Consider the following 60,948-nt stretch of genomic DNA (forward strand, 5'->3'; position numbering starts at 1 on the left):
ACTTATTTTTACTGTTTCATTTGTTTGTTGTTATTAATTTTTTAAAGAAGAAAATCCTTACAGTGTGGTGGGAGAAGAAGGATGTATTTCTCCGTGTCCTTTTGGACAATCGTGGGCTTTGCATATTGAAAGTCATTTCCCTCTCATGATATGAGATCGTGCTGAAATTGCCATAGTGGGACATTGAGAAGATGAGGCTGATAAAAAGTATGAAAACCATCCAAACTCAGTGACTTATGAGAGTCTGATGTGTGTTACGGGCTCTTTGGGTGATGGTCTTTGCAGCTTTTTCACTGCCTTCTCCAGAAACATCTGCCACTAGTATTTTAGTTGGTTCCTCTCATCCCCATAAGTAGTCAATGACTTTTACATTATGTTGGGATAATGAATTTTTTCCATTAAAAATATTTTGTGATATCCAAAGCTTAACACTCTGATAAAAAAAAAAAAAATAAAAAAAAAAAAAAGAAATCCAAAGCTTAACACTCTGATAAAAAAAAAAAATAAAATAAAAAAAAAAAATATTTTGTGATAAAATACACAAAACACATAATTTATCATCTTAATTTACCATTTTTAAAGATACATACAAGTCAGTGGCACTAAGTACATTCCCATTGTTGTGAACTATCACCACCATCCATCCCCAGAACTTGTTTTATCTTGCAAAACTAAAACTCTGTACCCATTAAAAACTAACTTCCTGTTCCCTGCTTTCCATAGCCCCTGACAACCACCATTCTACTCTCTGTCTCTATTGGTTTGACTATTCATGTACTGTCTCAGTCCATTTTCTGTTGCTTATAACAGAATACCTGAAACTAGGCAATTTATAAATAACAGGAATATATTTCTTACAATTCTGGAGGCTGGGAAGTCCAACGTTGAGGTACACATCTAGTGAGAGCCTTCTTGCTGGTGGGAACTTTCTACAGTGAGGGGCAGAGAGTGCTAACATGCTAGCTCAGGTCTCTCTTCCTCTTCTTATAAAGCTACCAGTTCCCCTCCCATGATTACCCCTTAATCCATTAATCCATGAATGGAGTAGTTCATTCATGAAGGCAGATCTCTCACGATCCAATCGCCTCTTAAAGGCTCCACATCTCAATACTATTACACTGGGGATTAAGTTTCAACATGGATTATCCTCTGAGTTTTGCAGAGGACATTCCAACCAGAGAAGATATGTTGTATAAGTGGAATCATATGGTATTTGTCCTTTTGTGACTGGCTTGTTCACTTAGCAATAATGCACTCAAGGATACACCCTCAGAGCTGTCTTCTTTGACTTCCATAACTAAGTGATATCCATCTAAAAGTATTCTCATAGCACTATGAACTTCTCTTTCATAGAATTTATAAAAGTTGAGATTTTAAGTTAAAAATGGATATTTAATAGGCCATAGAACTATTATGTCAAAGAAGGGCAGCAAGTTCAGGCATAACCAACTCTAGGTTCTCCAACAATGTCCCAACTCTCTCTGCAGTCTCCTGTGTTGGCTTCTTTCTCAGCTAAGCTCTCTGCTCATGACAAGATTACATTGTCCTCACAGCCGGCATTCCCAGCTTAAAAAGCTCACAGAGTGATTTAACATTTATTTGTGTGATGATGTTTCTAATGTCTGTCTCCTTCCCTGGATGGCAAGGTCACTTTGTACCCTATGTACCTGGCACATTTCCTGGCACAGAGTTAGTGAATGGATGGGTGACTAGACCTGAGAGATACATGTATGGGGAGAAAAGAGGAAGGAGGCAAGACTAATTTGGGAGGCACGATGCCTTTGGGATGGCTTTCTATAGAGAGATTCCCAATTCTTTAAAATTAGAACACTTTTGATATAAACCGCACAAAGGCAGATGGTTTCAAAATCAAGGCTTGGAGAAATTAAGAGACCTTATTTCAACAATTGCTGAAATGTGAAAAGTTTTTCTTTTCTTTCTATTCTTCTTCTTCTTTTTAGAGACAGGGTCTCCTCTGTTGCCCAGGCTAGAGTGCAGCGATGTGATCAGAGCTCACAGCAACCTCCAACTCCTGGGCTCAAGAAATCTTCCTGCCTCAGCCTCTTGAGTAGCTGGAACTACAGGCACTTGCCATCATGCCTGGCTAATTATTTTTTCTTCATTTTTTGTAGAGATGGGGTCTCACTGTACTGTTTCCCAGGCTGGTCTTGAACTCCTGGCCTCAAGCAATCCTCCCACCTTGGCCTTCCAAAGTGCTGGGATTACAGGTGTGAGCCAATAAACCTGGCCAATTTTTGAAACAATTTTACTTTGCTACGAATCAGTTGTTAAATAATTAAGAAGAAAGTATGGAGTTCCCATATACCCTACACCAAGTTTTCCTGTTATTAACATGTTACATTACCTTGCAGTACATTTGTTACAATTAATGAACCAATAATGATGCATTATTGTTAACCATATTCTACACTTTATTCAGATTTTTAAATTTTTTACCTAATGTCTTTTTATTCTGTTCCAGGATCCTGTATTAGTTTCACATGGCTGCCACTAAAAAAAAAAATTGGACACACTGGGTGGCTTAAAAACAATAGAAATTTATTGTCTCACAGTTATAGAGGCTAGAATCCTGAAGTAAAGGTAACAGTAAGGCTATGCTTCCTCTGAAACATGCAGGGGAATCCTTCCTTTTCTCTTCCTAGCTCCTGCTGGTTTGCTGGCAATCTTGGTGTTCCTTGGCTTGCAGCTGCAGAACTGCAATCCCTGCCTTCATGGTCAAATGGCACTCTCCATGTATATGCACGTGGCCTTCTTATAAGGTCAGCAGTCGTACTGGATTAGGGACCCACTCTACTCCAGCACGGCCTCATCCTAACTCAACTAATTACATTGCAATGACCTTATTTCCCAATAAGGTCATGTTCCCAAGTTCCTTGGGTTAGGACTTCAATATATCTTTTTTTTTTTGAAAGGAGACACAATTCAATCCATAACAGATCTCTTCCAAGAGCTGATGTCTAGCTGTCATGTCTCCTTAGGCTCCTCTTGGCTGTGGCAGTTTCTGAGACTTTCCTTGTGTTTTGATGACTTGACAGTTTTGAGGAATGCTGGTCAGGTATTTCATGGGAATTTGACGGTTTTCTCATGATAAGACAAAGGTTATGTGTTGGGCAGAAGGCCACAGAGGTAAAGTGATATTTTCGTCGCATCTTACCAAGGGTACTTACTGTCAACAAGATTTGTCACTGTTGAAGTTGACCTTGATCACCTGGCTGAGGTAGTGTTTGTCAGATTTCTCCACTGGAAAGTTGCTCTTTTTTTCTCTCTTTCCACGTTGTACATTTTGGAAGGAAGTTACTATGCACAGCCCACACCTAAGGAGTAGGGAGTTATGCTCTTGCTCCTTGAGGGTGGAATATATGCACAAATTATTTGGAATTCATCTGCATGAGAGTTTTGTCTTTTTTTTCTCACTTATTAATGTGTTCAATCATTTATTTATATCAGAATTAATCCATGGATATTTACTTTATACTTTGGGTTATAATCTACTACTACTCTATTTTGTTGCTCAAATTATTCCAACTTTGCCATTGGAAGCTCTTTCAGTTTGCACCTCCGTTCCTTTGCTATCACCCCATGTTACATAGACTGAATAGTGTCCTCCTGAAATTTTTATATTGAGGCACTAAACCCCAATATGACTGTATTTGGAGACAGGGCCTCTAAGTAGGTAATAAAGATTAAGTGAGGTCACAAGGGTGAGCTTTAATCCAATAGAACTAGTGTCTTTATAAGAGGAGAAAAAGACATAAAAGAAGTGTGTTCTTTCTCTCTCTCTCTCTCTCTCTCTCTCTCTCTCTCTCTCTCTCTCTCTCTGTGTGTGTGTGTGTGTGTGTATGCACACAGGAAAGACCATGTGAGAACACAGCAAGAAGGTGCCTGCCTACAAGCTAGGAAGAGAGACCTCTCCAGAAATCAACCCTGACACCACCTTGATCTGGTACTTCTAGGCTCCTGAATTATAAAAAAATAAATTCCTTTTGTTTAAGTCATCTAGTGTGTGGTGTTTTGTTATGGTAGCCCTATCAGACTAATATATACATCAATTTCTTTTTTGAGCACTTCCCTACTTTCTGGCACTATAAGATACTCCAGGCTCATCTTGTGTATTTCCTGCCCCAGTCCTAGAATCAGCCATTTCTCCAAAGAGCCCTGTTTCTTTTCATTGCAGATTGATATTAGAAACCAAGATCTGGGCAATGAAAAGGGTTTGAATAAGGAAAGTGAATGGCTCAGGAAGCTGAGAGAGAGAAGAAAGTTGTAGACACAATACACATAAAAAAGGGAAGAAGGAAATTTTCCAGGCCAAGCAAAGATTTTGTGGTTGGAGATTAGAGTGGTTAGGAGGGAAAGAGATGAGTACAGGGATACAAAGAGGACAGGCACAGAGGGTCCCCAAGTCAGTTGGATGTATTAAAGCAAAGGACCCTGTTATTAAGCTACTGATTATCAGTCCTTGGGGAGGTTTTCAATAATTGATTAAAGATGTCCACATTCCATTCACTGCCCCACTCCCAAAGAACAACCGTCTAGTTGATTGTGACTTCAGAGTCTGTGAGATTATAGATGTTTTCAAAAAGTCCAAGCACGATGGGAAAACATATGGTAGGGGATCTCTGCACTTACAGACTTTGCTGCTTGGCTCTAGCCATCTAGTAAAAAACTTCGAGCATCAGGTAATTAATCTGGTGTCTTAGCCAGCTTCACACTGAACACTAATGCCCATTAGCATTTCAGTTATGTAGCCATTTGAATTGATGGTTAGGATGACTGGCTGTCCATCCATTCTGTCATTGAACTGGGCCATTGTCTTTGAACTGGATCGTTGAGCTTTTTGAACTTCTTCTGAGTGTTGTTCCATGTGGAGTCACAATTTAACATAAGCCAGACGTCATAGCTTCACAGCCAGGAATGACCAACCTGGCTGGCACAGAGGTAGGTTTTAGCGACTGACTTTGGCCATCTTGGGCAAAAGGGTAAAAGTAATTTTGTCCTAGGGAGGCTGTACACAGAGTACAGATTACTGGGGGTGGGGAGCGATTAGATAATGCATCTGCAATGTCCTTAGCACAGTGTCAGGCACGCAGAGCTCCGGAGCAGGCACATTTCACTTAGTTCTTGCCCCAAGATGGTTTCCTCTTTCTCTCTACCTTTTCCTCTCATTAGGCACTTAAGCCTGCGTCTCATACCACTTTTCTTTCTTTCTTTTTTCTTTTTTTTTTTTGAGACAGAGTCTCCCTTTGTTGCCCAGGCTAGAGTGAGTGCCGTGGCGTCAGCCTAGCTCACAGCAACCTCAAACTCCTGGGCTCAAGCGATCCTCCTGCCTCAGCCTCCCGAGTAGCTGGGACTACAGGCATGTGCCACCATGCCCGGCTAATTTTATATATATATATATATATACATATTATATATATATATACATATACATATTATATATATATACATATATATATATATTAGTTGGCCAATTAATTTCTTTCTATTTTTATAGTAGAGACGGGGTCTCACTCAGGCTGGTTTTGAACTCCTGACTTTGAGCAATCCGCCCGCCTCAGCCTCCCAGAGTGCTAGGATTACAGGCGTGAGCCACAGCACCCGGCTCATATCACTTTTCTAATGGACTTAACTTCCTCCTGAGCTCTCCCCACCCCCAGAGGGTTGAGGGTATGGGGAGTGGTGGCTTTGGGGCAGTGGGTGCCTACATTTGTCAACAGACAGCATCACTCTCTCTTCCACTGAAAGTCTCTTTTAGATCATTTGGTTCATTTGGGCTTGGTGGTTTTGCTTCTTCTCAGGATGGCCTTGGTCTGTGCGTGCAAGTTGGTGTGCTGTCCCACGATGCCAAGTCTGGCCCGTGGCCTGTGTGTGCTGAGTTGCACTCGGACCTGTATCGCCTTTGTGTGCACAGATCAGTAATCTGGCCCTAGCCCAGGCCTCCACTAGTCACCGATGCCTTTAGTGGCTCCTGTGCCGTCACTGAGGCATGCAGGAACTTTTGGATCCTCTGTCCCAAGGATGGGCACACTGTGGCCCTCAGGCCAGAGCTCATTTTTGTAAATAAAGCTTTATTGGAACATGGCCATGCCTGTTCATTTACATATGGACTTGGCTGCTTTTATACTACAACAATATTATTGAATAATTATTGTAACAGAGAATTTCTTGTCTACAAAGCCTAAAATATTTATTATTAAGCCCTTTACAGGAAAAGTTTGCTGCCCACTGCTGTCCAATTGAACATTCTGTGATGATAGAAATGTTCTATGTGTGCTGTCCAATACAGTAACCATCAGCCACACACTTAAAATGTGACTAATGTGACTAAGGAACCAAATTTTTAAATTATATTTAATTTTATTGCTTTGAATTTTAATTTAAGTAGCCTGTGTGTCTAGTGGCTAGTGTATTCGACAGCACAGCTCTGGACACCCTGAACAGGCCTTGGGGAGCCTGGAATTTTGCCTCAGGATCTTCTCTCTGGCCACTTCCCTCAACTTGCTCATTATGGCTCCTGGGACATGTGTCCACATGCCGGGATTTTAACCAGGGATATATATGTAGCTTTCCTCAGGCAGAGTAGGAGAAACACGTTATTAGTCTCATGCTCCAGATTCTTCCATAACTATCAGCTGTTTCTTGTCCAGCACAGTGCCCCTTGCCCCAGGATTTGACCTCAGAATAGGATGAAACAAGGAAACTCCACAACATTCTTCTCTGTCCACAGTCCCTTGGTTTGGGGAGGGCATGCGTTCCCTCCTTTCTCATGTGGTCGGGACTTCTATAAAATGCTCCGTCCTCCTCCTCAGAGATAACAGCTGTTCTTTCCCTTCAGAGGACTATCCGATGGACAAGGAGCAGAGATAGGGAGAGCTGTCACACAGGCATTCTAGAATACCGTTCTTGACAGGACTGCTCCAGGAAGTCGATTTATGTGGAGTTAGAAGCATGACTATGCTCAGATTGACACACATTTGTTGAGCCCCTGGTGTGTTTCAAGCACTCAATCCGTTGCTAGGACGATCCCAATCTGCTCCTCCCCAGGTGCTATTCTCCCTCTTCCTCAAACCAACAAATACAGCTTCACAATCATCCCTTTCAATCTGATTTTAGTAGCTGTGGGGGGAATACTTGCAATATAAGCATAGCCTTTTCTTGAATAATTTGCACATTTTTCTGAAAAGCCACTTCTGGAGAGCCAGTCCTGATCTCCTCATGTAGACCCATGTCCCTCACCCATCCTCTTTCCCTGCCTGATTTTCCCCCAGAGCACTCACCACCCGACAAACTCTATGATTACCTGATGAGCTAACTTCCTGTCTCTCCCTTTAGAATACAGACCACGTGAGAGCAGGAATCTATGCTTGATTCGCTGGAGTATTCTTACTACACAGAGCAGTGACTGACAGAAGGTAGGTACTCAAGTACTTTTGGATGAATAAAAGAATCAAGATTATATCTCATAGTATAACTTTGATGTTTAAAAGCAAACAGAGGGGTGAAGAAAGGGAAGGACAAAGGTGATGAAGGATGTAGAGAATTCTTCTTTACTGCCATGTGGGGATAGGGAGGGGCAAAGGTTGTAAAGACACAGGGAATCCCACCTGCATCATGGAATGAAAAGAACCAAACTTTGAGAAGTTGAACAATGACCTCTATTGCTGACAGAGAAGGTATGAAAACCCACATCCCCTGAGTCCCAGATTCCAAGTTTTCACAATGTTCATTTTTTACTGACTGCAAATATTATGACCCAGAATAGTTTCTGAAACTCATTTATTTACCTAAAATTTCATCAGTTATCAGCTTCTGGAATTTGTTTTATGTTTAAATAAAATGATTAGGCATAAGTTTCTATTTGGAATGAGCTGAAATGCTTTCAAATTATTTTTCACCTTAGCATCCTTAAGTGCAATGCATCTTAAATTAGGATTCTTAGGAAATAAAAGGGGGCTAGCAAATAAAATTTCTGAAGATTTATTTCAAATGAAATCTTATGTATAACAGCATATCACAAAGAGCGAATTATTCTGCATTAGTAAGGCATTGCTCCTATCATCATAATCAGCAATCCTGCAAAAACTTTGAAATCAAATTTTCTTTCTCACTTTGCCAAGAATGTGAAATTATTGGAGAATTGGAAATGGCCTAATGTTTAGTTACTTAATGAAAATAGCATAGATTTCCCATTCTGGTGAAGTGATAGAAATCTCGACAACCTCATCAGATGGAAAGTAATGGCTTTGGAAATGCAAGAGAGGGGAGAACAGGGGAATCGATTAAATTGTTTTTGTTGTAGTAATTACAGGTTGTGAAGCGCTGGTTTTGTTTTAAGAGATTTTGAATGGGATTTTGCATTAGGGCATACTTAGCCTCAGAGTAGTTAACCCAAGGAGAAACAAGCCTTGTAAGCTCCTGGTTATTGCCATGCCTCCGAGGATCACCTGAACACGTTTATTCCAACCATCTCTTGATGTTATGTAACTGAGCAAAGTCTATACAATATACACAGCCCAGATTCAAAGCAAATGTTTGAGAGAAATCACACTAAAGATGAGTTTTTATTTATTGACTCCCCCCCAACCCTGTGTTTTGTTCGACTATGAAAGAGATGGGGAATAGGGCCAGAAGTAGCCAGTTGTCTTCACACAGTGACAGAGAAGGGAGTAGAAACAAGATTTTCTGTCTCCATATCCAAGGTGTTTCCTCAGCTTCTGCAGGGTTCTCTTAACCAGTGATTCTCAACCCCAAAGAAGATTTGAAATCCCGGATTCCATGGCCTTATCCTGAAATGAAGTGGACATGTGGTTAAAGATCATAAACTCAAATGCTCGCAGGGGCCTGGCATGTATTTGTGTGAAGCTTGCCTGCAGGGGGTAGATAATTGGGATTTATTCAGGACCATGGTAATGTAGAACATGCACAGACTTCTTTAATGCATTTGCATGCAAAATTTTAAAACTCTTTGCTGTCCACAGGGCCTGGGTTTAGTCTGCAGGCCTCGGGCCGGCTGCCTCTGGAACGAATGATTGCTAAGGTACAATCAGACACATTCTATGAACTCATATCTTTTGGGAAACTGTTTTTTTTTTTTTTTTTTTTTTTTTTTTTTTTTTTAGATATAGGTCTCGCTCTGTCACCCAGGCTGGAGTGCAGTGGCATGATCATAGCTCATTCCAACTCCTGGGCTCAAGCAATCCTCCTGCCTCAGCCTCCCTAGTAGCTAGGACTACAGGCATATGCCCAGCTAATTTTTGAATTTTTTTTTTTTTAGAGAAAGGGTCTCATTACATTGCCAAGTAGGTTGTGAAACTGTTCTTGATGTCTATCTGTCCAAGTTATTGATTTAATGCTTCTCAGTATCAAAATTATCCTTTTTGCTTGCTCCATGAAAATGAAGCTGGGCCCTTAAGATTATTTTCTTTTGCCAGCTGACACAGGTTCAACTATGCCAGTAGAGGGTGCTGGAGAGAAATTGCAAGAGAAGGAGTTTGCCTCCTGATCCCAATGAGCTCATTAGGCAGCCTCCTGCAGCATGGACAGCTTTCTCCAGTGTCCAGCTCCTAAAGTGCAGGGGACACCTCAAGCATTTTGCTCCTGTAGGGCACACAGTTTCTCCAGTGTCCAGTTTATGCAGAGTGTGAAGCTCCTTTAGCACCCAGCTCCTACAGCATGGGTGACTTCTTAAGCATCCAGCTCTTGTGGTACAGACAGCTTCTCTAGTGCCTGGCACCTACAGTGTACTGTGGCCAGCAGCTTTCCTTGTATTTTGCAGCAGAATCTCTCCGGTGAAACACTTCCCTAGAAACAGCTCTCCCTGACACCCTGGAGGGAGGATTTTCAGCAGGTTCCATTAGCATGGCGCCACAGTGACTTCTCTGCCATTGCATGAGCCACAGCCATGCCTTCCAACACTGTCTTAATCTATTCAGGCTACTATAACAAAGTGTCATAGATGGGGTGGTTTATAAACAACAGAAATTTATTTCTCATAATTCTGGAGGCTAAAAGTCTGAGGTCAGGGTACCAACATGATCGGGTTCAGGTGAGGGCTCTCTTCTAGTTGCACACTGCTGCCTTCTTGTTGTATCCTTGCATAGAGAACTCTCTAGGGTCCCTTTTATTAATATAAGGGCATTAATCCCAATAATGAGGGCTCCATCCTCATGACCTAATCACCTCCCAAAGGCCCCACCAAACAATGTCTGGATCTCAACTTTGAATGCAGGGAGCTTTTTCTTGGGTGCTCTGTCTCAGCTCTAGGAGTAGTGGCTAATGCTTATGTCTGTTATTTTTATATTATTTTATTTTATATATTTAATATTATATTATTATATATTATTTAGCATTCTCTTTACTTCTTACTAGCCAATCTCTTGATACTCTAATCTTTTCTCATAGTTAACAACTCTTTATATTAAACTTTACCTTGTTCAAATTGTTGTGTGGATTCTGTTCATGAATGGCTTCAAACTGAACTACCTTGGTATTCTCAGCAGCTTTTCCATTTACGTTGGTGTCATTCAGATAGGACATCTCTACCCATTCCAGACAAGCCATCTTTACATGTTCCTACCCAGAAATTGGACATGCCTTACTATATATTTCAAGCCTCTTGACTTGAGCGAAGTGTTAATCATCCAACGTCATTTAACAGAGAACTGAGAATAAGAAAAGTTAACTGGTTTCCTTACAATCTCACAGCCAGTTAATTATGGAGCCGGGACCATACCCTAGCTTCCTGACTCCCAATCCAATGTTCTTTCCTCTCTGCTACACTGGCATTATTCACCAAAAAAATGTTAATTAAGCAACTCTTTGTATATGGTCCCATAAGATAATCAAATTCTAAAAAATATGAACTTAGATATACTTCTTAGGTAGAGAGAGCAGGGGTTAAGGAAGCAGTCTGGAATTTAGGATCAGAGAGATATGGATTATTCACCTCCTAAGGGACCTAGAGCAAATGGACTAACATTGTTGTAAAATGGAAATATCTATAATCTAGTGTAGGAAACAAGATCACAAACACAAAGCACCTATCATCACTGGACAAATTTAGGGGAACCAGACAAACAAAATGGTGATTAAATCATGCTGAACGTATTGCCTTTCACTCAATTATTTTCCCCACTCACATATTTCTCCCACATATATTTTAAGAAAAAGTTTTGAAAAAGCCTTTTTTGGTATTTTCTCCCTGACCTGCTACTGTGTCTGCTCTCCAACAATAAGTGCGCTTCTAGCAGAGTAATGTTGAATGAGTTAGGGTGAGTCAGAGTCAAGACAGAGGTGAGCTCCATGCTGCCTCATTCAGCGTTGTTCTACTTAATCAGTGTGAATAAATGGAAAGTGAGCTATATTTGGATGTATATTTGGAGCTATATCTGGATGCATCATGGGAATCACTTTCCTGTCTGCCGGGCCCTATTTGCACAGCGACATCCAGGCCATGTGGTGTAATCACCTTCTGTATTTGAAGTCTGTCTGGGGCAGAGCCTTGCTCAGGTCGGTAAAGCCATGTAAACATCCTGGTCTTAGCCCCTTGGCTCTCCTACAATCTTCCTTTTGGAGCCCTCTTATTTGATTAAGAGATTTGGGTTCCATGAACCACAGACCATTTCATCTTTCTTTATTTGCATGTTCCATAATTTAAAAAAAGAGACAGTAAATGTCATTAAGATAATAATTGCCATCCTTTATTAAGTGCTTATAAACCAGGTGTTTAATATATATTTTCTCATTTTATCTTCCCAACACTCCTGCATGGTAATTACTATTATTTCCATTTTACAAGGGAAAAAACCCCAAAAACTAAAGTTTAGAAATCTTATGAGCTCGCTTGCCCAATGATACATGAGTCCATTTGGTTTTAAAAGAATTATCTTTTTGGTACACCACATTGCTGCCTTAGGTGCAATTTGTTAGTCTACCATTTTGAAACAAAACAGCATCTATATTCTGTGACAGAATTGTGCTTACTGTTTGCTACTGCTTCCAGAGCCAGGAGAATGGCTTTTCTCCGAATACAATTACTTTCCATTTATCCACACGCTGATTACACTAGAGAACAATGCATCATTTGGTATATTGTTGGCCTATTTTTATAAATCTTGAAGCTCTACTCCTTTCAAGCTTATTAAGGCCATCGTTATCTTCCCTAGCTAGCTCAGCTCAAATCAAAACCGGCCAAACTTTGGAAATATTTTTTTTTTTCTATCTTGAAACAGAATTAAGACTTTTACCAAAAAGGCAGCCTCTGCACTTCGTCCACCAGACTGTGCCCTCATTAGTGTGGGAATGAAGAAGGGATTTAGGCAGAGCAGGAGAGGATTAGAATTAGTGTGGAACATCTCTGTTCCCTGTTCTCCTGACCTTTCTCTCACCCCAGCAGCCTCTGGAGAGAGGAGAGGAAAGGTATCCAGAAAACCATATGTTGTAGCAATTTAAAAGTATTCATTTAAAGGCATTTATTTTAAAGTAAAATTTAATGTTAAAAAATGTGCGTCATGCCTTGTGTACTGTTCTAAATGTTGATATGCGGTGTTGTTATACCTTAAATGAGTTATAGGCATAAGAATCAAGTGTTGCCAGAAAAATGAAGGGGTGGATACACTCCCATAAATCGAATTACAGAATATAGCAGAATGTATGAAATGCTGATTTTGGAAAAATAGGATCATAGGTCCAAACACGACTTATTTATTGTCTAACAAATATAGAAGATATTTTTAATGCTCAGCAAAAATCAAGTCTGCCCTGGACCATATTCTTTGTACTGAACCATGTTATTCTTTTTCCTGAGGATCAGGTCAGTTCAAAAATTCCCTTTCTAATTTTTTGCAGTGTGAGTTTTGCTTATTGAACAAAGCACGTGCCAGCAACATGGCACACCGAGCCCCGTGGACCACTTCCCTAACAGACGCAGAAGAAGTATTGTGAACGGTTAGCATGAGTGAGCTTTAAGGAATGAAAGAGACAAACCCAAGTTTCGGAAATGAAGAATGCAGGCTCCTGAGCTGATGCCACTGTGGCCCAGAGAGAATCAAACTTGGAGTAGGCTCTCATGCCAAGGTGCTGGGGTTCTGTGCTTGCAGGAAGTGGCAGTTGATCCTGACCACCCCTCATCCCCACATTAAGGTAGGACCTTGGAAAGTCTGTGCCTTTAGTGAAAGAGCATTCACATCCCAATGAACAGTCTAAAAAATGTAAAGAAAGTTTGTCATTGTTAGCAAATGTGGGTGGAAAAACAGTCTCTAGTGAGAAGCTGAAATAAACCGCCACAAGTTGTAAAATGACAATTTATGCTACCTACATGATGCTAAAATCCTCAAGATAAAACATTAGTGTAAAACTGGTCCTAGAACAGGGATACACTTGGGGCCTCTGGAAAAAGCAAATACAAAACTGGCTACCTAGGAACACTTTCCTAAACCAACGTGTAGGTTTCCCACGGATTCCCATGGAAAAACAAATATGGGCTCAAAAATAAAAATGACAGATAAAATGAGGAAAACAATCTCTAATAAGAGAAATCAAATACAACAAACAGGAAGATTAGCTCCCCCCCCACCCCGCACAAGAACTTGAGATAATTAAACAATCTGAAAGAAGTTATAAAACATCTGTTTAAAATGGTTAAATACACAAAGGATGGACTAGACATACGTAGAAGAAATAGGACAGTTTCTAAATGATGGGTAAATTTGCAAAAGTAATAATTAGCATACCTACAAATGAACAAAACATTTATGAAACAAAAGTCTCAATGGATGTTGCCATAATAATGCTATTGCCACAGGTCTTGAGAGGCACATGACAAACATTCCCAGATCATGTGCTTGGGGCCATCTGGGGCTGGCTAGGTGACCTTGCTGATCCAGGCTGGGTTTGCTCACTCCTGGGGACTCCGCTTGGTGTGGGATGATCTAGGTTGGCCCCTTCTGGGGTGCCGGGGTGCCAGTTCTCTGTTCCACCTATTTCTTACCCTCCAGCATACTAGCCTGGGCATGTTATTATGACAATGGTAAAGGTGCAAAGCCATGGACAACTGGCACACTGTCACTTTTGCCTCATTTTCTTGACTGAAATAATGAGATGACCAAGCCCAGAGTTAAGGGGGCAGTCTAGGTCATCCGATTTGTGGTGAGAGGGCATTCCATTGCACTGCTTAGTTATATGGGTGTGGATACAGAGAGGAGTGAAGAATTGAGGACTTTACTGCAATTTACCACACACGGGCTAAAGAGCTGGTTAAGCACATTTACAGAGTGACTGAAGAAGAAAAATCTGAGAAAACTGCTCATTTTGTAGCAGAGAGACACATAGAAGTAAAGAGCAATATGTTCATATATACCCAACAAAGGGTTATCTATTATATATAAAAAAACTCCTTCAAATCAGTAAGCCAAAAATGAAAACCTCAAAAGAAAAATGGGCACTGAATATGAGCAGGCAATTCATAGGAGAAGAAGCCGGAATGACCACCACACATATATAAAGATGTCCAACTGCACTAGCAATCAGGGAAACACAAAATAAAGCCAAGAGGTGTCCCTTTACAATCATCCCATTGGCAAAAGAGTTACATCGCTAATAACACCAGATTTGGTGGTAAGAATGTGGAAAATGGGGAATATTATACACTATTGGCACAAGTGTAACTTGGTAAAACACTTTGTAGGGCAGTGTAATAATATCTAGAACAACAGAATACATGCGAACATATTAACATATTAGAGCAACTCTCATGTGCGTACACAAGGAGATATACATGAAAGCATTTACAGGAAAAAACTGGAAGCAACATAAAAAAGGCCAGTTGTAAAAGAATATATTATGTAATATATCTTATATAATAATACGTTGTATGTTGGTATATCTGCTCATGTAGTTATGAGTAAAAGTTTTAAAATGTACCCCAGAAGGATACCTACCAACTTCCCAACTTCAGCAAGAAATTGCAGGTAATCTAACACAAGGAAGGTAGACAGGCTTTAATGAAATATTTCTTTTTTTTTTTTTGGTTTTTGAGACAGAGTCTCGCTTGTTGCCCAGGCTAGAGTGAGTGCCATGGCGTCAGCCTAGCTCACAGCAACCTCAAACTCCTGGGCTCAAGCAATCCTACTGCCTCAGCCTCCCGAGTAGCTGGGACTACAGGCACGCGCCACCATGCCCGGCTAATTTTATATATATATATTAGTTGGCCAATTAATTTCTTTCTGTTTTTATAGTAGAGACGGGGTCTCACTCAGGCTGGTTTTGAACTCCTGACCTTGAGCAATCCGCCCGCCTCGGCCTCCCAGAGTGCTAGGATTACAAGCGTGAGCCACCACGCCCGGCCTAAATATTTCTTTTCTTAAAAAAAAAATGTTAAATATGGCAAAATGTTAACAATTGTTAAATTTGTAGTGGTAACTAAACAGGTGTCTTTTATACCTGTACATTTCTTCCATGTTTGACATATTTTATAGTTAAAAATTTAAAATATAGTAACTAACATAAAGCAATCAGAGTCATAAACACCAACAATCATCACCACAACAGAAAATAAAATACAAAGCCAAGGTAAAGTGTTCAAAAGAGTAACACTTTTGAAAGTCATGACATTCCTAAGGTGAAGCATTAACAGAAATGTAAATGTGGACTGTGATTATATACCCAAGGTTTTCTATTTCTTTGGAAAAAATTAATGTTTAACTCAATATACTGCACTTTGTAGCGTTAAGAGAGCACAATAAAACACGCCGTTCTCTTTCATTCAGCTAAACCCAAATTAGAATCAGTCAGCTTTGAAATTTCATGACTTTCGGAGCCTGGAATTCACCACCTCCACGATGTATTAGCATTATTTTCCCATCTGAGCCCTCTTGGGCAGCACTGGTAATAATCTGGGGTTTTGTTAGCGGTTAAGGCTGAACCTTCCTTGAGTTCCGAGGAAAATCATGCCCTCTCCTTGCAGTGTGGGGTTTGTCAAACTCACAGAGCTTCCTCCAACGCGGAGGTGGATTTCCCAGACTATTGCTCATTCTGGTCAGGCACTTCCGTCTGGGGCTGAAAAACTAACGCAGGCTCTAATTGCCAAGACCTGAAGTCACTGCAAGGGCAAACCGCAGGCACTCAGGAACGGAGCAAGGAGACCAACAGAAGCCCTGTGCCTTTTAACTGAGGCTCTAGGGACCACTCAGGTGCAGACAGAACCCCCTGCAGGCCTGGACTCAGTTGGGCTCAGCCTTTTTGGTACAATTATAGGAAAGTGATGAACCTGGGATGAGTTCAATGTAAAGTGACATGTATGTGAGGCACATTTTAAGGGTCAGTTTAAAATTTGGCAATACGATGACTTCAAAACCAGCTTTAGGACTGGACCATTATTGAAATGGAGCCGTTTTGTTCACCAGCATTCACATAACACACAGCCACTGTGGCTTAACGATGCACCCTTTTGCCATAAATGAGTTAAATCAGTGACTCTCATGACTCTCAGGGTAAAATGTTACAGAGAGATGCTCCTTCTGTCCCAATCCCACTCCACCTCAAGACCTAGATCAAGTTCCCATCCCCTGTTGGCACCGTTCTCCTTGGACTCTAGTCTTCTTTAATAAACTCTAACTTTGACCAGCCTTGGTGAAGCAGAAAGAGTTTCCATGGCTTTGTATTCCAACCTCAGTTTATTCCCTGCAGAATCTCAGGCACTTCATTTAACTTCTCTCGGCTTCAATTTCCTGATCTGAAAATTGGGGAAATACTAGTACCCACCTCACAGAGTTGCTGTGGGGATTAAATGAGATACAGCATGGGAACTGCTTAGTCTGAAGCCTGGCCCAGAGCAACGCTGAGTTCATCCCTGTTGTTACTGGCATTCTTATTGTCGTTCTTTCAATTATTTTTCTTTGTCCTTCAGATTTCTATTCCAAGTTGAATGTGGTTATTTTGAACTTACAGAAAAGCTTTTTAATTTTTGCCCTATTGGTATTGATTTATGATATCATGCTTTGTTTCAAAAGAAATGGCTTTTCTTAAATTATTGTTTGATGCACTGTGCCTTATATTTCCTTTCCTTTTTTCAAACATTATGAACAACAGAAAAATTTAAAAAGTTGAAGTCATGTGTATTCAGGAGTCAAGCATTTTCAGTCTTAAGCCCTTCTGTTGACCAAGCCACCAAGCCACTGGTGACCTTCCTTGGATTATCAGAGTCATCTGTTGACTATTTGAGGCGCTGGTGTTGGCATTAAGGTCAGCTGTTAGGGAACAGTAAATGGAAACTTTGGTCACACTGTGGGACTCGAATTGTTGGTAAGAAAGGCAACCAGAGAAGCCAGGGCAGTTGTTAAGTTCTTTTCATTTGGATGTTGCCTGAAGAATGAGCCTGAGAACAAAGATCATTCTTTTATGTCATTACCCAACTTCAAGCATTTAGCACATAGTAGGTGCTTAATAATCACTTACTGACACCTCTCATGTGGAGTTTCCATTTACCTGGAAACTGACCCATTCTGGAAGGGTTGACAATAGTCAAGTGCTTCCTCCCCTCCCCCTTCCCAAAAGCCCTATAAATAAATGTTCATGCAACTTGAAACTTGTTCTTTTATTTATTATTTTAAATCATTGTCCAAAGAAAAAATTCCTGGTTATATATACTTCAAATATTATGCAGCATAATTCTGTAGAAAAATAAACATAATTTTGTAAATCAAGAAGAATTATTTTCCTAAAGCAAATTTCAACTTATAAAGATTCCGGATGTCAGCGCCCCATGGGAAATATATGTCATTGTTATGTATTTCTAAATCTCATCCACAATTATTAAAACTTTTGCAACATAACCACAGTGATTCCAGCATTCCTGGGGACTGAAAACTGGAGGCAGCAGTTCTCTGCGAGGATTAGGGGACCCTATCATGCTCCCCAGTGTCCCAGCATGGGTCGGCTTCCACTGGACTAAGCCTCAAGGGAACTTGACTCTGTCAAAGGGTCACCTGCTGCCCCTCAGCATGGCCCTGCCCAGACGAGCACTGCATTTTGACAGCATCATGGAGAGAAAACTACTACACAAAACAGCATACAAACACTGTAGTGTTGTAGCCTTTGACTTAGGGATGCGATTCTTTATTGTTTATACTTATAACAGTTGTAGTGCTTTTGAAACATGTCACTCATCTCTTTTTTTCTTCCTGTGGCCATAGCCTTTTGCACAGCCCACAATCTCATCTATCTGTTGGTGGACGGGAATTGGAGTAGAGAATTAGGATTCTTTGAATAGGAGTTTTGAGTCTCTACTGAGGCAATGTGAGGAAAAATAAGGGTTTGAAATATGCTTATGGCCCTTCTGGGGTGCCGGGGTGCCAGTTCTCTGTTCCACCTGTTTCTTACCCTCCAGCACACTAGCCTGGGCATGTTATTATGACAATGGTAGAGGTACAAGGGCATGGACAACTGGCACACTGTCACTTTTGCCTCATTTTCTTGACTGAAATAATGAGATGACCAAGCCTAGAGTTAAGGGGGCAGTCTAGGTCACCCGATTTGTGGTGAGAGGGCATTCCATTGCACTGCTTAGTTATATGGGTGTGGATACAGAGAGGAGTGAAGGATTGAGGGCTTTACTGCAATTTACCACACACGGGCTAAAGAGCTGGTTAGCACAGCAAAACCTAGGTCTGGCAGACTTGAACATGGAGATTGTTAGAAGCAGGGAGAATTCAGGATAGCATCTAAGGGGAAGGTCACATAAGGCAGGGAGAAAAAGTACAAAGAGGATCTCTCCTTCCAGTTCTGAGAGGGAGAGGGCAGAAGAAGTAGGGCGAGAAGCAGGCCACGGTCTTTGGTTACCACCCACCCTTGGGGACGAAATTGAATGGAGAGGGTGCCATGCATATCCAACCAGGCAGGGGTCGGGCTGGGAACAGGAGAGTCAGAGCCTGCACCCTTCGATGCAGCCCAGGAGAGGCTGCAAGTGTCTAGGAAAGCTTCGCACTCAGCTTAGACCCACACCCAGCACGGTGTCGGGGAGGGACCCCTAGACGGCACCCGAGCAGCCACAGATCCCTCACACACACACGATAGACAAAGCCTGACCTGCCAGCTCACCGTAGAGACAAAGGATGGTACAAGCAACTGAGCACATGGATCTGGGAGCCCTCTTCTTCCTCACTGCACGTCCCCGCCCACCCCATTTCGTGTGTGTCATCTCAGACAAGAGCAGTGGACACAAGGAGCAAATCAGATAGAGTGAGCCCATATCTGAAGGAAAAATGAGTCGTCTAAGCGAGACTATTTAAACCAAAGACACAGAGGTGCTGTCAATTGGCAAGTTGAAATTCACTACCCTTTGCCCCAACGCCCAGGAGGGCGGGCACAGTGAGAAAGATTGGATGGCTAATGGAAAATAAGGTATGTTTTCTTTGCATATATGTGGAATAATGTTAAACTGCAACACGTCTACACCATAGAAGAAAGAATTGTGTATTTGTTAATCGCACACCTCCTCCAGAAAGGATTTGAAGCAGCTACAATCCATAAGTTGGAAAATAAACACTTAAGGGAAGATCAAAAGACTCAATAAGGCTTAGTTATTCAGCACGAAAAAGAGAATGCTGAGGATACACTTCATACATGCGTTTTAACATATGGAAGGTTAGTACGAGAAGTGGGGTGACTTGTGTCTTCTCTACTCATGGAATGTCAACATTTTTGTGGAAGAAATTAGAGAAGCAAGAGCTGTCTTATTCAGGCCTTTGTCTCTAGCCCTTCCTAGACTTCCTGGAGCATAGTGTATGCTCAGTTAACATTTATTGAATGAATAAATGAAAAAATAAACTGCTTAGCATCCGCATGGGTAGCTAAAGACAGTTTTAGAGCTCTTCAAGGCATTGGTAGTGCTATGGGTGAAATAGGGGAGCCAGGGGAATCTGCGGTGGCAGGAGGTAGGACCCTTTGTCACCCCATCGCCACAAGAACAGACCTGCCAAAGAAGGAAGAAAAGAAAGGAGTCAATGTGGGGAGTTTGCTGTGTAGGCTGTGAGGTTGGGGTTCATGCAAGGGGCACTGTTTCTGGGCAATGCTGTAGCCTCAGGTGATCCCATACAACCTCTGCTAAGCGCCTTATGGAGAGGTGTCTTAAGAGTTGAGGCTCTGTCCCAGGGTTGGCCTGGGAGGAAGAGAAATGTCACCAAGGCATGGCCTCAGAGAAGCAGGCCTACCCTGGTGGGCCCAGGGGGGCTGTTTGGTCTAAAAGTAGACTTTATGTACATATATGCATGAACTCTCTGGGCTAAAAGAAGAACTTTAAGGCACTTTTAAACTTGTGTTCCATTAACTTGTAGTGTGTGATGAATTAAGGATTTTTCAAAACAAATCCAGCAATGCCTTGTGAATAGCACCATGAAACAGCACTATGAAAAGGGTTAAGATGTCAATTTCTTAAATGTAAACATGTAAAGTATATTATAATTAGTGTAACCCTATTTTAGTTTTTCTTTATTCTTTTAAAATACCAGAAATCTAAAAATACTGGAAGCCACCAAGGCCCCATCTGAGATGTTCTGGTGCAAATCTTTGGAAATAAAAACCATATAGTGCTACCAAGAGTTGTCTAAATGTGACAGTCTTTCTGTCATCTCTCTGCATTTTATACACTGTTCCCTGGGCCAAAAGCACAGGGCTTTCATATTCACCCTATCCCCATGCTCAGCAACATTTCTCAGGGCTGACTCCTCCACCCAGGCATCACGCCCTCCCAGAAGCCTCCTGTGCCCCTCAGTCTGGTTTGGTGGCTTCCTTTGAGTTTTCACAGTGCCTGTCCTATTCTTTGCCACTCATCTCTCTTCCCCACTACAGTGTGAATTCCTTTAGAGCTGGCACCATCCATCTCATCCTCTCTGAATTCCTGGGACTTATCGTAGTGCCCGGCATGTGGCAGACATCCTAGCAAGGCTCTGGGAACTCCAACTTTCCCACTATGGCCCTTCCCAGAGTGACAGCGCTGTTTTACGGGGTGGGCACGGTTCTAAGTCCATATGTACAAGTCTCACAGATTCAGCAGAAAGCATGCTGACTGCAGAGAGACCCAAGTGCTGTCCAGTTCCACACCGGGACTCCGATTTCTTTCTCCTGTGTTAGGGGCTCTGGGGCAAAATTACGCCAGATAGAAAACTGTCATGGGAGTGAGAATATGAAAATGCTTGCACCGTGGAGGGAGACGGCGAGAAGCGTTTTGTCTCCGGCTAGACGCTGCGACCCATGGATGTGGCAGATCTGATGCAGGGCCCTCCCGATCCCAAGGCTGTGACGATCACGGGACACTGCGGGAGGCACAGCCTTTGTTTGCAAAACACCTGGCAGCTGGGCCTGAGTTTTCCTTGTGCACACCTGCATGCATGCTTTTTAAAAAACAAAGCTTTTGGCCATTCCCATTCAGCTCACTGGCCCCTCGCAATACAGTGAATAAAAAAAAATTGTTGCCAAACAATGAACCATAACAATAGAATTGAGTCTTGAGAAAATTGAAAATTGGGGAGAATAATTTGAGAGTGCCCAGAAGACATTAATTAGTGCTGTACTTTCACAGATTCTACAATACTATTCTGAACCTCACCCAAACGAGATCACTTGCCTTGAGGTCGGGTGGCGTTCTTACGTGGGCTCCATAAATCTCAGCTGGCGTTACCTGGTGCTGTGAGTGATTAAGATCACTGGCTGACGGAATCTGCACTGGAAACAGACGTGTTAATTAGACTAATTCATTCACTGGAGTAATTAATTACCCAACACTTATCTAATTAGCTAACACTTTCACCTGTCAAAGCTAGAGGTAAATGCCAAATTGGAATTTGGTGGTCTTCCCCATTTTACCCTAAAAATAAATTGAACATATGGCTTGGATTACCAGATAAAAGTGTGCAGGTCCTGGTTGCTGTCAGTGGGTATGTTGAGTCTCAAAACTGCCTGTGGTTGCTGGGAAAGACAGCAGGTAGACCAGCCTAAGGTGGATCATGAGGGAAGAGACACATGTATCGTTATTAACCATCAATAGGAATGACTGCCTCAACTTAGAAGGGCAACAACACACGTGTTCAGGAGTATTTTGCATCGTAGTTGTCATTACCTTTTCCAAGATAAGTATTTTTGGGGATTTTCGGATATCTTGGGCAAAGTTACAAACACATAGTTGGTGGTCGCAGTAGCAAGATTTAGGCTACCTTGATTTCTCAACACAGAGTTCCCTACTCTTTTTTCTTCCCATTCTATAAACTTTGCAGGCTGGCCACAACGGGCCATAGGATGCCAACATGGAATTCAAAGAATTTGCCTAGGATGACTATCAGCAGGAAAAGGAGCATCTTCTGTTTTGGAGACCCCCCCCCCTTAAGATATGAATATTTGATTCTCAACTGTTACGCACATTCTTAAAGAGAAATTCAAGTCCATTATGAAATGCCTTGTATCTGCTGCCCGTTTGGCATTTATAAACATTTTACATTCGGATTTACTTGAAATCCAGGAGACTAATGTTCTTGAAACTCTCACCAGCATGGAACTTCAGCTGGTTACCGTAGAGCAGAGGGAAAAAAGGATCAGGATGAAGTTTCTCTAAAATCTTCTAGATTTTACCTCCCAGACTGGCACAGTGGCTCAGGTCGGTAATCCCAGCTACTTGGGGGCTGAGGCAGGAGGATGCCTTGAGCCCAGGAGTTCAAGGCTGCAGTGAGCTATGATCACTTTGTCTCTAAAAAATTTCCCTCCCCAAAGTGAAAAGTGAGAAGCGTTAGCAGAAGTAGTGAATTTGGATTTCTTAGCAGAGAATCTCTTTTCTGAAGACATTAGGCTACATTTTGTTATTCTATCCGGATTCACACCTGGTTCAATGCATTTTACAGGCAGCCTAAGGTTTAACTAATGGAAGAGGCCCTAGGAGACAAGTTTTTTTAATTATCAGTCCTTTTGTGTGAACTTGAATGGGTAAAATTCAGAATAACGGGCATTCTGAGGTCCTGATTTTGGGTATTTTCCTAACCTGTGATCTCAAAGAATGAAAACAAGTTGTGAGGGGTAGGGTAGGGATGGGAAAATGAAGTGTTTGAGAACTGAAAGTTCTCACGTGTACTGGACATATTTTTGAAACAATTTTTGGATTGCTATGGAAACCAAAAGAGGACTTGTATCCATATACAATTGTCTCAAAGCAAATAAGTCTGTTTATAACATCAGACCACACTGGGATCAAGGTCAGATGTAAAGAAAAGGTGCTCTGGTCACCAGTTAACAAGCTAACCAACCTGGTCAAAGAGAGAAGCTGCCACACCTTGAAAAGAGATCCTATTTCTTGGGGAAGTGCTGCTCTAAGAGCTGGGGCATATTATAAAAGGCCATGTTGAGGAGGGTATTTTTGATTTAATAAGAGTTTAAAATGCTAAAGGAAAAGTTCTATTAGCAATTTCAAAAGAAAACATAAGTTTTACATGAGGGTTTCATTCTAACTTGGAACTAAGCTATTATGATAAGATCTATAATTGAATAGTGAATCACAATATTTCCCTTTCCTGACATCAACTTAACAGTGACTATCCACACAGGACAAAGGATGGCTTCGGCTTTACCTGCCTCCAATACATCCATGAGATCTGACAGGAATACATATGTTGGGTGAGTAATTTTGATTTTTTTATTTGTTCTGATCAGACAGATGTTCCTTGGATTTTATAAGAAATGATTAGATGATGGGCCTCTACGGCTATGCAAATTTCTTAAATTTAGAGATTATCTGGTTGAAATACAGCTCATGATATAAAACAAAATAAAAACAATGCAAATTTTCTTTGTAATGATATTTTTGTTCCTTGGTTTTTGGGGACAGGGAGTTGGCTCATCTCAGAAATTGTGGCAAAAGAAGTCACAAAAGACATGCAAAAACCAACCTTGAGAAATAAACAAATTCAAAGTTCAAGGTGGGATTCACTGTATAGTTCAGCCTTTAATTCCAGGACCATGGGCTGTTTCTGAGAAATAATTACAGGGCCTTCCCAGGGCCTAAGGGAAATTTGACTGTGTTGCAGCATATTATGGAGTGATTTCATATGCTTTATGATGGACTTTACATAGAATTTACTTCTAAAATACTGGAATGTTATTCATCCCAGGGGTAGACATTAATCTGCCAAAGCTACCTGCAAATCTAGCTGCAATTCCTGCCCTAGGTTAACAGAACATAATAGAGCATTAATCTTCATGAGGCTTAAGGAATTTTTGTGAGTTCCCTCTGATTTGTTGAGAGTTGTGTTTCATGTCTTTCTTCCAGCCTCAATCATGTCAGCATTTCAGAAACATTTCACTTACCCATCCCAAACAGAGGTAGCCTCCTGCCATGTTCACTTCTTCAGGGAACCCAAGGAAAGAGAGAAAAGAAAAAAATTATGAAAATGAAGGTCATGGTATATGGAAAGACTTCTTCCCAGCCAGCACTTTTCTTTGGTTATCAATGTTTAATATTGACCATGCTAAGTAATTTGTCATGATTTGCTAAAAGACTTTATTCCATGTGTTAGGAAAAGGAAAGGAAGTACAAAAAAAAAAAGTTTGAGGAGAAAACAGTACCTTCCAGCCTATTTAGTAAAAATTGTATATTTTATTTTATTTTTATTTTATTTTATTTTTTTACTCGAACCAAAATTGTATATTTTAGAAAGATCAAAGTGGTGCAATAGTCATATTCATATTAGGTTGAATTTGGCATGAAATCCCAAACAACCTTACCCTTTGGTCACTGATAGAGTAGTCATCTTAGAAGTGCTTCTTGATGAGCTTAATGGGACCAAAATATTCTACAGACATGCTCTCAAATTTTCTAAGAGATCACCAGACATGGGGACAGACCATCAGGGAAAACGAAAGAATATCTTCTAATGAATTAATAAGAGTATTATAATTAATACAAGAGAATATAATTAATGGCTATGCTGGTTTGAGAATTTCTTCTTGAAGATAGGAAAGGTGGAATAGATTAGTGATTTTAAAAACACCAAGGCCTAGGCCTCCCTGACTAACTCAATCAGAATTTCTAGAGATAGGGTCCAGTTATCAGTACTCTTTAAAGCCCTCTGGTGACTCTGATATGTAGCTAGAGTTTAGAATCTCTAGGGTAGACAAATGCAACTCTTTTATAGAGTTCTGATTCACAGATTCGGTTGGGAATCGAAAGGAAAATCTCAGATCACTTTGTCTTGGCAGAGTGAAACAGAAACTGCAGTAGAATTCAGGAGGATAAAGTGGATGGCAGTGTTTCTCAAACTTTAATGTGCTTGTGAATCACACAGAGTTAAAATGCAGATTTTGATTCAGTAGGATTAGGGTGGAACCTAGGATTTTGCATTTCTAACAAGCTCACCCCTGCAAACTCCTGTTGCTGATGCTGGCTGGTTCATTGACCACACTTTGCATAAAAAGCAACCATAGGTAAGTGTCCTCTTGCCTCTCACAAGAGAAGCCAGGAGGTGTCCTTTTGCTATGAGGTTTTGAGGCTTGTTCTGAAGTAGTAAAGTATACTAACACCATGGAATACTTTATATTTGAAACCAGGTATGACTTAATCACTAATTAAGAATCTGTTACTCTAAATATTTTTGAAGAGGAAATTACTAGCATTCTGTTCCACGTTCTGAACAATTAAATTTAATTCAATTTTTAAGACTTAGGGACTAAAGGATGTATAAGAAGAACACTTGCATCAGGAAATTCACAGTCTTTCTCCGGAGACAAAAAATTAATTATATTACAATGTGAAATACTATCTATCACCATTAGCATGAAACAAATGCTTCCATAGTGCACCGAGGACAAAAGTTAATACTGACCAAGGAGAGAAGATGCTTGAAAAAGCCTTTCGGGAAGAGGTGATATTTTGTTTGGACTCTGAAGAATGAGTAGGATTTTGATCGGTGAGTAATGGTAGGGAAGGGGGAAGGGTGTTTGAGAAGTAAAGGCTGAAGGAGGGGTTCCCAACTTTGACTACACGTCAGATCATCTGGAAAGATTTTAAAAATACTTTCAGGAAGTCGAAATTAATTGGCACCCAGTCATCGGTGTTTTTTCAAAAGTTCCCTGGTGATTCTAATGCATAAGCAGGTTGAGAGTCCATGGAGATACAGAAAGATGCACAGCTTGTAAAGATGTTTTGAGGCATGTGGATAGAAATGTATATGGGGGACAATGGGAGGAACAAAGAGCAAAGGAGTCCCAGGTAGCTCTTGGCAAAGATGTCTTGACCCACTATGTTGTGGGGTAGATAATTTGTTATCACTAATAATTAAAGTGGTATGAAATTATTACCAAAATAACCAAATGCTATGGACGATGTGCTTCATAAATATGAATTAGATTGAATTAAGGTCATTCCTGTAGCAGCAGTCAGCTAACTGTCTTGCATTGCATGTATGTTACTGAGAGACAGGATGGACTAGTAGTGTAGCTAGTGTTGCTTTGATGGGGCCAGGGCAGCAGCTGCTGGGGTGGAAAGGAGGTGTATTCAGCATGATTGGTGGAGTCCTCGATGGCAGCACTACTTAAACTGTGGTCCTCAGACCGGCAACATCAGCACCAATGAGGAGCTTGTGACAAATGCAAATTCTGACATACACCCCTCAACTGAGTTAGGATTTCTGCTGAGTCAGGATTTCTGAAAGAGGAGCCCATGAAGTGTCCAGGAGATTCTTATGCATGCTGAACTTTGGAAAGCACTGGTCTGCAGAGTTGAAAGAGACCACTGGACTCATAGATTACATACACATATACACCCAACACAGACGTACGCAAATCCCCGTGGAAAGTGGGGAAGGAAACAAAGTGAGCAGAGAGGTGGAGATGGCAGTGAGAAATGTCCCCTTGGGGGGTATATACGATTGCCGTGGGAGTGTAAGGCTGCCTGCCTGGGCAGGACACAATGCTGGCGCAGGACGGGGAGGAGGAGGACTGGCAGCCGTGGCATTACTCTAGTGGATGATGTGGGACAGGCTGTGACCGGGATGCCATACCCGGGGTTAGTGGAGTGAACAGGTAGCCACTGAACCACACTGGGTGTGGGGCGCTGGGCTGCCACCCAGGATGGCTCTAAGGCCTTCCGCAGTCGTCCTTTCTCTGTGGCGAGCTTGTCTTTGTATTGGCTCCTGAGTACTCTCTCCCACATTTTCTTCTGACATCTGGTGGGGGAAACCACCAAGCAGACTTTCTACGGCGACTGTCCTGCTTCTTAGCTTCTGTTTTCAAGTTTCATTTGCCTTCATAGAACAGTTTTGTATTCTGTGGTTTCACCTGTTTACTAGCATTAGATCTGTTACTTCATCTCCCTTTTCTCCAAGCTCTTTTGCCTCTCTTCTTTGTCATGCTTTTCCTTGAGTGTTCCTTTTCCCGATAAGCTCTGAATCCTATTCTCCAGAACTATGTGCCATTCACTCTTTCTTTGCCTATATTATATCATATCACACCATATCCAAATTCCATCTCTCCAGATTTCTATTCACCTCTCTGCTGCCACCCCATCATCCTGCTATGTTTACTTCTCACTTGAAAGAAAGAAGATGACCGTGAGGTTCAGACAGAACTGAATAGAAACGACTATTTTGTAATCTACTGGTTGTATAATCTCACACAAGTCTCTCAACTTCTGTGAGCCTTGGCATCTTCATTTGTCCATCAAACTATGAATATTAACCAGCTAACAGAGTGGTTATGGGATTAAGTGAGTTAATGTATTTATTATATGCAGTTTTCATGCCATCGTGCAGTTTCCATGCTTAGCGTTTTGCCTGGCACATGGTAAGTGTACAGCAAATGTTAGCCATCATTATTGTCATTATTATGCCACATCGCTTCTCAACAGATCACTGAACCTTAAGAAGGTTTGTGTCCAGTATTTGAGCTAGCAGTATTCATGGGTGTAGACTGATATCCTTTCATTTCTGTGGGCTTTCTTCCCAAATTCCTTTACATCCTCTTTATGTGTTTTTCTTTTTTTCCCAGAAAAAGGTTTTTTCATGTTAAAAATCCTCACTTGGATTCTATGAATGAAGATTCTCTATCACTTGGATTTGGGAACAAAACAGACAACTTAACCAGCAATGTTTGGAGTCATAAAAGTAAAAATATTTCTAATTTCAGAAAAAGTGATTGAGTTTTCTCTATTAATTTTTTTCTTACTTTCCCAAAATAAACTTTACATATTTGGCTAGGAAATGTCAGAGGTCCCAATAGGAACTGAAGCCACGCTCATTCTCTGAAACAATTTAGAATGTGTACAGCATAAACAATCATTTCTACCTCAACAAGACATAAAGGTTCCCAAACTAAATCTCGTGCAAACATGATTATTTGGCTGCTCTGGTCCCTGGGGATATATATAATTTTATTGACAGTACTGCTAGGTGTTCAGAATTCATTATGTTTTAATAGATTTAGTCCTCTATTTAACTATATTTATAGCTGAATTCAGTAATTTTCATTTTATTAAATCATAAAATAATTAAACTAACAATACAATATTATTCCACTCCTTAAAAATAACTATTATCTGATATTTCATGTCATTAAGAATTTTGTTTCATAAGAAATATTTCATAAGAAAATTGTATGGAGTACTGCCAGGAAAGTTGTACTTCTGCATCATTTATTTTATCTTATGTATATATTAATTATAAAAACAGTTTGTATTCATTATTTAAAATTGGGAAAATATAAAAAAGAACATGATTTTTTAAAAACACCCCATAGTCCCACCACCTAAACATAGACACCATCAACCCATTTTTTCTTCCAATATTTTCAATGATAGATTTTAAAATAGTTGCAATTATATAACTTTGCATTCTACATTTTTTCACTTAACTGTATGTCATTCATATTTCTCCATATTATTACATTTTCTTTGAAACACATTATTTATGGATATCAAGTGGCTGTGCCACACAATGCATAGACTATTCTTGACTTTTATATTAAAGTAGTTTCCATTATAAATAAGATTCAAATGATTATTTTTATACCTAAAGATTTTTTTACATTTAAGTCAATTTGCTTAGGATGATTTGAAGAAATAATCAAAGGGAATGAACTTTTAAAGAGTGTTTGTTTTCCAAAAGGCCTATATCTATTTACAGTTCCAGCAGTGGAGAGCAGTTTTCATGTGACTTTTTTCATTTCTTAAACAATTACAAGAACAAAAAGAAAAGCTTTCACATCTACTATCTTGCTAAATCTTCACATAAGCTCTTGTAGGTGGGTCACACAGATATTAACATCCTGTGTAAAACAAAGAAACTGTAGTCAGAGAGGTCAAAGAAGGTTAAAGTTATGCCATAAAGTGGCAAAGCTGAGACTTGGACCAACTTCTTCCAAATCCAGTTTCTACGGTTCTTGCCCACTGCACTAGGTGAACCGTTTGAGTCACAGTAACTCAGAATAGCCCATAATTATTTAATCCCAGCTCTTTTACTTACCCAGTGTGTGAAGAGGAGGGTGAAGGAAGGGGAGGAGGAAGTTAAAAAGAAGGAGGAGGAAGGACAGTGGGGGAAGAAGCAGGAAAAGGATGGGAGGAGGGAAGGAAGGAGAGAGGGAAGGAAGGAAGGGAGGGAGGGAGGAAGGAAGGGAGGGAGGGAGGGAGGGAGGAAGGAAGGGAGGGAGGGAGGGAGGGAGGGAGGGAGGGAGGAAAAAAGAGAAGAAACAGATCTATGATGTTCATTATCAGTAGGTGCTAAATTGCCTCCTACAACTCCCTCCTGGGACGTCAGGCTTGAGGGTGTGGGGGATTTCCTGGCAGTGTGAAGACTCACCCTTTCCCCACCCCTGCCTGCCTCTGCTCCTTGCCTTTGTGTGGCCTCCTCCACCTTTTGTTTCGCCTTCTCAAAGTAACCTCTCTCCCTACTGCTGTTTATGTTCCAGGAGTCACAGGTGAAGGCTGCCTTTGATACTCATGAATCAGATTTTGGCTGAATTCAAATGTGAGGTTTGACATTAATATCTCACAATGATTTTCCCGGGACAACTCTGACTAACTAAAAGACTCATCATAATTAATAAACTAAGGCACACAGCTAGTTAATAAATTGAACAGATTTAGGGCATGTATTTGAGACAGAAAGTGACCTGCTAGCTACACTTCTAGTTATCTGACTCCTCTGCCATTTATGGGGTGCTTTCTGTATATCACACTCCGTACGCCATGTGCACAGGGTATTCACATGCATTCCCCACAGCAGCTAAGGGGTTAGTTATCATCTCCATGATTTTATAAATGAGGGAACGAGGCTCAAACATAAGTTTAGTGTTGTAACACAAATAGACTGTATATGTATTTGTCTGTAATAGGCACAGCACGGCTGGTAAGTAAAAGAGCAGAGATTAAACCTTAGGCTTGTCTAATGAAAAATGTAATGGCTCTTCCTCTATTCAAAAAACAAAGCCAAAAACAACACTACATTTTGGTACTCCAAATGTTAGTTTCCGGGAAATTTCTGGGATGGAAGGCTTTGTTTTAGAGAGGAAAATAAGGGGACTCGCATGTCTCTCTCTGTCACACACACACACACACACACACACACACACACACACACACACACACACACATTGTCTCATTGCTTTTACAATCCCGGGCTGTCACCTCTCTGCCTGACAGGATTTTCGTCAGCACTTACTCTCATACACTGTCATAACCACTATCCAACCTTATAAACCTATTACCCACCTGGTTGTGGAACCCTCAGTGGATTCTCTTTTGGATAAAAAGATTGGTCTGTTCAGAATCTGCTTTGTCCCACCAGGGAGCAACTCTACCGATAGAACCATTTTGTTGGAAAGGAGGCGAAAGCGTGTGCTCATGCGTGTGCTCATGCGTGTGCTCATGCGTGTGCTCATGCGTGTGCTCATGCGTGTGCGCGCGTAGGCTGAGGAGCAGGTGATGTAGTTCCAAATGATCACAACTGGCCATTTAACCTGAACCAGAATTTTTTAGAGGCAGCAGGTAAAGTCTGATTTAGTTTCACATATGATTTTCTCAGAAACTTGCCTTCCTCTGGCCAGATTCTTATCTTTGAATGAGAATATTCTATGTTCAGTTTCTTCACAGAGGTGATAAGCATTGTCAATAGTCTTATCTTCAAAGGAAAAGAGAACTCTGTGTGTGCAAAGTTTAACCCTTTGACTCCGACAGTCACTCCTATTTCCTGTGTATCCTCACTTACTGTATTTTTGAAGATTTTCCTAGCTGCCACTGCAAAATCTCAGTGGCTTAACACAATGTAAGTTTACTTCTCACTCGCACTAAGCACAAAGTGGATGTTCTTAGTTGATGGATGACTTTCCTCCAACTGGTTGTGTAAGGACCCAGGCTCCTTCCACTTTGTTGCTCTGTCATCTTCAAGGAGTGACTTGCTAAGTTTCCCTGTGTGCAAACACCCATCTAAGAGAAGGAAGTAGATGATATGTAGGATCACCAACAGATCCTTCTTGTAGAATGGGAGATGTCTATGGGCTAGGACTGGGAGTGATACCCAGCCCTTCTGCTCACAATCTAGTAGCTGGAACCATCTATGGCCTCATCCTACTGGAAGGGAGGCTGAGAAGTTAAGTTCAGCTGTATGCCCAGAAAGAAAAGCAAATAGTTTAGATGCACAGCTAATGAATCTCTGCCATACCCACTGGACAGAATCAGACAATTCAAAATATGGTGGAGGATCTTTAGAAGTTATCTATTCCAACACAACATCCAAGTATGTCTTTTATAAAATCATTAACTGATGCCCTCCAATCTCTCTCTAGAAATTTCAAATAACATGGAAAAATCATTGCTTTATAAGTAAGACTCTGGGTAATATGGCGCATTTTGAAGATGTTTATACTTTTTTGTTAGCATATAAACTACAGAAAATGCAATAGGACCAGATTAATATAACATGGCAAAGGTAAGTCTTTTAAGATACTAGGGGCATTTGAAAATGTGTTTGTTCTGGCAGTCACTAGACAAAGTCCTTAACGTGTTTTTGTAATGCCTCTGACTCCTTCCCAGTGCACTTCTAACTTCTTTGGTAAAACCAGGACAAATGATTATTTTGTTTGGGAAATACATCATAGCAAATGTCACTTAAGGTCAATGTTGGTTGGTGGTCTTCAGCCACATTTTGCTACTCATTAGAGCAGCCAGACTGAAATTGTGTCTAGAGATGATGTTTAGTAAGTCTGATTTAAGAGTAAGGCTTCAAAAACTAAGCTGCATCTGTCTGTGCATATCATCTTTATGTCTCCAGAAATATTCAGAAATTCCTGTTGCTTACAGCAATATCTACAGTTCAAAGAAGAATTCAAACCACAAGTTATTCTAACATCTGTTTTGGTTTTATGGTCAATCTGAATACTTGTAATTTACATTCACTGGCACCACACACTGAGGTTATTTTCAAACTACTGTATTTTGTTTAAAAAAAGAAAGGTCTTCTTGTACTTAGATCTTGAGCCAAGTCTTAACTATCCATACCAGCAGAGAAGAAAATTCCATGAATAATCAATAATAATTTAAAAACTCACCTGAAGCCATGGTCTTACCCTCGTTGCCACCCAACCTTTGTGGCTGACTTCCATGGCAGGTCACTGCTAACATAAGGCCCCATCAGAGAAACTCAACAGAATGCAAAGAAAAGACAATAATAAGGGTAGAAGAGAAGCAGAGGGCCTGGATAAAGGGATAATTACATCCCATAATTGGGAATGAGTGCAGTGCAGGAGTTATTGCTGAATGAAAACAGAATGCATCATGTAATCAGACCACCCAACAGTTATAGCACATCATTTGTGGATGGGAGCACCTACTCTACAACCTCAGCTAGGTACTTCCTCAGAGAGATATTCCTTCTCCCTATGGCGACCTCCCCAGCCATCCAGATCCTCTGCTCGATGCTGTGCACATCAGCCAGGTACCACTCTTTTCCCACTAGACGACTCAAACCAGCTTTATTTGTACCCAATTCTGCAATATAGGCACAAAAACCAAGCTCCAAAAGCAGCGCCAAGAAATTGCTGCATGATATGAGAACTAATAGGTACCATTTGCAGAACACTGAGAAGGTGCCTGGACTTGTGCAATGTCCTTTGCCACGTGCAATCCCATTTTCTCCTTGCAAAACCCTCTGCTGTGTTTTTCCTATTTTGCAGATGGTCTGAGGCACATAGATTACGTGTTTGACACTGAGCAAGTTACTTGATTGGCAATGGGGTTGGGGTTCAAAGCCAGGTTTACCTAACCTCAAAGGGCGGGCTTTCTCTGTTTCAGAGCTTCTTCACACTTTGTGCACCTCGCCGCTGAGCTCAGAGTCCCGGAGCACTTGGCGCTTTCTGTGGGCTGTGCTTTCTCCCGGGCCTGAGTATCAGCAGCTGCTGGTCCTCTCGCGTGGACCCTGGCCCCACTGTGCTCCTCTCTTTGGCACCCACCTTCCCATCCCTTGTCCCTGGGGCTCACGTAGTCCTAACAAGCCGTTGCACAAGCAACCACCAGGCAATTTTATTACCATCTGTTATTAGATTTGACACCTCTGACTGTAACGACTTATCCTAATTTCAGAGATGTGAAAATGTGAAGAAGACAAAAACAAAATCACTGGAATTGATGAAATAGTGCAGTGAGATTCCAAATGTACAATAAGAAGGCTTGCTCCATGCGGTTTTTATGTGAATGGAAAGTTGAAAAGTCCTTAAAGCTTTAAGTTAACATGGTACATTTTACAATAAAAACTTAGGATTGGGGATGCAGAATCAGAAAACACATCTAAAACTGGTAGCTCTCCTTTTGCTCTCACATTACGTATATTCCATGGCCTCGGTACTTATATCCTTAGCATAAATCATATTAATGCCCAACACTAGGCTGTCTATGTCAACTTAAGATGCTGGCTGGTGTTCATCATAAACAAAGACACCAGGAAATACCTCCTTGAACAATATCAACACTCACTTTGATTTCGTGCTTTTCTTTACTAATTTGGTACCTAAAACTTCATATCTGGTTGCCTTATTTACAAGTTAATGATGCAAATTAGCTAATTCATGAACATAACCTATGACATCTATACACACTTAAGTGCATTAACTAAAAATTAAAATGAAAACATTGGAGTTGAAAGCTGACCCTTGATTCTTATCTCAGTTTCTATGGCAGGTACTTGTTTGTTTTTATTAACAGTTTACCTGCCTCGGTGGGAGCTCCAACCAAACGAAAGCATTTGCACTGTTTATGCATGAGGAGCTTGGATTGGAGGAAGGTGGAGAAGACATAAAAGATATCTGTGCTGGGACAGACAGACATTGTATGTACAAACCAGGCCTGTACTCTCCACCAGTGTAAGTTTTCAGTGGTTGCATTTCAGCTGGTCTTCTCAGACTAGAGAAAGAAGTAAAACTTCTGAGTATAGGAGTTCTTTGCTCTTCCTGCTTTGCGTTCTCACACAATTAAACTAAGTGTCCAGGTATGACGTTCAATATTGGAAAAAGCCCTCAGGGCAGAATGTAGCTTGCAGTGTCATTTTGATTTATTAGTTACCACTTAATAATAACTACTCAAGGTAGGAGGAAAATCCTCAAAGCACATGCCCTCTCTCTTTACTTTGTACTTGATTAACAAACTAAAAACTGCCCCACAGTTTCCTCTCCTCTATCCCTTATCCAGCTTTGAGAACGTTGAGCTTTTAGTACACAAGGGCCAATTTTCAGGATTGCTAAACCAGTGCTGTTTAACACTATAATAAGCTTGCTGAGAAGCTGCTAATAATGTATTTCCACGGAGCTGTTGTGAATTGCTCTCCTGAATTTAGAATATGTTAGCAGTTATGGACACACACAGGGCCCTAAGACAAAATGAGAGTGGAATGATTTGCAGTTTTGGGGACTGCAAATGATTTGCAGTTTTGGGGATTTGCAGTTTTGGACTCCGTGTGGTGTGCACTTACGAGGGTGTATGTGCATGGCTACCCAGTGTGCCTTCCTAAGCCCGCCCCTCTGCACAGCACTGTGTTCTGATGCAGCGACTCTGAGTCCGTCACATATCTGGACACTGCAGCCCTCAGGAGGGGCACAGGTAGGCATGCGGGGGGCGGGGTAGGGTCTCCTACAGAGGAGCAACAATTCTTAGGAGCCGAGCTTATGTAGCTCCTACAGCAGGGAGCAGGCACGTCCATTGATCACCCTGCAGTACCTACCTGGTGATGGAGTGTGGATGATCGTGGCCGAAAGCCTGAGGCAAGGAAGGGAAAATCTAAATTGATTTCCTCTCTGGGCCAAGAGTGCTTGAAGCCTACTCCAATGAAAGAATTCATTCATTTATTCGTTTCTTCATTCAATAAGTCATTAGGGAATAATCTGTATTAGAAGGGAGCTGGATATCCTCCAATCCTGGCAAACCTTTTCTCACTAACATTTGCTGAACTTTTAGACTATAGCTGTTTGTCCTTTTTTGCACAGTAAATGGGGAAGGACAAAGAGATGAGGTGTGTAAAAATGTGAAACTACCATGAATAAGCAGTAAAACTTCAGAGTAAGACAGAAAAACAGCAGTAGACTGATCCTGCTGTCCTTTTGGGGGAAAGACCTGAAATATGGATCATGCCAAGGTCAACCAGTTAGAAATGGCCCTTACTAGGCAGGCAGGGCCAGCTGGGATCCTTTCTGTGAAAATTCTCTCTTTCCAATAGCTGCTGAGGGGTGTGAGTGAGTGTGTGTGTGTGAGAGAGAGAGAGCGTGACTGAAAAGGTGAGAGCACAAGGCCATCTGACATTTTATCACCATGTCACATAATAAGTGATAATCATAAACTTATACCAAATATGATTTAGAAGGAATCTAATAGATCAAATAATAATTCATCCTCTTAATTTATAGTTGAGGAAAACGATACTCAGAGAGTTTATTCATTAGTCATAGAGTCCGTGCCAAAGCCCTAGACCTGTAAATCTTGAACATACAAATCAATACAGGTTGGATTCCTGGCTCCAGGAGGCTTGCAAAGCATTTAGATGCCACGGCATATTTAATACGAACAAAAATGGGGAAGCCAGAGGTTCAAATTAGTTTCGTGTTCTTGAGGGTGAGAGGGAGGGAACTCAGGTGAAAACGTGGTCACAGCTCCAGTGGTTTTCCAAAGTCTTTGTGTCCAAGAGTGGAATACATCAAGGACCACATTTGACGGTCTCTGCTGTTACGTCAGAAATGAAGTCGCCCCAGATTTTGAACTCAGTTCCAGTTTCTACAAATTACAGCCTGGAGGATCTTTCTGGAGAGTTATTATTAATGGAACAGCCCACCCACCAGGAGTCACTGACCCCTCCAGCCTGTGTTGACCCCTCCTCTGGTGACAACGAGTCTGCTGTTCTCACTGCTGCAGCAAACCAGGGCTGTGGTCACAACAGCCTGCAGCAACTTAAACTCACCTACACGTTCCGGAGAGGCGTCAAATCGTCAGGCGTGACCTCACGCGCATTTCTACCCTGGCACCTTTCCGAGCAATCCCAGAATCGGCAGCAAGTGAAATGGAGTCACTATTGCATTAAGTACGGCGGGAAAGGACTGGTGGCATGGCAGCCAAAATTATATTTCCTGGAATCAGGTCACTCTTGCCAACAGCCCTGCTTCAAAGGTTCATCATGGTAAAGAGCCGGGTGGAGAGAGGAGGAGCGGCACTGCCCCAACAGACCAGCACAGCGCCGTCCACACCTTCTGCCGGTGACCGTGACCGTGAGGGCAGAAGTCAGCAGCACCGGCGACGGGCGGACGCCTCCCGCTGATCCTCACAGATGGACACATCCATCAGCGTGTCCCCGCGGCCTCAGTTAGGGGTGACTTACGTCCTCCCCAGCATTGGCGAAGTCTTAATGACTATGTAATGTATCTGAGGGCTGTTAACTTGTAACGGAGGAAGAGAATATGTCCCATTCACGTGTCGGGTTGCAAGACGGATGATGACTTTCTCTCTCTCCCAACAGCATGGCACCGGCAGCCCCTCCCTTCCTACGTCACGAACTCGTCACGCCTCACGGTGCTGTGACGCCACCATGGTCAGAATGGGTACCTCAGGGGGAATCGGCGAGATGGCTTGATTGCTGCCATGAGAACTTCCTTGCCGGCATGGTAGCTGCCAAAATACACCAGCAAAAAACCCAGCACACTCGGAGCCAAGCAGATACACAGATGGACTAAAAAAAAAACAATGTCAGGACTTGAGGAGATTTGAGGAAATCTACCCACGTTGCATTTTTCTTTTCTTCTTCATTTTTTCTTCATGGAAACCTGGCAGGAGGGACCCCACTGCCCAGTGCCAAGTGGTCTCAGGTGTTTATAAGGGGGAAGAGTGGAAGAATGGCTAGAAAACACATTTTGAGGGTAAAGGTAAGTTTCAAGGCTTAGGAATTTTGTGACAGAAATGTGTGTGCAAATAAAAAAATAATCACAGAGATTTGCTATTTTTATCAGCTAAGCAAGCAGACTGCATAGCTCTTAGGAAAATGTTGCTTTTAACTCACATCAGCTACCACAGCTCTTTTCTTGGCTGTCTCTTTCTCATCAGCATGGCAGAAAGAGACCAGGCTAGGCTTTTAGGGAAGGTCAAGTGATGCTTCCTAAGGTTTTTCCCAGAGCCTCCCTACCTCCCTTCTTCCTCTGCTGGCCAGGCAGCTATAAAGGGCCTAGGTTTTGCTTCCAGAATGTGCTGAGGTGAAGTTTCTTGTTTTTTGGGTTTTTTTTTGAGACAGAGTCTCGCTTTGTTGCCCAGGCTAGAGTGAGTGCTGTGGCGTCAGCCTAGCTCACAGCAACCTCAAACTCCTGGGCTCAAGTAATCCTGCTGCTTCAGCCTCCCTAGTAGCTGGGACTACAGGCATGCGCCACCATGCCCAGCTCATTTTTTTCTATATATTTTTAGTTAGCCAATCAATTTCTTTCTATTTTATAGTAGAGATGGAGTCTCGCTCTTGCTCAGGCTGATCTCGAACTCCTGAGCTCAAACAATCTGCCCACCTAGGCCTCCCAGAGTGCTAGGATTATAGGCATGAGCCACCTCACCCGGCCCTGAGGTGAAGTTTTGAGGCAACCTCTCCTTCGGCCTTTTCTCAAGGGGCAGATCTTGTCAGGGCATGATTTTACCATATCAAATGCAATTAAGACTGGGCATTGTACATGGAAAAGTTTGGTTGGCAGTGTGAAAGAACTGAATGGGCATTACAAAAAGGGCTGAGATTCTGGAAGAGAAATGGTCTTAGAACTACACATTTTTGGAGCAAGAAGGGACTTTGGAAATCCTCAAAGATCTAGAGGAATGGGATGTTCGGTATCATGGAGCCGCAGCTAGCTGAGCCACGCTTCGCCAGGCTCAGACATGTTTGAAAAGACTATGGCCTCTCTGCAGCTATGGTCCAGGAATAAAGTCCAGCCAAGACCCTCACACATGGAAGAAAAAAGCACATTTGTGGATGTCCATCCAGAGAGAGGAGGGGAACATTAGCAGTCAGGATTAGATCAGGCATCCTTCCACTGTAGTTTATCCAACAATACCCCCCAAAAAATCAATAGCAGGGATCAGTGTAATTGGGGATGAAATAGATAACATTGTTATTAAGGTTGCTCGTGATTCTTGGGTTGTGGGATACAAGGACCTGTCTCCATAGCCCACTCATGCTTTGCAGATCATGTGGTTTCTGTTGCAACTTCTCAACCCTGCCACTATAGCTTGGAAGCAGCTATGGGCAGTATGTAAATGAACATATGAGTGGCTGTGTTCCAATAAAACTTTATTTACAAAGACAAGTGGGATTTGGCTTATGGACTATAGTTTGCAGACCTATGTTCTATGTCAGCTCTATAGAATCATTCACTCATTCAACAAATTTTTATTGAATACCTATAATCAATGTGGCAGGTACAGTGCTAGACTGGGAGAGAGCAATGGACATTGTTCTTGCCTTTACAGAGCTTATGTTCTGTCAGAGAAATAGGTAAACAAATAGGATAATTATAAAAAGTGTGGAGAATGTTAGGACACAGAGAGTGTAGGGCACTATCATCTTATATCTTCTTATTCAGCCTCTACATAGACCGGGTTAAAAGCTAGGTCAGGCTGGGTTAAAAGCTAGGTCAAAGCTGGACTTGGGAAAATTTAATGTAATCCATTTGTGTTGCCTTTTAACTTTTTTTTCCAGAATATTATGGGGCTAAAAAAATTTTGGTTACATATAATGGGTTTGCCTTGCCCAAGCCAGGGCTAGAAGTACACCCTTCCCCGATAGAGTGCACCCCACATCCATTAGTTGTGAGTTTACCCACCCTCACCACGCCCATCCCATCTGATCAGTACCCAGTGAATATTACTACTATGTGAGCACCTTAGTGTCGATCATTTAGTACTAAATTGATGGCGAGTGCATGTGGTACTTGTTTTTTCCATTCTTGTGATACCTCACTTCTTTGGAACAGGACTGAGAACCCAGATATAAAACCGTCCTCACATTATCATCTAATCTTCAATAAGGCAGACAAAAATATGCCTTTTAACTTTTCCATTTGTTTGTTTCCCCTCCGTGTGTTCAGGTGGGGGGCAGGGAGATGAGTGGGATCCCAGGCAGGGAGGATGACAGCTGGCAGAAAATGGTGTCTTGAGTAAGCCCCAGTCCCTTGAGAAGCCAGACTTTGTAGCAACCGGAGGGTCAGCCAAGAGGCCTAATTTACATGGAGTCAGGGAGGGGAGGGAACGAATGTGACAAGAATCAGAAGAAAAAGCAGATAGAGATGCAAAGAAATTATAGTAATCAAGGAGTTGCAGAGAAGATTAAATATTAAGAAGTCACGTCACTTTATGAAAGCTACTTGCTGGCAGGCTCATTTAGTTTATTCCTGACCTAATTTATTCAAATTCAAGCCCCGAAGGCTGGCACTAATTTGCATGCCCAAGAATCATGTTTGTCTTGAAATTTAAACCCCATCATATTGTAAATGTGAATCTGGAAAGACAACAAATGTAAATGCCTGTTCTGAATGGTATTTAATTGCATTTGGGAAAGAAAATAAGTTTAAAGATGAAAATAGGGAGAATCATTAGCAGCGAGCGTTAATTAATGTTGTCAGAATAGGTTGCCTCCTATGTGTCAAAAGTAAACTCTAAATGGTATTCTTCTGTAATCACTTATTTATTCCCACATTGCAGGGATTGCTCCTGGGTCTGTCGTAATAACGGATACAGCCACAGACTCCTTCCCCAAGCCCAGGTCTAGACAGGTGATCTTGGACGACCTGTCACCCGTAGTGCTGAACTTGACAAGGACCTGGCTGAAGAACTTATTCAACTGTAGCAAAGAAATCTCCAGCTTCCCAACCCTTATTGGACATACAATGTGTACCTATGATTGTTATGAAGGTGAGAATAATTCATAAACTCTGCAGGCAACAGAAAAATGCCAGCAACTCTTTGTTAGTCAAACCCATAATTTATATTAAAAACTCCACTTTAGAAAACTAATAGTTGTGGATTAAAAAAGGAACTGAAATAGTCTTTCGAACTTACTAAAGCATAGGAACATAAGGATATAATAAGCAGCCGAAAGACACCCAGAATGAATTTATGTTGTGAGTGGGTTTAACCTCCAAGCATGGACTGAATACTAAAATGCAATAAGTGATGTTTGTGAAATCTTATCTCTGTTTATGCCTCTAAGTTAAATTGGTGGCTCTAAGAGAAGGGAAATGTGCTGATTCGATGTTTCTGCCATTCACCTGGACCTCAGAAGGGATCTGATCCGCAGGAAAGAGTGGGGACCAGGAAATAGGGAGAAATGTTTGGGGGAACAAATCCCACTGGGATGAGATGGTCTCAGAGTGGTGCTTTTATCCCTCAGCCATGAGTAAAGGGTCCCCAGATCAAGCTTAGAGACAAACCAAAGGTGACTGCCAAGTAGCAGTTCTTGTACAGGGGTGAGAGGCCAGGAGAGAAAGACCTTCGAGGACAGACCCTGCTCATTCTGAGAGAAAGAATCTACACAGGGCTGGTTCCAGGCCTTCGGGGCATTCTGGAAGTCTTGCAGTGTAATTTCATTCATCTCAAAATCCATTATTATTTCATTATAAATTACTTTTATTTCCCTTTGGATCAAACTTAAGGTATAATATTGAACTTTTAAAAATTATGTATGGAGATAGATCATATCATCTGTAAATTTTATTTCAGTTGAGCAAAGGCGGTTTCACCACATATTTGTTATAAAATGGGAGGGGTGTTGGATCTGACAGCGTTGAGACCTTCAGTCCTTGGCTCACAGTCCCCTCACCTGGAGGGTCCCCCAGCCTGTGTTTAAGCAGAGCTTGCAAATGGCAGCTTGTGGGAGTCAGTGTTTTCTTTGGCCTGCACAGTATTTTGTAGAATGTGAATTATTTTGTCAACATTTATAATTTATGGAGTTTTCATATGAAAATCCAGATTTCTGACCTTTTGAAATAGCAGGATCTATAATTGTAGAAGGTGCCGTGAGGCTGCTCCCTTCAGACCAGGCAGACCGTCTCCCTGATGCCACCTGCTTGGCTTCTGGGGCGTCTGCCTTTGAATCAGCTTGAGTGACACTCTTTTGGAGGTGTCGGCGGGAGGCTCCGAAGACAAGAGGAGGAACGAGGAGAAATAGACTGCCAGGGAGGAAGTAGCATGAAAGAGGTAGAGAAAGGGGAGAACAAGATAGGAATGAGCCCCAAAGAGGATTGTGTGAATACCTGACGGTGACAGAGTTATGACCGGCCCACCTGCTTCCCTCCAGGCCCTCTCAGGAGTGGGCAGGGGAGAAGAGGTCTGTTTTGGGGCACTCACAGGGTCCAGGGGAGTAATGGTGTTAGGATTTTTCTCCCCCTCGTCTGTCACCACTGGTTGATACAGGTGAAACTAAGTGATCAATGAACGCAGGGGCAGCCCGGAGCGGAAACGTGATCACTAGGGGTGGCATGCAGCCTGGCAGATGTGTGCTGTCTGTGCATGGTTGCTGCTGTCACGATGATCACATGACAGCTGCAATGTCCAAACCACCATCCGATCCCTGCATGGCTTAGGAGCATCACTGAGCCTTGAAGCCTCTTCTTTCCCCCCAGCACCTGTGCCTGGGCCATCCCCCACTCACTGGAGCTACCGAGATTTTCCTCAAAGGGCAGGTCTCCCAGTGACCCCCTGTGTTCATAATGTCCCTGAGCACTGGGCTGGCCATTGCAGCTACTCAGTTGGCTACTGGCCCCACAAGTGGGGACCTCAGCTAGGGACACTCCCCAGCCTCGCTCCACAGCCCTCGGACAGGAAGGTTCTGATGGCCCAGCGTCTCCTACCCGGGGAGCAGGGGCAGGAGTTAGAGATGGTCACAGGGCATTTTAGCCAACAGCAAGCCTCTGGGTGACGCCACTGCCACTGTGGAGGACATCAAGTCACTAAATGTTCTCCATTCTCTTTCAGGCCGAGGTCGGTTAGATGGAGCACTGTGCTCCTTTTCTAAGGAAAAGAAGTTAGATTGCTTGAAGAGCGCGCATAAAGCTGGCATCAGGGATATTGAAATGGAATCTACAGTGTTTGCAGCCATGTGTGGACTTTGTGGTCTAAAAGGTAAGCGTGTCATGGATGGCCAGGGTCTAATTCTCCTTTTCCATGAAGATATTTTCACTGCTCAGGAAGAGAAAAAGGAGTTCAACTATATGTTACTTTGAGTCGAATGCGTGCCTCATAATTATTTATAATATACATGATCTCATATCTTGTGAGTGGGCGAGACATTATTCTCATCATGCAAATGAGGAAACCAAGCCTCAAGGGTCAAAAGCAAGTTGCCCAAGGTCGCCAGCTAGTTGGCATGTGGCCAGGACATGACAGCAATTTCATTTTTCTTTCTCCTTATGGTGGCTGCTATTTTCTATTACAATTGAATGTACTGAGACAGGATGCAACCCAACTATTCCTCAAATAGCCCATCAGTCATCATTTTAATTAACATGGTCAGGGAAGAGTGGAAGGGGAAGGTGCCACATGGAGGGGAAGAGCATTCTGAGAAATGCAAATCTAAGGCCACAAGGTGGGAGCATGCAGGGTGTGCTGGAGTGGCTGGAGGGGGGTGACAGTGGTGGACAATGGTAGGAGAAGAGGGAAGATGTGCAGACTGCAGGGGTCACTGTGAGAACTGCGACTTTCACTTGAAGTGAAAGAGGAAGCCACTGGAGGGCTGGGAAGAGAGAAGTGACTGGATCTGACCATGTTTTAACAGAGTCACCGTGGCTGCGGAGCTGGGAAGAGCCCAGTGGAGTGAAGGGCAGAAGTGGGGAGAGGTGGGGGGGTGCAGCAGTGTGGGCAGAGATGATGGGCAGGGGTAGCAGTGCAGGTGGCGAGAAGTGGTCATGTTCTGGAAACATTTTGAAGATAATGCCCAACAAGATTTGTTGGCAATTTGTTGTGAATTTGGGGGAAAAGACAGTAGTTAAATATGACTCCCAGATTTATGGCCTGAACACAGCTGCAAAGATGAGGTTATCATAATTGGGGTAGAGGAAGTTAAAGTGTAAAGCTGGGGAGAGTAGACATGCAAATGGAGGCCAAGAGAGCAGGGGACTTTATGAATCTAAAGTTTAGGAGAAAAGTTTGGACTAGAGAAGTAAAACTATAATTTGACAGCATATAGATGGCATTTAGAACCATGCAGGGGATGAGATGACAAAGAAAGAGTGTAGACACCACTGAGAAGATGCCCTTGGTTAAATGTTAAACATTAAGAGGGATGGGAGAGACCAAGGGGGGAGTGGCCAGTGAAGGTGACAGCACACCGGGAGAGTGCAGTGTCCTGGCGCCCAGAGAAGAAAACTAAGAAGCAGTAAAGAATTGCAGCGTGATAAAGCTTTATTTTATCACCAGGGGAATGTGGATTCCAATATTTGTCCTTATGGTCAATCAATTTTAATATACACATTACAAACAAAATATATGTGGTCATTTCTAAGAGTACACTTTAGAAAAAAGTTATAGTTCATAAAAAGCGATTAATTGTAGGACCACTATCCTGGACTATTCGCATCTCTCAGAATATGTACACACGCACATCCTTGTAGAATATGGGTGAAGAACAGCAAATGCACCTCTGTGCTCTTTAGAAGGTCGTCGTTAATACCCCCTTTCAGAAAAACAATATCATCTGCTTTTCTAAGTTAGCGAGAGTGGGAAGGCCGGGCCTTGCCTGAGCCGCAGTCCATCAGTGGGCACACAGCCCGCAGGGACACCTGGATTCAGGTATTTCTGCTCCAGGAAATGCCTCCTCACATTTCTTTATTATATAAAGTCCTTATTATATAAAGATCACTCAAGTGATTACTTAAGTCCTGTCTTTACCTATTATGTAAATGGAACAGAATTCAGCAACCGATTTAGTGGAACATAAAATGCCGAGTTACCGACATGCTGGCCTGGTGTGAGTTTGGTGATGACTATTGGTTCTTCCTGGAGAGGCACCGATTGGCAGCCAGGGAGAGTTCTAGGCCTGTGAACCCTAGACCCCAGTCTTTCCGCCTTTAGGATGTTGCAGAAACCTTAGAGATGTTGTTCTGTTACAAGCTTTTCTGTCCTTGCTGCAAATCTTTGTGACCTTGCTCTCTCTGCCACCTGCAGGTGTCCCTTCTGGAAGCTTTCCTCTCTGCCTTTCTGTAGTTCCTGCCCCCTGCTGCATTTTCCTTTTTCTGCTGCTGCTGAACCTGCTGGCAGCTGATTTCAGCCTGCAAATAGCTCTCTTCCAGGCCACTGCTGCAGCCTTTTCATCCAGTAGACCCCTTCCAGCTGCCAATATGCACACTAACGGTGGCGTCTGTAACTGTAATTCTGTAGTTCTTGGGAGTATTTCTATCAGAATGTCTTCGTGGTGACTGGGGTTCTTTATCTCCCCCAGATACCACTGTTTTAAAAGGTGGATCCCTGGTACGCTGTCCCCTGGAAGATCAGCCACCAAGTACACAGACAGAAACCCCAGGCATGGGATGCTATCATGTTCCCTTCTTTCATCGCCACTTCATAACATCCTACCCCCACGGCGCTGAAGCTTGGAAGCTGGCACCTGGCACCTTTTGATTTTAAGCCATTTATAACCCACTTTGTGTGAGCCAGAAAAGCTTGCTTGTGGGGAAGGGCTGAGAGTGCATTCACAAGCAGCTGTTGAAACAGAGGAAGTTAGAGAGGATAAACTGATGGTAAGCAACGTGAGAAAAGAGATTTCACCTGGCATCAACAGCTCAGGGCCCACAGTCCTGTCCCCTATCACTGTCACTATTAGTAATGGCCCAACACCTCCTGTCTCTCCAGGCAGCCTTCTGAGATCTTTTCTGTCCCTTTAATGCTACCAGATGACTGGATAACCAATCTGAACTCATACTAAGGGGAAGGCTGATGGCTTCATTGTATAAATAACAAATTTTTATATAAGCAAAGGTGTTCTGGAGATCCACTGACCTAACACAGAGGAATCACTCACTATGTTTGAATCATTGTAGAAACAGATCTTTCGGTATCTACCTGGCACAAGGAGGTCTTGGGTCCGCATGGATTACCACCCCTTATTTTTTTATTTGTTTATTTTTTTCAGCATATTATGGGGGTACAAATGTTAAGGTTATGTATATTGCCCTTGTCCCCCTTTTCCCCTTGAGTCAGAGTTTCAAGCATGTCCATCCCCCTGTTGGTGCACATCACACTCATTGTGTATGTATATACCCATCCCCTCCCTCCCACCTGCCCAACACCCAATAGATGTTATTCCTATATATCCAATAAGGTGTTGATCAGTTAATACCAACTTGCTGGTGAGTACATGTGGTGCTTGTTTTTCCATTCTTGGGATACTTCACTTAATAGAATGCGTTCCAGTTCTAGCCAGGAAAATACAAGAGGTGCTACATCACTGTTGTTTCTTATAGCTGAATAGTACTCAATGATATACATATACCACATTTTATTAATCCACTCATGTATGATGGGCACTTCAGTTGTTTCCACATCTTTGCAATTGTGAATTGTGCTGCTATAAACATTCGAGTGCAGGTGTCTTTTTCATAGAGTGACTTTTGTTCTTTTGGGTAGATGCCCAGTAATGGGATTGCTGGATCAAATGGTAGATCCACTTGTATCACTTTAAGGTATCTCCATATTGCTTTCCACAGAGGTTGAACTAGTTTGCAGTCCTACCAGCACTGTAGGAGTGTTCCTTTCTCTCCACATCCACACCACCATTTATTGTTTTGGGACTTGTTAATAAAGGCCATTCTCACTGGAGATAGGTGATATCTCATTGTGGTTTTGATTTGCATTTCCCTGATGATTAGAGATGTTGAGCAGTTTTTCATATCTTTGTTGGTCATTATTCACCCCTTATTATCTTTACAATTAATATCAAATCTCACCATAAGCCTCACCTCTGCAGAGAAGCCTTGCAAACTCTCTCACAATTGTGTCATTCTACTGCATTTCTCTGCATCACATTGGCCACTACTAATTGCCTATGTTTCTGGTTTATTTATATAGTAACTTATATATTATTTTGTGCATGTTAATGCATGAAGGTATGTATTTATCATTTCTCTCCATTAGAATACAAGCACCATAAAAACAGGGACCTTGTTTGTCATTGCTATATCCCCTGCACTTAAAATAATGTCTCCCATATGCACTTTCAATAAATATTTGCCATATGAATGAATGAATGAGTGAATGAATGAAAAGGATGGCTTCTAGACTCTTTTTGGCCATGGCAAATGGCCATAGCAAACTGAATCCTTCACTCCCCAGCCACATTTGTGGCTCGGTATTGTCTGAAAGACTTAAGAGTGCCTCCTAACTGTCCCAATAGGAGGAGGCAGAGCCTTAATAAAACCTCCCTCTGCTGTAAGGTCCATACAAATAATTCCTTTGCTGTGTCTGTAGCCCCTGGGTCTCTCGATATGTGGTAGGTAGGTGGATAAACTGCCTAGAATAAGGCCACCGAAACCATAAGTCACTGTTGCTATGCTGATCCCATTATTCTGGAAAAGATTACTGGGAGCCCAATACTGCTTAAACAGAGATTTGGGTGAAGAGAAATAGCAGAATTCACCAAATGATCTCACATCAAAAAGCTGAGTCTTCAGAATAACATAAACCTGTACAATGGAAGCGCTACGCGATGCTGAATTAATGCATTCATCTATCATTTTATTATATAATATGCTCATCCCTGTCCCTCTCTTAAAGCAAAATCTACTTTAATTAAACCCCTAACATTCAGATTAAAGATGATAATCCTTTTGCACTGTGAACTTGCGATAAGTAAGTTCAATTTGTATTCATGTTTTAAAGATGGTGGCTGCCTTTTGACACATGCTTGCATGGCAGGATATGAAGCCTAATATTTGTCTAAGAAAGATTAGGTTCAGCTTAAATCCTCTTCTATGTCTTTAGTTGTTTGCAGCACTCACAGTGGCTTTTCTTTAGAGTAAAAGGAGAATTCAGTGTTATTTCCTTTGACAGACACTGGTAACTTTGGGGAAATATTCAGTCTTTATATTACTTTAGTGCAGTTCAGTAAGAGGGAGCAGAATCTTGACTTTAATTCCATTTTTATGTTCTTCTGCCATTCCTAGCAATGAGGGCTATTGAGCTCTGGGAACTGCATGGTGATCACAGAAGAAGTCAGAAAGATATTACAACAAGGATTAAAGATTATATTCAGTTTGGAGCTGGGTTATTTCTTAACCCTAAAATGGAGATAAATCAGGATTTTACACAAAGGTACAAAGCAACCAATTGTAGCTCCCTTCACCCTCACAAGAAAAAAAGAAATCATGGCTCAGAGACTTTAGATAATTTTCCCACCTTCTCATGGTAGCTGAGCTGGAATTTGGACCCAGCTCCGTCTGACTCCGCCCCTTTGCACCACGCTGTGCTGCTTCTTGCCAGGAGCCTCCCAGTGGAGAGGTAAGGTGGGTCGTCTCTGGACAGGAGAACCAAAACGTGCACCTGATTAAGAGTCGATGCAGGTTTTCCTATTTTAAATGTTGTAAGCAGATAGTTGCGCTATTTCAGCAAGCAAACCCTAATGGCTGAGCATATGCCAATTGAGTTAGTGTTGGATTCAAGTAAAACATAAGCAGATACTTATTTAGTAGTATGCATAGCCATTATTTTGCCCAGAAAATCAGTCCTTGTATCTGGAAGATCAGATGTAAATGGTTAATAATTCACTTATTCTTTTTACAAAGACAAGACTAAAAAATAATTTGTTTCCTTCTGCTCTGTACATTTTTTTACATATTTTTAATTATGGTCAAGGTCTATAGTTTTGTTTGATGCATTTTAATTCTACTTTCCTGCCCTCTATCTCATTCCTCCCTCCCCATTGCCAACACACTCACACCTTAGAGAATCATTTAGGGCCATTGACTCAACTCTTTGTGCAGCTGGTACTACCTGTGACCCTCCTCTTCCCAGCACATCAGGCTCTGTTCTCTGCCTATCCTGAGTCCTCTCTGCTTGGGGGATGGGCAGCATCCAGTAGGAGCTCAAGTCCCCAGGGTTGCAGCTGGACCTCCTGGAGATACAGCAGGTCCTTGAACTGACAAGATGGTATGAGGCACCTATGCTGAGGATGTGGACTTGGGAGAAACTTCTGAGCTCTAACCTGCTCCATTCTCAGAGAATGAAATGAACTCTAGAGAGTGTAATTAACTTGCCCGAGGAAATGCAGCTAGACAGAAACAGAGATAGACTAGAACTGAGGTCTCCTGTCTCCTGACCATCATTTTCTCCACTATTCCATAAGGTGGAAAAAGTAACATATTTGTCCACGGAAAGATGACTTGTACTCTCCTCTATTTGAAAACGCATCAGTGGCAGCTTTCAATGCAAGAGGAAGGCATAATAATACCCTTTAAACAAAGGTATAGAGAATAAGGGGCATTTATTCAAGGGTGTGCATAGGAAGGATGGCCCAGGAGTGCAACACTAAACACCTGTATAATCAGATGTCGGGAGGCCAAGCTGAAAATGAAAACACTTGGACTTATGAAGCTCTCATTATCTAATAATGGAAAGCATTTGAGGTTTATCACAAAAACTTTATCCAGATGTTAAACCTAGGTGAAATTATCAGCTATATTATAATGGGCATTGTCTTTAATAACACCTTTATAAAAGATACAGGACAATTCTTCATAGGTATAATGAATTGTTTCTGTCTAATTCAGCATTTCCTTGGGCACCTAAAGAGGTAGGGCCTAGGTATGTACCTTTGTGGTAACTTGATTCGATTCAGAGTTAAAGTCTTTAAAGCAGTAGTTTTCAAATATTACAGTGCAATTATTTAACTGGGAAGATTTTTTAAATCCAGATTCACTACCCTCTCCAAACTCCTACCCCCAATTCTAATTCTGTATGTCAAGGGCAGAGCCTAAGAATCTGAATTATTCACCATCTCTGATTCTGATGCAGGTGGCCCATGGAGTACATTTTGAGAAACACCAATCTAGAAGAACAAATAGTTTGTATGTCCCTTAGCCTTGGCCAGCCCCTTTGAATATATTAATAGATTTCTCCACACTTGGTTTTTAATAAGGAGCCGGCAGGCTGAGACAAAGGTCTCAGCAGAGGTACAGGAAGTGCAAAGACTCTGGGTTGTTGATTAAAAACGATTCCCATGCTTTATATACCAGGCATGCAGGGCATAAAGGTGATGTTTGCTTAATAAACTCAAACCCTTGAGGGGCCAGGAGTGTATGAGAGGAGCAGGAGGAGGTGGAAGAGGAGCAGACAGGAAGACCAGACTGGGAACTGCGCAGCTAACCTTGGCTGCGTTGTTGTTTCCCCAAGCCAGCCCTGTCTGGCTTCTGCTATGCACTTCGGCATTTGTGCCCAGCCCTGCTATCTTTGCCCGCTGTTCATAGGAAAGCCTTTGTGGAAGTTCCTTCTGAGTCAGAGAGGTGGGGTTAAAGTAGCAGTGCATAAGGGTCCATGGATTCCTAAGGAATCACGAGTGGGTCTGGGGGGCCCCTGGGCCCCCTGAAATTATACCTGAATGTTTTGTGCATGTAGGGATGTGTGTATTGTTTTGTGTGAAAAGAGGTTTCAATTATGACTTCCAACAGATTCTCAAAGGGGCCATAAGTGATCCCAAAGGGTTGAGACTTGCTGGGCGTTCCTGGTGCAGCTCAGGGTACATCAAGCTCCATGTTCAGATCTGTGTGTCCCCACAACATTCCAGCCTCAGGTCAGCTAGCTGACAACCTCCTTGGTGACAGCTAGGTCACCAAGTGTCCCTTTCTCCCCAGGAGCCACCCTCCCTGCCTAATCTGAGGATTATGGTAGCAAAGCTGTCAGGCTTAATTTCAGTAAATTGTTTTGGGTAATTAGTCCCTTTTAATTGCTCATGGAAATAGTAATTTTAGGTGACAAGATTATTATATGCTGCTTGTTAGTAGATTCTCCAGGGTCAAGAAAACACCACTGAGATGGCTACGACCTGTTCTTTTCCATCTTTGGCATTCCCCTTGAAATCAAGAAAAGACGTTTAGTAAAGTTGGCTCCCACTCCGTGAAAAGTACAGAACGCTGGTTTCCTTTTATCCTCGTGCCAAGTGAAGGATTAGAGAAGGACTTTCAACTTTTCCCTGCTACTGCCAGCCCATGTCAGGCTTCACAGACTTGCCGATCATTAACTTGAAAAGCTGGGGGAAGTTTCTAGCTCTTCCATTTGCTTGTTTACCTGTTCAGCCAAGCTGCTTTACAACTAAGTGAGTTTTGAATAAATAGGGCCCTAGGTGATGAAATATTTGACTCAGGCCAAGTTGAATATTTTCACTGCTTTTCACTTCACTGAACAAGAGGGTCACTTTGACTGATAGGTCAAGGCAGGTTTGCCTAATGGCTCACCATGTGCCAGCTCAGGGGAGGAGTGGCTGGAGGGTAGACAACTCTCCTCAGTAGTTTCGGAAGCTGGGGATTCATTGGCTATCAACCAGCTGTGTCATACTGGACTACTTGGTTGACCTCTCTAAGCCCTCATTTCATCATCTGTCAAAGGGGACAAAAATAATCCCTTGTACATGGCACAGCTGTAAACACTAAAGGATATCATAAGTGTTCGGCATGTAACAATTATTAAACCAAATAAAAAAGATACACTGGAGAAACATTTGGAGAACTACATGGCGAATACATTTGCAAACCATATATCTGATAAAAGGTTAATATCTAAAATATATAAGGAGCTCAAACAACTCAATAGCAAAAACAAAAGCCCAATTAAAAAATGGGCCTGAATAGACATTTTTTCAAAAGAAGACATACAAATGCCAACAGATATGTGAAAATTTGCTCCACATTACAATCATTGGGGAAATGCAAATTAAAACACAATGAGATATCACTTCACACCTATTAACATGGCTATCAAAAAAGACAAAAGATAACAGGGGTTGTTGAGGGTGTGGAGAAAAAGGAACACTTGTACAGTTTTGGTGGGAAAGTAAATTAGTACATCCATTATGGAAAACAATCCAGAGATTCCTCAAAAACCAAAGATAGAGTTATCATGTGATTTAGCAATCCCTTTTCTGAGTATATATCCAAAGGAACTGAAATCAGTATGTGGAAAAGATATCTTGCACTCTCATGTTCATTGTAGCATTATTCACAATAGCCAAGATATGGAATCAACAGATAATGGATTTTTTAAAATGTGGTATATATACCCAACAGAATACTATTCAGTTATTAAAAAGAAGGAAATATTGTCATTTGCAACAACATGGATAAACTTGTAGGATATTATGTTAAGTGAAATAAGCCAAGCACAGATATAGCCAGCTGTATTCAGCTGTATTCTGCTGAATACAGCATAATCTCACTTATATGTGGAATCTGAAAAAGCCAAACTCATGGAAGTACAGAGTAGAATGGCAGTTACCAGGGGATTGGGGAGCAGGATGGGGAATGGGGTACAAAGTTTCAGTTACATGGAGGAATAAGTTTTAGAGATCCAATGCACAACATAGGGACTGTAGTTAATAATAACGTGTATTTCAAAATCTCTAAAAGAGTAGATTTTAATTGTTCTCACCACAAAAAGTGACAAATATATGAAATGATGGATATGTTAATTAGCTTGATTTAATCATTTCACAATGTATACATATGTCAAAACACTACATTGTACTCCATAATTATATACAATTTTTATTTGTCAAATAAAAATAAAGAGATTGAACATGCTATTATAATTACAGTACATTTCTCTTTCCAAATCTAGATCTTACAAAGAAGTCCGAAGTAGTAGAGAGGTCAAAGAAATAAATATTACATTCAAACCCAACTCTATCTCTATGCTCTCAAAGCTTGTTAATGTAGACACATCTAATCCCATATGCATTGAAATCATTTTTAAAATGATGCAGATGCCGATGGAGATTATTAAACTCTTAATGATTCAAAGTGGTTGGCACTGATTTAAATGTGGGTAACCAAATTCCTTGAAATCAAAGATTTGGTGTGAAACTGACAATAAAGAATTCATATGGAACTCAGTTTTTCTCTTTGGCTCTTTCTGATGGTACCAAAGACATTGCCCTCATGGTGACTTTTCAAAAATGAGAGTTTCATTTTTTAAAAAATATTTTTGTTCTTTTTCTCCTGATTTCCTACATATCATAAGAGCTTATTCATATTCTTTCTTTTTAATTTTTATTTCAGGATATTATGAGGATACAAACATTTTGGTTACATTTTATGTCTTTGCCTCACCCGAGTGAGGATTAGAGGCATTCCCTTCCCCTCCACAATGCTCACCGTGTCCATTAGTTGTGAGTTTACCCGCCCAACCCCCTAACCCCTGGAGAATATTACTACCATTTGAGCACCATACTGTTGATCAGTCAGTGCCAATTTGATGACGAATTCATATTCTTTAGAAATTAAATGCTAATATATTTGCTCTTACACTGAGTCGATTCTCATGTTTAAGCATTTCGTTTCATATTTTTTCTTCTCAAATTTCACAAGGGTCAGTACTCACCTTTATTGGTATTTCCTGAGGTCAGCGTTCCATATCCTGTCTCTATTTACTTTACTCTTTAGCAAGGGCTGTTGCAAGCAAACTCAAACATTGCACCAAGGAGTAAAACGTTACCTAAGGAATAATGGCTATTCAGTTATATCCTTCAGTTATATCCTCAAGTAAGAAGAGCCTTCTCTAAGAACTGGAAACAGGATACAAAGCTGGAGATTGTGCATCTTGGATGGCAAAGGTCTCTCCTTGCTCATATCTTGCACATGATGTTTTCCTGATCTCTAATCTAGCTAATTATGCAGGAAAGAAGAAGGATGACTATTCATGATAATTTCAATTAACTTATTTAAATGAAGGAATTGGTGGGATTCCACTAAAACATGAATTATATAGAAGACTAGAGGGCTTGTCAGGTTGCATCTACATTACAGGGAAAACATCACAAAGTGCAACATGTGCTAAGGATGTTGGCAGGTTCGGCTGTTTCCACAGAAAAGATAGAGCCATTCATTTCACCAGTCATGTTTCTTGTTCTTCTAGCTGCTGTGGTCTGTGTGACACTTCTTGACAGACTTGACTGTGACCAGATCAACTTGCCCCATGATGTTCTGTCACACTACCAGCAATGGCTTCAGTTCCTAATCTCCAATTTCATCAAACAGTGGCTTGGACTTCATGACCAGATATCATAACTGAGCCTCCGAACTCTCCCTCAAAAATTTGTAGCTCAAGTTGTAATGTGAAAGTCATATCATTTGTGGCATCTTCATATAGTTCTCATTCGCATTTTAAACTCATAATGGAGAGATTTTATGAAATCCTTTCCTCTTAAAAAAGAAATTTATTGCAAAAGAATTTAATATACACATTAAATTAAATTCAAATTTCATTTTAGAATAAGTTAACTAAATCAGTCTAATAATTAAAATTTTAAAACTCCTGGATTGTGACATTTGGAGTTTCATATGCAGCATTAATTAAGCTCACATCAAAACAGATCAGCCATTTGTAGACATAGTTGCCATTCTGTTTCTGAAACCAATCCAGAAATTCATGTTAGAAAGTTGTCAGGCACTTCTAGGTATTGGACAAGTGACAAAAATTGATTATGTACATTCAAAATATTTACAGAAAAAAAGTGTCAGTGTAATGTAGGTCTATATGGGAAGGTTGTCCTTAGGGAAATAGGACCAGACATTTTTACCCCTGAACAATGTCCGCACACCGCAGAATAGGATTGGAGGTCTCCATATGGCTATGTTTGTTATTTTCTCACGGAATATAACAACTCTGGATTACACGTTATTTTTCAAATGAAAACCTTCAGTAATTCAAAGAAAGATCTTCATTTTTCTTCAGAAGTCACAAGTGACCAAATTGCCTTCTAGCAATTTTTTTTTTCTTTTAAGGAAATGTGTTTTGATGGCACTATGTTTTTTTTATTTCATTTCAATGTTAATCAAATGGGCTGAAGAATTAGTAACAATGAGATTTAGAGTTGAGTTTAAGATGTTGCAGTCATCCTTTTGTGTGACTTTGAGGCAGGTCTTGTCCAGACCGCCTGCGCCCCCACTCATTTGCACCCCTGGGAGGCACGGGACACTCACTGCCTGAACCATCCTCTCTGTGAGTTGATCCCATCTTGGAGGTTATCAGTTTGACATACTTGGGAGTTGGAAAGAATGGACGAGGGATGGGTGGATTATGGCTTACAAACTTGTATAGTATGTAATGTTGTGCACATATATTTATATGGGGCTATGGCTCAAAGAACATTTCACTTCAACATGATACAGATTATTTAGATCCTGGAACTACTGTCACATGTGGCGGAATGGAGGCATGGGATGGGTTTCCCTGTTGGCAGTCAACAAGTCCTGGGCTGGTTGAGCCTGAATTGGCTGGCTCCCGTGTGTGGAATGGTTCTCTCTCTTAACCAGGTTTTTGTTGTCACCAAAAAACAATCCCCTGAGAGGTGCATTGGTTTGCGAACTGCTTTTGCCAATAGGGATACTTGGAGTGCAATTTTTAAGGTCTCCCAATAATTGACCATCAATAAAAAGATTACAGGTAATAAAAGTAAAGTAGAATAGCATCACAGTCATTTTCTGGGGGGATTTTTACTTTGTTTCATATTTTTTTTAGACCAAGTGGAAACCACTTCAGAGTGTTCCTATGAGCCTTGTTTGAACTTGGATCTGTGTGCTCCTGGAAAATCTTCTTTACTCTCCTTTTTACCAGGAGGCGGGGAGGCCATGAGAGAGAGGAGAGAGGGAGAGAAGAATGAAACCATCCCAGCTGATCCTCCTCTCAACTCCTGCGAAGAATGTGCTCATGTGCATGGCCCTGCATGTGTGCATCTGTGTATGTGCTTTCCTCACTAGTATTTCCTGTCTCAGTAAATGGTGTCAGCCCTGGGATGACTCTTTCTCCTTCACACCCACATCCCATCAACCACTGAGTTCTATTAGCTGATTCCCCTCAGTATCTCCCCATCCCCTCTGCACCCCTCCTGGCCCGGGCCACCATCATCTCTTCTTCAGATCACAGAGGTAGCCTGGCCCTGATGGCTTTGCCGCCAGTCTTGAAGCTCGATTGGGCTATTCTCCTGCTCCCAAGCCCTCACACTGGTCTCAGAAGGAAGACCTCAGCCCTCAGCAGAGCCTGGGCACCCTTGCGTTCACTACGGGCCCAGTGGGGAGTCCAGCTCACCTTGCCCTCCTTCTTCCCCTTGTCTCTGCCTCTGGGTACACACACTGCCCTGGGTTCCTCAGTCCTACTGAGGCACAGATTTACAAAGGCGCCATCCTTTCTAAAGGGCTGCCTGCAGATCCATCCAATGAGAGTGCCCGGCTGAGGGGACGGTGGGACTGAGACCCACTCTGGTCAACTGGCTGTGTGCACCATCCACTGAGAGGGGATCTTCCTGTATACAGGGATGTCATATGGGATCATGGGGACTCAACACCAGTGTCCCTTCCCACTTCAGGGCCCTTTGCTGTCCACTCTCCTTGAAGGGCCCCCACTTAACTCATGGCCATGGTTTCAATCTCAACTCGAAGCTCCCTTCCTCTCCAAAGCCTTCTTGATCCTTATTTTTTTTTAATTTTCATTAACTTTTATTTATAGTTGTACATTTTTTTTACCTTTTGAATTAAATATTCATTACAAATTCAATTAAGAAGAGGGAAGGAGAGACAAACAGGTGAGTAGGAGAATGAATGAGTGTGAGGGGGTGAGACATCCGCTTTATTATTATTATTTCAGCATATTATGGGGGTACAAATGTTAAAGTTACGTATGCCCCCCTTCCCCCCTTGAGTCAGAGCTTCAAGCGTGACCATCCCCCAAACGTCACACATCTCACTCATTCTGTTTGTAGGACCCAGATTCTTTCCAGCCCTGCCCATAGCTTCCCACAGCGCCCCCCACTGGCTCTTCAAAGTACTCATCACAGCTTGCAATTATGTCTGATTTGGGTCATCATTTAATGCTTAGTGCTTAAACTATAAGGTTTTAAGGCCAAATATTGTATCTGTTTTATTTACTGCTGTACTCCCAAGAACCTAAAACAGTGCCTGCCACATACGAGGTGTTCAATCACCCTTGTCAAGCAAAGACTGAATCCTTTCCATAGCATTTCCCTTACACACCCTCACTATAATACCCCAGGCTTTGCCAGTATCCAGTGCCTTGTCAGCACGGCCCTCCCTGGCTGTGCCTCCCACGACAGCTCACCCTGGGGGAGGAAAGTCCTCTGTACCATCAGGGCACAGCTGTGGTGCTGTCTGGAACCTCATATTTCCTGCCCTAGCATCCTAAGTAGCTGGGACTATAGATGCACATCTGGCTAATTTTTCTATTTTTAGTAGAGATGGGGTCTCACTCTTGCTCAGGCTGGTCTCAAACTCCAGAACTCAAGCCATCCTCCATCCTCGGCCTCCCAGAGTGCTAGGATTACAGGCGTGAGCCACCACGCCCGGCCAACAACCAGCTTTTCTATTCCACGTTCCACTGCCAAACATCAGCACAATCAGCAGCTGAAGTTTAATAATTGCTTAGTAAAATTCAATCTGTGGTCCAAAATAGACTAAATAACTTTTCCCGGCTTATGTTTATCCAGTCGTAAGAATGGTACTTAATGCTTTGTATCCTGTGGATACCTCATAAGGGATGTAAACTGTCAACTTCAGAAATATAACAAAGTCAGTTTGAATTTATTTCCTTCTTTAGAAAATGCAGCTTTTGACATTTGAGATTCATTTTGGGAAATCTTGATAAAAATCTATGGACCTGTTGTGCAGGAGAAGACACATTTGTGCATATACCCCCAGATGTGCATGCAATTTCATGGGTTTGCACACTTTCCTCAGGCTGGGTCATGGCAGGACACCTGTGTCCTCTACCAGAGCGCACAGTTGCTGTCGGTGGCCCTTGCCATATTGCTGTCCTCCCGAGGCACAAGTAATTGCTCCCCTCTCCAGTTCCCCGGGATCAGGGCTGGTGACAGCTGCTCCCAGCTGTGCCACCCCTTGTTGTTCCCTAAATCCTGCCCACCCTTTTGTAAACAGTCCCTTCAGTAACTTTCCCCAGTTCCCTGTTTAATTTGCCATCTGGTTCCTGCTGGGACCCAGCAATGCAGCCTCTAGAATGCATCTGGGGACCAAAACCATTTTGAAAAACACTGGCTTAGGAAGCTGAAGCCAATCTATATGAAGATCTTCAGATTTCAGTTTTTTAAAAAGCAAAACAGAGGTTAGTTCTTCTTTCTTTTTTAACCGGCAGAATACTTTTAAAAAGATAATCTTCTATTCAAGAATGTATTCTTGTGCTTCAAGATTCTCGAGAACTCTCCAGGGCTTCCTGCTTGAGAAACGCTGGCTCGACTGGCTTTCCTAGCAGGCTGCCGGGCCTCGCATGTGTTATAGAATCGAAAACCCGAGAAAAAGATAGATTAATGGCCTCTCTTGCTTGCCTCCAAGCTACCAGTCCCGTCGTCCTGTCATGGAAGGAAATTAAAATTGTCTGACACATACTGAGTTTCATAAAGCCACACGGTTCCTCTCCTGTGTGCCTCTAGATGTCTGTGCCATCGGTCGGCTTTTTTGAGGATTTGATCTAAAATCTTCACCTCAGGGTCGGAGCTAAGTAAACTGATATTTGATTGTTAAGGTCTCCGTTTGTCCCTTTTAGAAATAAATGAGCTATATATATTTTTTTTCTGTCCTCAGTCCTCCAGGACTTTCTCCATATTTTAAGGATCCTAAAATGATAACCAGTGACGCTGCAATCTAACATCTCCTAAAATGAATGACTGGAAAAACTTGTAACTTGCAATCTGTTTCATTATTCACTCCTCAGTGATTTCCCCCACTTCCAATTTGCTTTTCTGCTCCTCCAAAAAAAAAAAAATGTTATCATTCAATTTAGAATCACTTTAACATTTGTTTCTCTGAAACCAAGCATTGCAATGTTCATATAAGAATGAAAGTCCACCATTAACCACTTTTTCCTTCAGCAACCCTACATCTGATTTAAATACTTTTGTAAGTATAACCTAGTTTAGAAATTCATTAGGCAAACAACCTATTATAGAAACCAATATATATTTTGTAGAGGATTGGTCTAGAATGACCCTACCAAAAGGTAGTAATCTAGGATTGTGTCTATTTTTCTAAATTTCTAAAATTTTCTTGAAAAATTTATTATCCTGTGAAGTAGCTTAATTGTTAACATGAAACACTGCAAATGTCCCAGAGTTACAGAAATTATCTGGGTCATCAGATTTTGCTCCACCTTCTATTAAAACAAGAAGAATGGATCTTTAAAAGTCTGGATTTTTCTTTTCATTTCCAAATCACTCTGTTTTTTTATTTGAGTTTAAGGTTAAGTTTGCATTTACATTTCCTCCCAATATTATAACCAACACAAACCTAAGATGTGGCAAGACAAAACATCCCCCAGGTCCCACTTACTCTGGGTAAACGATCAGCAATGAGCACCAGTTCCCTCCACAGTCTGCTTGCTACATGTCATGGTCTTCCCTTCAGCAGTACCTCCATGGTCCTCTCCTGCCTTCCACTGGGAACCTCAAGTGCTCACCTCTTGCAGAGCTGCCCCCATGATCCGTTTCATGCAGCAATGCCATGGACTCGCTCCGAGTAAACAAGTGACAGAACAAATATCTTTATAAAGAACCTACTTTCTGCAAGTCACAAGGCTAGGTACTGTGAGAGAGGAAGGCATAGTCACCCCTTTTGTTCAACATACAGCCTAATAAGTTCAAGGCACTAAAACAAATGTATGAATGACTAAATTCAAAGGATAATCTTATAGGCACTCCCAAAGAGAGGTAAAATAACAGTGTTTTGCGGGGCCAACACAGGGGAAGGATCATATGGAGCAGGGAGGATTTGAAACGGTTTCTTGGATAAGGTGGATATTTGAGATGACCTTTATTTAAGGGCTATAATTTTGATAGAGACTCTGGGGAAGGTGTTGTCATCAAGAGAAAAAGCATGAAATAAAAGAAAGGAGAAAAATATAGGACACATGATTAGAATAGGGAAGAATCCTTGTTGGCTGGATCTGGAAAGGTATTTTGGGGTCTACTATGTAGGGTTCTAAAAGTCAGGTTAAGGAGATTGGACCTTCGTAGCAGGGCAATGGGAAGTTGCTGAAAGCATAAAAGCACCAGTGCTTTTGAAATAAGGACCAGTAACGAGAAATACCTGGGTGACCAAGACTCAACCGGGTACCTATCACAATGTCCCAGGTGGTGCGGTGGGAGGGAGGGCAGAGAGGGATTAAAGATAAGATGAAGCCTCCAGAGACTTTATTTTCTTGTTAGATTAGTCAGATCTCCCATTTGTGAAGGTCAGTGGTTTCAAAATTTCACCTAATAAGTCTAGCAGCTTACATATTTCAGAATGAAAATTACCTTCTCATGGGAAAGATGATGTGCTTCCAAATTTTTCCTTTTGTTAAAGGGCTAAGGAGAGTTCAAATATGCCAGAGCCACCGCAGTAGCTGTGGGAGAGAGTGGCACTGAAACGGCTGATGAGTGAGAGATGTCAGGGACGATCTCAGGATCTACACAGATAAAATGGTCTATGGCTCTGCAGTGAATAACAATCTAGCTTTCCCCAAAAGGATATATATATATATATATATATATATATATATATATATATATACACATATATATATGTATATATAATTCAAGTCATTACAAAGTAAAATTTAAACGAAATTCTGATGCATGCTCCAACATGGCTAAGCCTTGAGGATATTATGCTGAGTGAAATGAGCCAGTCACCAAAGGACAGATACTGTATGATTCCACTTACATGAGGTAGCTTAGGCAGTCAAACTCATACAGAAAGAAAGTAGCATAGTGGTTACTAGGGGACTCAGAGAAAGAGGAAGGGGAGTGATTGTTTAATGAATACAGTTTCAGTTTGGGATGGTGGGAAAGTTCTGGAGATGGATAGTGGTGATGATGGCACAATAATGTGAATGTACTTAATGCCACTGAATCGCACATGCAAAAAGGATTAAAAAGGTACATGCTATGTATACTTTACTACGAGAAAAAAGTTACGGCCCAATGAGGTCTGTTTTGTGGTTTTTATAATACCAAGTTCTAGTTTCCTAATTTATGGAAAGAAAGTTCACGCCGTGTGGCCTGCTGCTCATGCCTGCCGGTTGGCATTTGTGCATGGGCTGCCCTGGTCTACAGGAGGAGTCAAAGGGCTGTGGGAGGTTTGCCTGGCGAGGGAGGAATCGGAGCCCAGGAGTTGGGCATGGAGATGACTACCAGTAGGGAGACCGTGCAGCCTAATGTTTTCATC

General features: G+C 41.8%; 1 protein-coding gene across 1 annotated transcript; it reads left to right on the plus strand.

Annotated features, from left to right (window-relative positions):
• Positions 1 to 25,468: 25,468 nt before the first annotated feature.
• UPP2 (uridine phosphorylase 2) lies at positions 25,469 to 55,512 on the plus strand. The gene is given in 8 exon segments (XM_076005556.1): positions 25,469 to 25,596; positions 25,707 to 25,955; positions 40,229 to 40,312; positions 40,315 to 40,358; positions 40,360 to 40,438; positions 42,500 to 42,646; positions 47,680 to 47,827; positions 55,337 to 55,512. Coding segments are annotated over 7 exon segments (567 nt in total). The 5' UTR covers positions 25,469 to 25,596; positions 25,707 to 25,936; the 3' UTR covers positions 55,383 to 55,512.
• The last annotated feature ends 5,436 nt before the right edge of the window (positions 55,513 to 60,948 follow it).

This window comes from Microcebus murinus, chromosome 8 (assembly GCF_040939455.1).
Source record: "Microcebus murinus isolate Inina chromosome 8, M.murinus_Inina_mat1.0, whole genome shotgun sequence".
NCBI lineage: Eukaryota > Metazoa > Chordata > Mammalia > Primates > Cheirogaleidae > Microcebus > Microcebus murinus.